General features: G+C 38.0%; 2 protein-coding genes across 22 annotated transcripts; one reads left to right on the top strand and one right to left on the bottom strand.

The window, feature by feature from the left end:
- The first annotated feature begins 7478 nt into the window (after positions 1–7478).
- Positions 7479–19130, top strand: LOC148876094 (ACT domain-containing protein ACR3-like). 19 transcript variants are annotated; one of them, XM_088966066.1, is made up of 11 exons: positions 7624–7893; positions 9010–9144; positions 9576–9697; positions 11768–11860; positions 12042–12087; positions 12336–12432; positions 13640–13754; positions 13831–13898; positions 15028–15651; positions 16247–16351; positions 18569–19130. In XM_088966066.1, exons 7-11 carry the CDS (start codon positions 13748–13750, stop codon positions 18947–18949), a joined length of 1185 nt encoding a protein of 394 aa, XP_088822192.1. In that variant the 5' UTR covers positions 7624–7893; positions 9010–9144; positions 9576–9697; positions 11768–11860; positions 12042–12087; positions 12336–12432; positions 13640–13747; the 3' UTR covers positions 18950–19130. The 19 variants fall into 19 exon arrangements, with proteins under 19 accessions (XP_088822188.1, XP_088822194.1, XP_088822191.1 ...); XM_088966070.1 differs by having other exon boundaries at positions 18629–19130; XM_088966069.1 differs by having other exon boundaries at positions 9010–9040; positions 18629–19130.
- A 14331-nt stretch (positions 19131–33461) lies between these two features.
- Positions 33462–40937, bottom strand: LOC148876095 (F-box protein SKP2A-like). 3 transcript variants are annotated; one of them, XM_088966052.1, is made up of 5 exons: positions 40748–40937; positions 39512–39744; positions 35223–35571; positions 34986–35127; positions 33462–34029 (listed from the first exon to the last, which is right to left on the bottom strand). In XM_088966052.1, exons 2-5 carry the CDS (start codon positions 39673–39675, stop codon positions 33659–33661), a joined length of 1026 nt encoding a protein of 341 aa, XP_088822178.1. In that variant the 5' UTR covers positions 39676–39744; positions 40748–40937; the 3' UTR covers positions 33462–33658. The 3 variants fall into 3 exon arrangements, with proteins under 3 accessions (XP_088822178.1, XP_088822177.1, XP_088822179.1); XM_088966051.1 differs by having other exon boundaries at positions 39512–39896; positions 40748–40905; XM_088966053.1 differs by having other exon boundaries at positions 39512–39708; positions 40748–40895.
- Positions 40938–72089: the final 31152 nt, after the last annotated feature.

The following is a 72089-nucleotide window of genomic DNA, read 5'->3' on the forward strand; positions in this document are numbered from 1 at the left end:
TGGGTTATGCTGTGGTCACTCCAAGTTATATGCAAGTCACTTTCCAAGGAAACACTTGGGGCATATCCACTTCTAGTGTCATATGTGGTTCCTAGTGGCGCTGTGATGTATTTGAAATTATAATTAAAAATTGTCTTGTGTTGCAATTTGCAAACACCCTATTTCCTGATTCAAATACTAAAATACAAACGTTATTACTTCAACCAACCGTGATACCAAACATCCTCTTTGGTAAATGAGACTAATTATTGGCAAGTCTTCCATGTGACAGACTGTCAATACAGTGAGAACCAGCGTCCTATTTCTTTTTTGGTAGTGGACAGATCTCTGTTCATGGGGCCAAAGTCAGTTTCTGCTCAAAGCTCCTTATCACATGGCCAATTTAATCCCTTCTTCGAGGTCATTTTTTTTAAATGTTAAATAGAAGCTTTGGATAGTAGCAGAATAAGGACCCATATCAAGAAGGCTGTAGCTGACCAAACAACAGTATTCTCCACATTAATCTCTAAAATAGTTTGAGTTTTTGCTTGCTCAACATAAAGTGTAAGATTCTTTAGGAGGAGAAAATAATATGAACTTCAAAATCTCACGCAGAGAACCGTTAATACTTGTTAGTGTTTCCTAACTTCTCCATCCCTCAACAATAGAAAATTGTGACAAAAGACACTGAAGAAAAGAAAGCCACAGTAGCACAATATTGGAATCATTTCCCTCTCATGCACGCCTGCATGCACACACATATTTGTGTTTTCATGATTAATCTAAACTCTCTGGGCTCTATTCAAATTCATCCATCTGCTTCAAATGATATAGACTCTGAGATGAGACAGTTGATCAAAACTTGCCTAAAAAATGGGCAGCAATGAAAGATGACACTAAGCCACTAAGGATGGGACAGGGGCTTTGGTGTTGATGATTGCATTGGCAATGAATGGGCATCCAACTAATTGAATGATGTTTACTTTTTGGGTCCATAAATAGGTGTAGGGATTTTATCATCTTTTTAAATCTGCTACTTTTCTCGAGATCGGCTTCAGTCAGTGCAAGGCCCATTCAAACATTGTTCGAACAGGCTTTAGAGCCTTGCATTGGGAACATCTCCATACTTCTATACTTTATTTCATGGGAAGATATTTCCAATGCAAGGCTATGATTGCTGTTCGAACGGACTTTGCACTGACTGAATCCAATTTAACTTTGCTCTTAGTGGAGGAAAACCACTTAAAAAGTATGGGCTAGATCTAATTGGTAGGTCAGAGAATGCCACTCAATGTGTTGTGGAAGAAGCATATGATATGACTGAAATCTCATCAGTCCACTTTTACTTAGTTGAGTAGCTGGTGATTATGCCAATAAAAGGTGGGGTATGTTGTAACAAATGATTTCAGTTTAAATTTCTAATATAATAATTAATTTCACAAAGGATTTACAGTCTATCTATCTCAAGTTATATGGGGTCGGCTAAAGGTAGCTGTTATCCAAAGAGATTTTTCCTAAATTTCTACTAAAGGTAATTAGCTAATGCTTCAAGCATTTAAGCCTCCCACATAAATTTCTACCAAAGTAGCTGTTATCCAGAGAGATTTTTCCTACCTTTCCCTTACTTTTCTTACCTTTTCTTTCAAACCAAACACATCTTAAGAGAAACAGAAAATTGAAGCCTAATTCTAGGGAATTGGGCTAAATACAATCTCATAGTATGATATTCCCTCACACAATTGTGAAGCACAATTCCAGGGGTGTCAATAGGCAGGTTAATGGGGTAACCTGCTTTGTCCCTATCAAGACAGGTTTAGCATGAATCTAATCAGGTTAAGTTCAGGGTTGGTGGTGTCGTCAATATGATTCGATTATGGGTTCGGATCAAACCCATATGGCTAGCATTGTTCAGTGATGAAAAGTAAAATCACATTTTCAACCCCACAGGCCACAGTACATAGCCGAGCCCCAAAGAAGAGCCAATCAAAAGATGTGTCTCATGAGAGTTGGAGACATGAGCGCTCCATGTCTCATTTAAATGTCTTGCACTACTTAATCCCTTTGCATGCATCTACCTTTCCCTCTTGTTCTTTAGCTTCTATTTTCTAATCTTTATATTTTTTAGCAATTGTGTTGTAACACGGATTTCGCCCCTATAGGAGAGGGGTGCTACATACAATACCTAATTAGTGGGTTAATGGGTTAATTGTGGCAGGGTACATTGGTGGATCCATTAGCATTGTACCTGCCCTTCGGCGAATTTGAACCCATATCTCCTCAAAGGGGAATTCGGATTATCTGAAGGTTATACAGCTGTGGAATCAAGGACAACGCCCCATGCCAATCAATGCTAAGTTAGAGAATGAGTGATTGTGGCCATAATATGTGTTTAATGAATGGTGTGGGGTGTTATCATTGGTTTCACAACCTGTTATACATGAGACCGGCTTCAATCAGGGAAACCTATGCCCACACTATTTTAACGGCCTTTTCCAACGTTGCATTAGGAATATCTCCCCATGAAATAAAACATATAAGTATGGAGATATTCTCAATGCAAGGCAATAAAGACTGGCCGAACAGAATTCACCCTGACTGAAGCCGAACTCGCTATTATTATACACAACCATTGTGTTCATTTAATCCGATCTCCATAGAGGGAGAGGGAGGGACTGCTAAATGACCAACTGAACTACAAAACCATTCAACCGCCCATTTGAAATACCAAATAAGAAGGCGATTTGTAGTTTGGAACTAGAGAGCTCAGGAATTCATGGGTGCGTTTCTAACATACAATACACCATATAGGGGGATGCCTAATGATTAGACCTGTTCATGGGCCACGTATCCCGATGGCCTGGCCCGGCCCAACCCGCATCCCGGTCGGGCTTGGTCATGTAATTAGGCCCGTGGGCCTGACATCGGGCCTAACACAGTAAGCCCAACTGTGTTTCGGGTCGGGCTTGGGATTTGTTAAAAAAGCTTGGCCCGAGCCTGGCCTGGCCCGACTCAGCATTATATATTTTATAAAATACATAATATGTATTTTATATATTATATAAAATATATAAATAATATAATATTTATAATTTAATATATACATTTTTTTATTTTTTTATTTATAATTTCTCTCTCTCTCTCTATTCAGCCGCTTCAGCAGTAACAGTATGGGCTAAATTTCGGGTTCGGGCTCAGGCCTTAAAAAAATCTGTTAATACAGAGTGAAAGCCCGGCCCAAACCCGGCCCGGCCCATGAACAGGTTTACTAATGATTAAACCTAGAGACCCTCCCTAAATGTCTTTATGTACCATAAGCAACCAACATGTTACAATATTTTAAACTTTACTTTTACACACATTAGAACAGACTCTGAATCTCCTGCCTACAATAACTCTGCCTATGTCTATCCACGACACACTTACCCCCATGCATTAGAACATCTCTCTGTGTATAATAATATATAAGAGTATGAGATGTTCTCCATGTGTGACTAATAATCTGTGGGTAGACGTGGACAGATTTATTATAGACAGAAGATCCGGACTCATTTGAGCAAGGGCACATATAGCTGTTAATGCTGTTTATGCATAATTCACAGTTTTTTATTTATAGTTGGGCTAGGAAATCCAACTGCCTCTATTTGATTCAATATTTAATTCATTCAACATGACATCGATTCTATAATTCCTTAACCATTTGCTATATGCTCATTATTTCTATTATATAAACCCAAGTTGTTTAGCCCATTAGTTTTATTGGCTCGTTAATTATAGCAAGAAAATGAAGATTCGATTCATTTGATTTGTCCAGATTTGAATTGCTTTCTAGTGAATTGAGAATCCTTGCAAGTGAATCCAATTCGTAGTTCATATCTTAGTAACGATGATTGAGAGGCACTACTAAATGGGTGTTCAATTTAAAAAGACACCAAATGATCCCCATCATGTATTTTGAAATTCCATTTGGACCTCTTAAAATAATTGAGGGGTTTGGAATCTCTTGTATTGATAATAAAGTTTAATGTTTGTTGAATCTTTTGTATAATAAGTTCGATTCGTCCATGACTAATAATCCCATAATTTTAATTGCTTTTAAAATTTTGAAATTACTAATTCTACTCTTTTTTTGTGGAGCAATGCTAATAGTTTAAAAAAAATCCAAAATCAAGGGATTTAACAAGAAAATTGGAAGGCCACATTAGGGTCTGTTTGATATCGGCTGAAGTGACAGACGTTAATTTTCTATGATCTACCCATCCTAAACTTCAGCCATTTAGGAGCTCATGACCTCTTTAAGAACTTATCCATTAAAAAGACAGAGTAACGAACTTTTCAGTTCAGTCACTTAAGCTGTTATTAAATGATTCCTTATCTTCATAGAGCACACAAGAAATGACCATGAAAAGCATTTCAATATTTTTTATGAACATAATCCGAATTTGCTCTTGCTCCTCACAAAACGCTCCTTACACCAATCTTACAGCACTTTCAGAACATCTTATTGCCATTCATGGGAGATGTTCCCAAATCCCAATTCACAGCTGTGATGTTCTGGAGGTTGGTGTGAGGAGTAAATTGGATCTTTAATGGGCATTGTTTGGCCTATAGAATTTATAATGTCCTAATATTCTTCTCAAATGGCTAACAATTCTTTATCTGATATTTCCTCTGCACCATAGAAAATATCCATAGAAGCAAACATAAATAAAAGATTCTATGTTCCACAAGCTCCCCTTTAGGCTATGTCTAATTTGATAAGAGAGAGAGAGAGTTTTTCCTCAATTTTCTATCTCTTATCAAAGAAAACACAGCCTTAAGTTTGTCCTTATGTCCTTCCATCATCCATCTACCTGCACTAACTTTCATTTCTTCTTGTCCTCTTGTCTGACTATTTAGACAAAATTAACTTGTATGACCCCAGTAATTCTAACAGTTCTTAATTGGATATCAAAACTGCTATACCATGTGTTGCAGCAGCTCCCAAATCCCTAATGTAAATCCTATCAATGGATTGAACCATTGAACCATATGATACAGATACGGCCCAAGTAAGCTTAATGCAGATCTTAAATGGTAGATCTGTTTGTTGTCTGACTGAATTCTATTAAGGCTGCATTTGGCATTTCTTATTTTAAGGACTTGTCTCATTTTTCTTAATTAAAATGTTCCTATATATACTGAGTTTTTAACAAAAAAAAAAAGGAGATAAATTCTTAAAATAAGAAATGCCAAATGCAGCCTAAACAGATTTTGTGACGGCAACCAGCTATTGTTGATGGCAGGTCTTGGCCCTTGACCCACATGCATTGTGGATGCAGGTATTACCTCCCTAGGCATGTGAAATGTCAATGGGTGGGGTTAAATGGTATAGGATCAAATTTGTTTGGGTGTAGGGTCAGCTTAGGCTGTGTTTGGCTTGAAGGAAAAAGTAGGAAAAGGAAGGGAGAGAGAGGGAAACCTTTACAAACCCTATATAGGTTTCCTTACCTTTCCCTTTCTTTTCCTACCTTTTCCTTCAAACCAAACATAGTCTTAGGGTTTTGATGCTTCAACATGAGCCAGGCTTGGGGCAGTATTGGGTTTTACTGTCTCCTTTTTTTTTTCTTTTTTTTTTCATGGTAACTATACCCAAAACCCACAATCTTGGTGACAGTGGGGTTTGATCCCAAGTCTCTTCCGCAACCAGGAACCAGTCAAAGAACTTACCAACTCAGCCAAAGCAGTTTATAACCAGCCCATCACCCAAGTTTGGCTTTTCTTTGTTTACTAGGGAGAAAGTGACACCTTGGAACCCATAAACAAAATTTTAATTTAAATTAATGGCTGTTGGGTTTTTATAATATATTATAGAAAATACAATTAAAAGACTGTAGATCAGGTCAGATCAATGTCTGATAGACTTCCTTTAGGTTGTAGCGGGTTTGAAACTACATGTTAAGTTAGGTTAGATTAGGGTGAAGGTAAATTTGCACTAGTACAAATGCATGGGAGTGCAAATGTAAAAAATGCACATTTTTGTTTAATTTTGTTTTGGATTTTACTTTATTCTATTCCATATCTTAATTTACTTCACTTGTACTGCAAATAACCAAAATAAGCTAACATTTGAAACAAAAATAGGTCAGAGTTTATACTCAAATCATTTGCACTGTTATGGTTTTGTATCAGTGCACAAATTTATTTGCATTGCAATCAAACGCAACCTAAGGCTGTATGGAAAAAGTAGGGAAAGTAAGAGAAAGGTAGGGAAATATTTACAAATCTTGTATAAGTTTCCCTACCTTTCCCTTTCTTTCTCTACCTTTTCTTTCAAACCAAACATAACCTAAGGAAAAATTATATGGAACTATCCTATACTTTGGGGGTAGTGATACTTAATGCCTCAACTTTCACTTGGGACATAGAGCTACCTTGTACATTCTTATTCTATTACTCAAGTCCAACCATTATCATTCTATCAATTAAGTAGAAAAAATATTAGCATGTGACAAGCCACAAATGGATATTTTGATAAATTTACCTTCACTATAACATCAATACGACAATAAATGGACTTGAATATTAGAATTGAAAGTATTGATCTCTTTCTCTCTCTCTCTCTCACACACACACACACGTGGGATGGGAAGGGAGAATATGAAATATTTTGGAATCTTCCTCCCTTCCCATGTTTAGTTTGTGCATTGTTATGAGATGAGATGGGAAAAATTGGAACTATAGATCTCAATTTTGGGATGTGGAACCCCACCATTTTGGTGGAAAACAAGTGGGAATGTAAGAGGAAACTTGTTTAATAGGGAAAAAACACATTTTTTATATTCATTTTAAGACTTAATATTAGATCCATGACCCAGAAATAAATTATTAAAAATTTAATAACATATTTATAAAATAAATTAATTAAAAATAATAGCCAATTAAAAAGTTCAATAGTTAATTAAAATTTTAGAACAAAATATTAAGATTATTAGTTAAGCCATAAGTATTAATAAAATATTAACTAATAAAAATTAAATATTAATTTGAAAAAATTAAAATATAATTAATAATAAATATTAAGTAATAAAAAATAGTAATAATTAACAAATAATTAATTAACCAAGTAATTAATGAATAAATAAATAATGGTCTTATCAAAATTCTAATTAATAATTAAATATAAATAAATAAATAATATGCAATAAAAATGTTAAATAATTAACAATACAAAATAAAGCTTTTAAGTAATTGAAGGTAAACATTAATACAATTAAATTTAAAATATTAATTCATAAATAATAATTAATTAATAGTAAACTACAAAATAACAAAAATATTATTAATTACCTGATTAATTAATAAATGGATAATATTTTCTCACTATTTTCCCTTTTGCATCCGAAAAATGATAAATTTCTACTTATTTTCTGTCCCTTTCCTATGCCATCCCATTCCATCATTTCGTATCCCACTAAAATCTTCTCACAAAATAAATGCAGCCCAGATCAATGGCCGTGAGAGCATTTTTGTCATTGTAATTGGAACGGGAGTCGGGAGATGCCAGGTCGCCGCATCTTTGGCTTGTTGTTGAAAAGAAATGGGACCCACCGTATACATGAACGAAAAATTAGTATTTGATTCAACTTTGGTTCCCCCATTTTCAGCGGGAGTAAATTAATGAGGGCTACGTTGGTGTCTCATCACTTGTTCGTTCGTTCTCTTTTATAGTATAGAGTCAGTCGAGCGAACGAACGCGAGCGAGACAAGAGAGAGAGAGAGGGAGCTACAGCCCGGACTATGACTATGTTCCTTCCCTACTCTCTCCAAATTTCTCTAATTCCCACGTTTGTTCTAATTCTCTCCTGTGTTTGAGAATTCGGAGGCTGATCTCTCTTTCTAATTTGGGGATCCGTGGAATCAATCGAACCGAGTAAGGTGAGTGCTTGCTTGATCTCTGATTTCGCGTCTGTTCTTTCATTATGTCTTAAATGGGAAGGGAATTTTGGAGGACGGTTGTATCGGTTTACAAGCTTATTATGAAGCTTTCTTGCTTCGATATATAATAGTTTCTTCGTTCTTTCTTTGATCTGAAATTCTGTCAATTTCATGGTTTAACGAGGCATTACTTGCTGCTTCAACGAAAAAATGTTTGTCTTTTATTTGGTTTTAGTACACACACTCTCTCTCTCTCTCTCTCTCTCTCTCTCTCTCTCTCTCTATCCTCGGTTCTCTTCAAAGATTAGGGTTCCGTTTTTATTTAATTCTGGCAGATCCGAGGCAATTAGGGAAACTAATCTGTAAATTTGGTTATCTTCGCTGGATTTAATTTCTTGATTTCTTAGGGCTGTCAAAACTTCTCCATGAGATGCTTTTTATGGATTCAGTCCAAATTTCTGTACTCCCCAAGAAAATTTTCATATTTTTTCTCTGTTTCCACATAATTTTACTTCCTCCTCTCAGAGAATCGTTTACGTTGATTCAGTCTTTCAGATCCTGTGTAGAGAAATTACTTACTCGTTCTAAAATCACATTTGTCTTTTAAATATGGGACTTCTGATCAGTGGGCTGTTTGAGTGTGTGCTATGCTTCCGATAAATTCACCAGAACAGGGGCCAACAGGACATAAGCGCCTAGACCCTAGAACTCAATCGTTTCGGCCGATATGTCGTCTTCGTTATGCAGTTATGGATGCCGATATATCGCCTTCTTTTAGAATGTCTACCGCAAATCATCTGGTTGGTCGAACCATCGAATCCATCAATCAGATCTGGTGCATTGTTTTCCTGCACTTCTGAGTGTCCCAATGTCCCATATTCCCGTTTTTAATGTGTGAAGTGCAGGGAAAAGTGCAGCAGATGCCCATTTGGTTATGGGTTGTTACTTGTTAAGATATGATAAAATCAGCGCATCCCAGGATTGGCCCAGCCCATGAGTTAAGTCATAAGTGGGCTAGTAGTGGGCCGATGATGGGAAGAACACCGAAACAAATGAACCTTCTTGAAAAAAAATATTACAGGAAAGGAACCCTCATTGATTTTGCTTTTTTTGCAGAGAATCAAATCTCGCTTGGTCGTATCAAAAGGTTCTATTCCGTCCTTGTTGAGTGCCTCATCAAACATTCAAACCTACTTTTGAACGTTATCTTTGTGTCACCTTTGAATCTGAATTCCATGGAGTTTTTATGCAGTAAAGTCTATTCTGGTCCTCATGTTTTGCCTTCCATGTTTTTCGCCCACCAAAAAGATATGCTTTACATCTTATGGGAGGATGAGAGGAGATGGGATTAGTACAATTCCTTTACATCTCATGGGATTTATGGGGGAATAATAGCGAAATGTAGATTTGGTTCTTTAAAAAGGGGCCGTAACGGCTGAGGTGGCTGAACTGGATGACTTAATATTTTGTCTTTTACTGGAAAAAAAATTAAACAATAAAACATTCTGCTTAGCCGCTTCAGCTGTTATCAAAATGGCATCGGCTACTTAGATATTCAAGACGCCAGGATAGGTGTCAAGTTAAGGCACAAGTTCGAGAGGTTATTTACGTGTGGCTGATTTGTTTTGTCTAACTTTTTCATGTGATTCTACTACGCTCTGGTTTTGGCCTTTTGTGTGCAGGAAATATCGTCATCATGTAAGCCACTGCTTCAATTAGGAGATTGGGATCAGGGTGAGTCGTGGGCTTAGCTGTTAGCCCCCGAATTCACTCTATTTTTCCTCCACATTGACTACACTATTTGGTACACTCTCTCTCTCTCTGTCTCTCTGTCTGTGTGTTCTATAATTTCTCTGTAACATGATTTTTAGGTCTGGATCCCGATGACTTTGTCACCTGTCCTACATTTCAAGAACAGACCCACTATTGAATGGAACCAACTAAGAAATTGGTTGTCTAAAAAAATCAGCACGATCAGATTATATTTTTAACTATCCAAGAGTTTTTCTAGGGAGGTCCACTAAAATATTTCAGTTATTATTTTTGTCTCTTTTTAGTGAAACTTTGTCTTCACCGAAATAAAATCCAACTCAAATATTTTAAACTAGGAAAATTTCCATGCATTTTGAGTTAAAACAGTTAGAAGAAAGCATTAAGAGGAACTTTCAACCCAGTTGGTGTATGAGGTAGACCCACTTATAGTGGGCCAAGATGCTCCAAACAAGAATGATATACACTCAATGGATGCAACCCAACTTGATGAAATGGGATTATAATACCCATCTTAATTTGAATGGATATACATAATGATGTACCTCATTTCTCTAATTAATTTGAATAGAATCCACTTCCTTGTTACCAAAAAACGGGTTCTCTACAGACAGACTGCTCCAAATTCAACTTGATAGGGTTGGACCGGGGCAAGTTTACCGTCTAAACCTAACCATTTGACACCCCTAGTTCTACATTTGGCAATCATCACATGAGAACTTTTGGGCTGTGTCAATTATGTTTAACCCTTCCGTTGTTCATCATTCATTTGCCCAAAAAATTGAGGCAATAAAAAAATTGTGTTTTTTTTTCATTTTTTAGGGTTTATATTGATTTTCAAATTTAACCGAGGACTAGCTTAATAATGTGTTAGTTGGTTAAGTCCAGCATTTACGTGCAATCGAATCCCGCTAACCAGCAATTTGGGAGAAAGAGGGGTCAATCGGAAATTATGAGTGGTGCAAGTTACCAAATACAAAAAAAAAAAAATGATTTTCAAATTTTTGGGCTACAAGTGATGAACAGTTCAAACGATGAGTATTCCAGTTGAATCATTACCGAGAAAACGACACAGATTTCTCCCATTTATGGACTAGGATACAAATACAGGTCAATATGCCAGTGACTTTTGGGTCTTTGAAAAAGCCACAATTGGGCTGAGTTTTACTTTTAATTGCTTCGTGGGGCCTGTAGAGAAGAATGGTTGACTGTATCGAGGTGTCATAATCAATATCGAAGCCTACAAATAATATTGAATTATCGATGCTTCTGAAAAGGCAAGGCTGGGCTCTTGTCCATGGAATCAGTGCGTCACTAAACACTAATTGAAAAAACAATAACAGAATAGTGACTAAATAAAATGTAAATAAGATTTTGTAAATAAAGAGTAATTCTATTTTTCTTGATGGATCTAGTAATACTTGAACATAATCTTGGACTTCACAAAGCTGATAATACAATTTGAATTGGGGAGAATTTATTGGAGGTTTTGATAGCCTTCTAATAAAGAAGATATCCAGTCGGTGCATTTGAGACTTATACTCTTTCCCTTTTATAGGTAATTGTCATAATGTCTCTCCTATGAAAAAGGAAATAAAAGTGGTTACAAAGGATAAACTTCACCAACATTAATCTTGTTTCAACCTTTCGGATTGAGACAAGTATCTCAATGATCATGATTTTAAACCACATGATCACTCAACTCATTCTAAGCCAAACATCCTCTTGCTGACCTAGTCAAAGGCTGAAATGAATCCAACTTAGACCCAATAACCACCCTGTGAATAAGTCAAAAATAATTTATAGAAAACAAATTAATTTTTACTAGAAAATAAATAATAACATGTAATAAAAACTGTAATTGGTGTGTGTTGTAGTGTGTTTACAGGGATTATATTATTAAGCTACTCCATCAAGTGTGACTTTTCACATGGCCAGTGGATTCTCCTACACGTTGAGGATTCCAAATGGAGGGCCTATGGCCACCCGTTCCAACACTAATAACTAATAATAAAGGCCTACTTATGTAGGGTTCTATATTGCCCATTGTTTGCAACGCTTGTTGCAGCGGAAGAAGTGAGTATTGTTTCTCTTTTGTGCGTAGAGGAAAAGTTTTTGAGGTTTCAATGGATAATGTCTATCGGCCTTACTTTGATCCCGAGTACGAGAACCTCAGCCTTCGGATAAATCCTCCAAGGTACTTAAATCCCTTTCGTTTCTTCTCTTTTCTTCTGAATACGTACCTCGAGTTCCGCCACCATTGATTCTCACAATTTCTCGAAAAGCCCAGCTCATGCCAAGTAGAATGTCGGGTTGATGGTGATAGAACCTTTTGATGCGTTAGATGACGAGCTGTTTGATCTCTCTTTCTTATGCAGGGTATGTGTAGATAATTCTACTTGCAATGACTCTACACTGGTTAAGGTAAATCCTGAAGAATTGTTTTCTTCTTGATGATGAATTATGGAACATTTACTATAACGGGTCGCACAATTTTCCTATTTCTAGGTTACAGTACTCCAGGGTGAATTCGGGTTCAGGGGCAGGGCCCACCATTTCATTGGTCTTGCTCATGGAACTACACCAGATACTAGAAATAGATGACATTTGAACCATTATGCATCATTTAGCTTTGGAAAAAAAATACTTATAATAGAATTTCTTATGTGTAGTTTCAAGGCTGGATTTTGAGCTAATCAATCCTTATGGTGCACCAATTCAATGGCGGATCTCAATTTTGTGCTATGAGATGTGGGTCATGGCTCTTGGGTTCGTATTAACACCAGGCCTTAGACGTTAATGCTCTATCTACTTACTCTTGTCATGATTGGGAGTGCTTTTGCAACAGTTTTTTTTTTTTTTTTTTTGCTTTTTATCTTAGCATTAGCAAGCTGAAAGTCGGTCAAAAAATTGTTTAGTGAAAAGTTGGTAAAGGGATTTTTCCATAAAAAAGTACATTAAAAACAGAAAAAATAAAACTTCATTTATCTTTTCATGCTTGCAAGGAGCTATTTTGATAAAAAAAAGCTGATGACCAACCAAACACTAAAAAATAACACTTTTTAAGGAGGTTATTTTAAAAAGTATCCCTTCTTGAAAAGTCTGTTTAAGCCCCAAAACACTCCAAAATGTGGCCTTAAGTGGATGTCTATAGTGGGGAACGGAGAACAGGAAGCAACTTCTTTGGTTTGGACTTTGGACTCCATAAGACCATAGATTGCCGTGCTTGTCGACTGCCACTGGGCTTTCCTGCATGACATACTAGTCCTTATTTCCATGTCAGATTAAGACAGTTTTGGAGTATTTATTTGAAAATAAGTGCTTATTTTAATAAGCATTCAAGAGCATTTAGTGAAAATTTACTTATTTTATACAGGGGTAGTATAGATATTTTTTTTAAATGATATAGTTGACCAAGACAGGCCAAAAAATGAAATAAGCACTTTGGACTTTTTTCCCAAATGCAAGTTAACGCTAGTCTCGGCCTAAAATAAGTATTTATTATAATAAACGCTTATTTTTAAGCATTCCCAAACTTATCCTATCATACTGTCAAATGTGGATAGCCACAATTTTCTCTAACGCATTGCATCAGACCAGCAGTCCATATTTCTGGGCCTCACAATGGCTTTGTGTCTTCTATTTATGAGACCTGGACCAGGCGGACTGGGACGGTCTGACATTTTCAGATGCAATTTGACTCTCTTCTATGGGCCGGGTTTAGAATTTTGGATCATTGGTTAGCCACATAAAACCACAGCTCCATATGATAAACATGGCATTTAAAACTTAGCAAGCTGGTAGTGCACCTAACTTGATCGACGTAGGGCTTAGGCCATAGTGTTTACCCAGCTACAGGCCCATATACAACATAGTTCGGACAACAGGACCTAAACAGAAATTCAGAAGGGATTGGTCCGTCCTTGTCTTGTTCGATCACGATATGTTATATATATATGCATGGGAACCGTTGCAGGTGGACAGCGTGAATAAGCCGGGCATATTACTGGAAGTGGTACAAGTCCTAACAGACCTTGACCTCATCATCACCAAAGCTTACATCTCCTCTGATGGCGGGTGGTTCATGGACGGTATGTATTTTTCCAAAGTTCATCAACTCTCTTTCCCACAGAGAGACAATCAACTAATATATTATGCAACGAACAGTGTTCCATGTCACTGACCAACAGGGGAATAAGGTTACAGATACAAAAACCATTGAACATATAGAGATGGTACGTCTCTCTCTCTCTCTCTCTCTCTCTCTCTCTCTCCAATAAAAGGAAAAGTGAATTCCATGAGACTTGGATTTACGAGTCTACAAACTTTTAGTTATATGACTTCTTAGAGTTGTATAGATGTGAATGCCTTATGAATAATACATTAATAATAAGGCTATAAATAGATAACAAATAAGACATGAAGTCATGGTGTTCTAGTTGGATTATTAGTATTCATCGGTTAAACTAAGGTTTGACTTTCATTCTCAGTGTGCCTTGTCAAAAACGAATTTCGTAATGGGCTTTATTTAGATTATCATCGGTTCAATCAGTTTTAAGGTTAAACCGTGGTCCAATAAAATTATGCATTACTCATAAAGTCCTAATTCTTTATGAACCAAAATATAAAACCGTAAGTCTTTCTTTAAAGTATCAGTTCTTCACGAACCAAATAGGAACTTGTCAAAGTTTCCACTGGACCTGTTCCGCTAATCTGCCCATTTGGTTTTTAACACATTCAACCGAACATACTATTAAACAAGCAAATTTTGGCTTACAAACTGTCAACGATGTCTCCAAAATAACACCCGTCTAAGGGATTTAAAAAATTTAGAAACTTGGAGAACACATATTTCTCTTGAGATCACCAATAACAGTTAGGGAGCGAGTCTGATGTGGCCTTGGGGAGTCAACACGTAGCCAGTCCTAAGAGCTCTTTATCCACCAAGGATCAAAACATGGTTAATTATTACTTCCATATTTCCAGTGAAGCTTTAAATGCAGCTTCCATCTTTCGTACCTAAAATTTTTGGTTTAAGTACGGTAGAACAGGATACTTAGAGTCACTTCGGCTGTTTGTTTAGGAAAAAACAGTCTGGGAGCCTCTAAACATTATACCTTAGCTAATTCAGGTTTTCATTTATCATTTCAACTAAATAATATTGAATGTAAATACTATTTTATCCACACTCACAATGAGATGCATCTCCCAAAATAGCCCCGACTGTCTTTTACAAGCATCCAAAAGTTATTCCGAATGCTTACTCCAAAAACTCAATACCTCTTTCTGCTGTTGGAAGATCATTCTTCAAATTTGTTTTCTCTTATTTATTACCGTCATGGCGTCATCCTTTTTTCTGTATAGGCTCTAGGACCGAAAGGACATAGTGTGACCACAGATGGGGTGAAGACTTGGCCGGGGAAGAGGGTGGGAGTGCATTCTATTGGTGATCACACAGCTATTGAGCTCATTGGCAGGGATCGCCCAGGTCTTCTATCCGAGATCTCAGCTGTTCTTACCGACCTCCATTGTAATGTTGTTTCTGCAGAAGTTTGGACCCATAACATGCGTTTGGCTTGTGTGCTTTATGTCAATGACGACACCACATGTCGTGCCGTGGATGATCCAATCCGATTGTCAGCAATGGAGGAGCAACTCAAGAACCTCTTGGGTGGACGTGACGATGGTGGAAAAGCAGCTCGAACCAATTTTTCCATGGGGTTTACTCATATGGATCGTCGCCTCCATCAAATGATGTTCGCAGATAGGGACTATGAAATTGATGTAGTGACAAAAGACACGGATTATGCTCCATCTTTCCAGCCAATTATCACTGTTGATCGTTGTGAGGACAAAGGGTACTCGGTGGTGAATGTTCGGTGCAAAGACCGGCCAAAGTTGTTATTCGACATAGTGTGTACTCTAACAGACATGCAGTATGTTGTATTCCATGCCTCCATCTCATCTGATGGTCCCTATGCTCTACAGGTACATATTTGATTATTCCCTGACAAACAGTTTAGCATGGGAATCGCTCTTGACTTAATTCTTTTGTCTGGATTTGGTAAAAAACAATGCTGTATGATGTTAAATTCGCATAAAATGTATTAAGGACGACAGCTGTAGTAACTTAACTGAATGACTTATTGCTTTGTTATGTACTGGATAAAATAGTAATATAATAAAATAATTAGGTTTATGGTAATCCACCCCACACGCCATTCAGCCATTAAGAAGCTCATAATGGTTTATTCACTTAAAAATAATGTAATAAGCCATTCAGTTTAGCAACTTCAGCCGTTATGAAATATACTCTTATTTTCAAGCAATGTCCACGCCCACCAGCTTGGTTATCTAGTTGGTGTCCTTATTAAGCATCTGACCATTGGCTTCTGTTCTGAGGCATAGTTGTCACCCAAGAATGGATACGGGATACTAGGGGGCATCCTGTTGATTGTACCAATTGCTGGACTAGGCTAATGTATTTAAAGATAAACAACATATTATATATCATAAAAGATTCATTGCAGTTACTCAAGAGGATTTGATTGGACTTACTAATTGAGTTTGTTGGAATTTGTAGGAATATTATATACGTCATATGGATGGTTGCATACTTGACACTGAGGGAGAGAAGGAAAGGGTTGTAAAGTGTCTTGAAGCTGCAGTCCGACGAAGAGTATGTGAGGTGAGTTAAAATCTTTACATCAATCCAGAGCCCTATGCATTCCTTATCTTTCTTTCTAATGATAATATCATAATTAAATGGAGATGACTTGCCAGCTTAAACTTAAAGACCTGAATCCGTGATTGTTTTTAGAAGATAGTGCACACAATTTAATGACGATCCTCTTCATATAATTGGGTGATGACCTGAGGTTGCATTCTTCAACACACGGGAGCAAACAAGCACAGTCAATGTCATCTTGAAGTGAATTTTAACCTATCTAGCCACCATTGTGACTTGTGACTCTACCATATATCTCATACTTCAGCAGCTGGACTGGTCCTACAATGAGCATTGCTCTGCTTGTGCAATTCTGGCTCTAAATTTGGCTTCTCATATTGTTAGGAACTCCACTCTGGCCTACCTACAAATTACCTGTTAATTTTAGGTGGCCTTTGCAAGTATATATGATTTTATTTTTCAAGACAAAACAACTTCCACGTCAGAAAAAATAAATATTGGAAAATACCCCCTTGGTGGACTCATTCTATGAAAATTCCCCCATCTGAAGAATCGACCTGGCATATGTGGAAATCCAACATACAGACTGAGAGATTATGGATGATGGAGTTGAAGGATGAGTATAATAATCCAGTGTAAACTGGTATCTTTACAAATCATATCTCCTCTGACCTGTTGATTAGGCCAATCGGATAATTACAATCTTTTGCCATGTGTAAGGACCATATTTGATGAATTATGCACCAAGCTCCATAGGCTAAAAGATGAAATCTCCCAATACTCATGAACTGCCTTTAATGCCTGAACTTTCAAATGTGCCACTTTAGTGCCTGAACTTCCGGAAATATACATTTAAGTCCAATTCCATAAAACTTCTGTTACAGTGAAGGATGAAAATTACAACAATGTTACAACAATGCCCATATTTTGATTCTCTTTCTCTCACTGCTCACCTTTTTCTACTTGTGTACTTCAATGCAAACAAGAGTTGATAAAGGCTCAATTTAAGTGCATTTTGGCTATGAATTATGAAAATGTCACTGCTGCTTTGTGTCTGAAGTCTGAAAGTAGAAGAAGAAGATGAACAGTGAGAAAAAGAGAATCATAACATGGGAATTTTTGTAGTTTTACCTCTCACCATAATGGTAATTTAACAGAATTGGAAGCTCAGGTACTAAAATGGCACATTTGAAAGTTCAGGCATTAAAGTGAGACTACCCCAAAGGACAGGGTACCTATCTGCAATTTACCCTAATTTTTACTACTTACGACTAGTTCTTTAACATTCCTTTCCTAATTAGTAGTATTCTTATTGGAGTAGTTTGGTTTGCTAGCTTACACATGTTATTTATACAAAGTAGCATTTATGCACGACTCATTTTTTAATCTACAAGTTGTAAAATGTTTTCAATTTTCTAAATTTATCATTGAATATTTTTTCCAATATGAAGGCCAAGTATTCGATTACAGAAGAGTTTTGTCACCTTCACAATTCAATATAAAAATTTATGCATAACCAAAGCATATTGAATGCATAGATACAAGAAAAGCCTTATTTTCAGTTTGTGAGTTGTTGTCAAGAAAGCTTTTGAGTCATAATTCAGTACAACCTGCCTTGTCGCCTCTGCATTTCTTTTTTACCATCTATGTACTCTATTACATGTAAAATGTAGTAGGAAAAGAAATTGGTAATTGAACTTCTAAATTGTACCATGTTTTGCCAACTCTCCCTGCTGGAGAAGCCAGCATGAGTCTGATGAGTTTTGGATTTGTTAACATTTGGGTTGCAAGAGTTTCTCCTTAATTGGTTAATGGAGCTCATCAGCCTTTGCCGTCCAGTCTGAGTCAAGTGCCATTTCCAATGATCCCAGGGAGCCCTCCAGAGCAAAAGATGGGGAAAAAAACTATCTTGATTGGTTGAAATATGTACCAAAAAATCTCTTAACCCATTTATCAAATTCCAGTTCAAATCTGCATTAAATGGAACTTGTGGTCAAACTGTCTTGTGAATTCCAAAGCATCTTTTGAAAATCATAATGAAAAAGTTAAGTTGATTCTTGAATATGTAGAGACTTAACCAAAATAATGATTCGTCAAAGCATATACTTAACAAAGGATCTGTGTGTTTCTAGTTGTGTCATACCATGCCTCTTCTATTTCTTTTCCTTTCTAGTGCATAGAATAGAGTTATACTTGATTCAAGGTGCTGACATGCAGTTCAACCTTGGCTTTCCATACAATACGCAGAAAACAAGTTTTTGGTTATATGTGATGCAGGGGCTAAGCTTAGAGCTCTGTGCAAGGGATAGAGTAGGGTTGCTATCTGAAGTAACCAGGATTCTCCGTGAGAATGGATTGTCAGTCAGAAGAGCAGGGGTGACAACAGTTGGGGAACAAGCAATGAATGTATTCTATGTAAGAGATGCTTCTGGAAATGCAGTCGACATGAAGACAATTGAAGCACTTCGTAAAGAAATTGGACACACTATGATGCTCAATGTGAAGAAAGTTCCTGCCAATGCCAAGGAACCTGAGTCTAGTGGATGGGCAAAGACAAGCTTCTTTTTTGGGAGTTTGTTTGAGCGGTTCTTGGCTTAACATGACCGTCATCCAATTAACAAATTGAATGTATGGTACTTTGAAGATGTTAATCACAAAATGTGGAAAGGCAGTGCATTTTCATAGACTACTGCAGCATAAATTGTTCTTAATTTATGGTGTATGGTAAACTAAAAGTAGATTTAATATATGTATACAAACTATTCTTTTGCCTGTAAAATCTGATTTTTAGATGGCCCCATTACAGTCTAATATGGAAGCATAGATAGCAACTAGGGAAGGCAAAGGAACATGAACAAATATGGTCCTACCATTCTTTTGGTAAAGTCAATTCTGATTTTTAATATTCTATAGCAAGCAGAAGTATTGCTGATTATTAGAACTAATTTGTGACCTGCTGTAGGAGATAATATGTTGCTCTACTTGTGCTGGATGTTCGAATCTTTTGTGCCATGTATCAAGTGAGGTACGTCCACCAAATGCAGAAAAGAGGGTGGGGTCCTTATTTGCAGTTCATCCTCTTTCAACCTGTAAGTGGTACAGGCCTCCCTCATTTGGCTCTTTTGAATAGCCTCTCCATGCTCCCATCCTTCAAAAAAATCGTTGGATGGAATTCAAAATAAATGTTAATTACAGAAATGAACCCACTAATAACAATTACTTGGTTATTTGAGGAACGTGTAAATGATTGTTCAATAATTTTTTTTTGATAGATAATAAAACTTTTATTAATAAAGAGATTAAAACGGAGGATACAATAGGAGGGAGGGGTAAAATCTCTTAACCCTCCCTGAAAGTTTTCATATTACAAAGCTGCCCAGAAAAGAATAGCTCTTCCCACCCCTTGCTTAGCCAAAGAGTCTGCCAAGGAATTGGCACACCTTTTAGTCCATCGAAACCGAACTTCCATATTTTGAATTAGATGTTTAATTTTCTTTTTCTCATTTAAGTATTTCCACAAACTTAAATCTTCCTTCTGGAGCCACCTAATTACGAGGCTAGAGTCACCTTCCACCACCAGTTTTCTGATATTCAGCTGCTGTGCTCTTTTAATCCCTTCCAAGACTGCCAGTATTTCAGCCCTCAGAGAATCCCCCCATCTAATAGGCCCCGAATACATGGCAATAATTTGACCTTCTTCATCCTTGAAGGCTCCACCTATACCTGAAGTACTTGGGTTTCCTTTGTTGCTTCCATCAAAGTCCAATTGCATGGTTTTTAAAAATGAACCAGTTACCGAACTGGTCAGGGGTCCGGTTATCAGTTCGAATGGTCTGACCGTTCGAGCAGCCCATTTTGATCAAAAAATAAAAAAATTAAAGAAAAAAATTAAAAATTTGAAAAACGGTCAAAACGGTTCGAATGGTTAATCGGTCGGTTCAGCGGTTTGCTGACAAAAAAATTAACGGTTTTGGAGGAAAACGGAACCGATCAGGTGACTGGTTCCTGGTTTTTCCAGTCCGACCGTCCGATCCAGTCCGATTTTGAAAATAGTGATTTAGTGTAACCCAAGGGTGGAGGAGCCCAAACTAGAGAAGGGGTAGTTTTTAAGGGATCTAACCAAGCCACTTCTTTCCAATTCTTAATGATATCTCCTACTGTGTAATCTTCAAAGAGATTCAAGGCCTTAACCCAATGAGCCACCCTAATAGAAATTACTTCAATGATAGATTCCTTATTTCTTTCTTTTTTAAGGAAGATTCTTTAATTTCTTTCCTCCCACATTGTCTAAGATATTGATGTTCTTACACATCTCCACAAAAATTTACCTCTCTTTTTTAACCCTCTCACTAATGTAATGTTAAACAAGCTCTGCACACTTGGAGGAGAGGACCACCTGCAACCAAAGAGAGAGAGAAAAAAAAAAAAAACAGCACCAGATTTTTGATACAAAAGGACAGAAAACCATTAAGTGATAGCAGCTCTCACTTGTGCAATCTCTAATAGAGGTTTTACCAGAACCACTATGATATATTTGTAGAATTGTGCCATTACCAACCAGAGTATTTGGTTCTGTGTATTCCTAATGGATGCCTAGGTCGCATAGATGTATTATCTATACACTAATTTGCACGTGAGGTGTTAATAATAGTATAAAAATCTCATACTCAAATTTCTTTCAAAATTATTCCTTTCACATATCTAGCATTTGATAGGTTCATGCTATCACTGATTGTTGGAATTGTCTTTGTGATTTTGATTATTGTTTTTAGTATCTCATTTTGGATTATATCAGAATTGACTCTTATGTCCCCGTGTAGTAAATGAAAGATTCAAAATTTTGATATGTATCGGGGGCTTTCTGATATGCCCCTACAAGGGGTGTTTTGGGGTTTAACCTGATTCAGGGGGTAGATAGGACTTAAACCGATCCCTTTGAACCATGTTTAGAAAAACCTAAAAAAAGAGGAGTGAGCGTCGATACAGTCCGATACGCCCCTACTGGTGTATCAGGTTGTATCGATATTTTGAACATTGAGTAAATGTATTGCATGAAGACAGGAGGCTGAAAAAGAATTTAAACAATGTCCTTGTCTTGCATTAAGAAACATACCTCCAATGTCCTTATTGGATAGAGAGTCCAGGCGAATTGTGACTATGGCCCCCAATGCCTCATTGTTGTCCTAACCTTGTTGCGGTTGCAATGTAGTCATGATCAAATAGTGATTTGCCTTCTGTAGGTATTCTCCCACTAATAGTCCCTCATTTTTTATGCTACATATTTCAAAGTGAAGTTGCATAAACCAAACTTTCAAATCTTAATCTAAATGTCTAAGATGCTTAAGAGTAGTTCAAACGTCATGTGAAGTACAATAACCTATAGCTTGGGTACTACAATATATGTAAGAGATTACAACATCTAGATTAACAATAGCTACTCTTGACAAAGACTAATCAATGTCATTTGGGTTAACATCCTTAGCAAAGGACTTCTATGTTTAGGTAGAGCTTCTAAATGAGATAGTTTGATACATTAAGATTGATTGAGATCACATTAGGAAAGAGGATATGTAGATATCACTTGCCATAGATGAAGTGTTGTTGGTGATGCAAGAGCCAAAGAATCAAAATTGTAATTTTTTAAAATTTTAGGCATTTTATTTTTATTTTTATCTATAAGGGCATAGCTGTTTCTTTACAAATTTCTATTGAGATTCTACCCAACTTAGACTTTTCTTCGAGGGAGATTTCCTCCTATAGAAAGTTAGAAGTTTGAGAAAATGAGAAATTGGGATTCTTCTTGTTATTCAAGGTAATTCCTAATAGTCCTTTTATACCTTTTTTGGTTACACTGCAATAGATTTACAACAGTTTTGTACAGCTTGCATCTTGCAACCACTTCTTGCATCCTTAGTTAAGTTCTTAGTTGCCAAATCTTCTTCTGTTGTTAATGGTTGTTGACATGGCTTCTTTTTTCTTTTCCTGAAATAGGTGTTTACCATCGGCTTGAATTGGTTCCCTAAAGAGTCCTTAACAACTCCCCCCTCCTCAAGATGACCCTCATCCTCAAGGTCAATGAATGCAAACCGTTGTATCAGCGTAATGTGAGGTTCCCAAGTAGCTTCTTCATTTGGCAATCCCTTCCACCTAACAAGGACCTCCTTAATAAATTTTTTGCCTGATTTGATCTAATGAATATCCACAATTTCCTTTGGATGGGAGGTAGACTAGGCCATTTTTTATAAAATCTAGTAATGGTTACGAGGTTAGTATGTATGACCCTATTGATTTCTTGAGAAAAGATGTATAAAATACATGGTAGAGACTTGATGAGGCTGATAGTTCTAGTTTATATGCTAGCGGATGAGTTGTAAAACCTTGTAGGGACCATAATACCTGGGAGAGAGTTTAAAGTTAGCCCGTTTTTCCAGGGAGGACTGTTTGTATGGGCATCACTTCAAATAAACAAGATCTCATGCTTGGAATTCCATGGGCCAATGCTTCTTATTATAGTAATGTTTCATGTATTATTGGGCCTGCTCCAAATTCGACTTGAGTTCTGAAAACATCTTGAGTAGTTAGGTGCTCCTCCACAGTTGCATTGGTTGTTGAATTGTACTCATAGGGAAGAGAGGAGGTTCACACCCATATAGTGCCTTAAAGGGTGTCATGTTAGCAAAAACATGGTTTGAGGTATTATAGCAATATTCCGCCCATGGTAATCGTGTGCTCTATTGTTTGGGCCTATCACTAACAAAGCACCACATATATGTCTCAATACCCTTGTTTACCACCTTTGTTTGGCTATTAGATTGGGGGTGATAGCTAGTGGAATGATTTGGCTTCATACTTTGCAATTTGAAGTAGTCTTGCCAAAAATTACTCATGATTTCTCTGTCTTGATAAGAAAGTATGGTGCGTGTTGTGCCATGTAATTGAGTAATCTCCTTTGTGAATGCCACTGAAGTTGATATGTAGGAATGTGATAACGGAATAAAATGTTTATATTTTGATAGACGATCAATTATTGCCATGAAGACAGTTTTGTCCTTCAAAGATGGAAGTCTTGTAATGAAGTCCATTGGGATTTTGTTTCACACTTGGTTTAGGATTTTTAGGGGTTGTAGTAGTCCACTTGGTGCTTGAGCCTCATACTTTTGTTGTTGGAAGATATGGCAAGCTGTGACAAATTCCTTAACAGTCCATTGCATGCCAACCCAATAATATTGGGTTGACAATCGCTTGTAAGTCTTTAAGATACCCACATGTCCTCCTATTGTTGAGTTAGGTCACTAGTATAAGTTGAATGTGTTGGGAGAACCATGCAGCCTTTATAAAAAGGATTGAGCCCACAATTGAGAGGCAGACATTGAACTTGGCTACTTGGGTCTTGAGCCCATTTTATATGTGTCTAAGATAGGTGTTGATATTTTTGGGCTTCTTTATTGATATAGTTTGACAGTGAATAAATGGGCTTGGAAAGATTTAACTAGCCTAATTCATGAAAGCGAAAGAGGGTATCTACTACTTTACTTGTGGGCCCAAACTTCATCCTCTTCCAGATGCATCACATTCGAGAGTAAAAGTCTTAGAAAAATCTAGGAGGGTCAGTGTGGGAGATGTAGATATTGCTTTTTTTAGTTCCTTGAAGGTTTGTTGAGCATAATCATTCCATATGAAAGGCTCTTTGCACAAGAGTTGAATTAATGGTGCAGTCAAGAACCCATACTTGGGGATAAAGCACCTATAGTACCCTATAAGGCCCAAGAAACCACGTAGGCTTTTTAATATTGTTGGTATGGGATACTTATGTATACAATTGATCTTTTCTAGATCAATCTCACCTTATCGACTAACACCACATGGCCTAAATATTGAACCTTGGTCTATCCAAATATACACTTTGAAGCTTTTTCTTGCAATTGATTTTGTCTTAGAATATCCAAGGTAATCGCGAGGTACTACATATATGAGCACCAATCTCTAGTTCTCTACTATATACTAAAATATTGTAAAAAGCAGTAATATAAATTGGAATAAGTGAGACCTAAATACCTCACTCATGATTATTTGAAATGTTGACGGTTCATTGTTCATCCCAAAGGGCATGACTAAGAATTCATAGTGCCCATCATGCATTCTAAATGTCATCTTGTGGACATCCTCCAAGTGCACTCGAATTTGGTGATATCTAGAGTGTAAGCTTAGTTTCAAGAATATTGAGGCTACTTCCAGGTCGTCTAATAACTCATTTATTAATGAGATGGGAAAACAGTCTTTAATTATAATTTGATTTAAAGCTCAGCAATCTACACAAATTCGTCATGTGTTGTCTTCTTTACCAACAAGACAGGGGATGAGTAAGGACTTAAGCTAGCTTGGATGTGTTTCTTGTCTAAGAGTCATGTGGGTATTTGTATGAATGCACATTAGTTGGTGGTGCTCTAGGGGTGATTGGGATTTTATGTTCCATGAACCAAGATGGAGGTATCCCTTTTGATTCATTGAAAATATCTGAATATATTGAGAGTATCTTTTGCTGCTTTAGTTGTCCCTCCAGGGGAAACATCTCTTTGTTGTTGACAACATTGGGTCGGTGGGTTCAAGGCCCAGTCGTAACAATGTAGGTTGCTAGTCATTTTAAAAACTTTAAATTATAGAACGAAGGCTTTCCAATTTTGGTGAGACTAGAGGGACAGAGGTGATAAGACATGCCATCCACACTGAAATCCACAAACATCTTAGACCAGTCACAAACAACTAGACCTAGTTGCTTCAACCATTGTACGTCAGCCCCGCTAAACACTACTGGATGCAAATCAATGGTTAACTTGTGATTGTAAATGATTAGTGATAGTTCTTTGCAAACACTTTCTCAGTGAATTTGGTTGCCATTGGCCATATCGACTACTAGTGATAACCTTTGAACCGTTAGGGTGAGTCTTTTATTTTACATCTGAGTGATGAAGTTGAGTGTGCTTCCATTGTCAATCAGAACTGAAATAGATCGGCCCATTAAAGACCCTACAACTCTCATGGTTTGAGGTGTAGAGAGTTCATCATTCAACCCAGTTAATGCATGGAGTGAATTCTCAGGTGTTTCTAGATTCTCTTTAGTAGTCTCTTATGGAAGATCTATCATCTCCTCATTCACTTCTTTAGCTTGTAGTAGAATCTTTTTGATTTTTTCATATGTGACCTGGGCCCAATTTATCTTTACAATTGTAAGAGGGCACACTCCCTTCGGGCTTGAATTTCAGACCACGAGAGTTTTCTTACAAGTACAATCATTGGAATTATTGCTATGGACTTTGTTGGGCCTGGGTTTTCCGCTCGTAGTGGTTGTTTGGGAGGGATGGGTTGGTTCAGTACGACTTGATTCATAATTGGGGAGGGGCATATAAGGTTGAGTTATTCGCTTGAGACAACTAAGTCATTCTTCTTGTAGGTGAATGAGACCAACAACGATAAGCAATGTGGATGGTTGAAGGGCTTTAACTTTGATTTTAATTTCTTCCTTGAGTCTGCCAAAAAAGAAGTTGAAGAGAGAATTTTCTACCTACTCCTAAACTCTTGTGGATAGTCTCTCAAATTCCATCTAGTAATATTGCACAATCCCTGTTTGTTTGAGCTTTGAGAGATCTTTGTTGTAATTTTCAAACCTTATAGCGTCGACTCTTACATAGAGAGCTTCGGTGAAGTGTATCCAAGAGATTTGAGGGTGAGAGCAGTGTAGCCACTAAAACCACAAGATTTCTTCCCCCTCTAGATGGAAGCGATGACTACTTGCTTCATTCACCTGTGTATTTTGGAAAATCTAGTTTTTCCACTGATTTATAAACTGTTGCTCCGTTGCATCTGGTGGTTTCGTGGTCACATCTTACTCCTTGTTCTTCCTTGTCACTAGAGGAAGAGCTCTTTTCTAGTTACAACAAGATCGTTGCCAGGTTTTGTTTGATTTTTTGCAAGTCTCCCATTACCTTGTGTAGTTGAATTTCCACTCTATCAACCCAATCCACCATTGTTTTTGAACACATACTTAGCATCTCTGATCCACTATTCTAAGCTTTGATACCAGAATATTAGGATTCTGTCCAACTTAGACTCTTCTTTGACGAAGAGTTCCTCCTGTAGAAAGTTAGAGGTTTAAGAAAATGAGAAACTAAGATTCTTCTTGTTATTCCAGGTAATTCCTTACAATATTTTCATACTTTTTTTGTTATATAGCAATAGATTTACAACATCTTCTTACAACTTGCATCTTGCAACCTTAGTTAAGTTCTTGGTTCTTGAATCTTCTTCTGTTGTTAGTGGTTGTTTATGTGGTTTCTTTTTGTTTTTTTTTTTTTCCTGAAATAGGTGTTTACTACCAAGGTTCAAAATTTTGATATGTATCGTATCGGGGGGCTTCCTGATACATCCCTACAAGGGGTGTTTTGGGGTTTAACCCAGTTCATGGGGTAGACAGGCTTTAAACCGACCCCTTTGAACCAAGTTTAAAAAAAACTAAAAAGAACAGGGGAGCAAGCCTCGATACAGTCCAATATGCACCTACTAGCATATCGGGCTATATCGATATTTTGAACCTTGCCTTGATGTTTTTTCCTTATAAGGTTGAAAGTTATAGAATTTAGTTTTCCTAATTATAGTGGTCCTAGGTTCTTTCTTCCTCTCTCTAATTTCATAAGCAACACTTTTAACCATCAAAGCTCAAGTTTTTGCTCGACTTGTAGGGTGTTGTGGTCGGATTCCCCTCCTGATGTAGAGGTGTAAATCGGATCATGCTTCCCTACCCTGGGATACTTTGGGGGCTTGGCTCAGCACGACCCATGACCCATGGCCCAAGTCTTGGGCCAGGCTAGGCCACAAATTGGGCCAAGCCTTGTTTTTCAAAATTTTGAAAAAAATAATGAAAATATAACATAAATTAAAAAAATAGATAAAAAATAAAAAAGATCTTAGAATTTTATTTTATATGAATTTTGATGTATACAACTATTTATATATGCAATAATAAAATGAAATAATATAATAAAATTGTATACATATATATATATGTATATATATATATATATATATATATATATATTAATACATGATATAATTATTATATATAATATAATATAATATACATATTATATATAAATATATATATATGGGTTGTGCTAGGTGCGATGCGCTCGATCGTGTCGTGTTGTGCCAGCCCATGCACATGAAACCTTAGGCCCAACACGACCCATACAATCATATTGTGCTTGGCACAGGAAGCACAACTTGTTTTATAGCTCTATCATGATGTAATGTGGTCTTTCTTCAAAGCTCACAAGTTCTTCATTCAAGAAGTTTATTAAACATTTCCAAAGGCCATTAATGTATTCAATATTTTTCCTATATATCATCTATCTAGAGTATTGGAAGGGATAAACTAGATACATTTCTAAAGGCCATTAATTTATTCCTAGCATTTGGCTTTCTTTACACAAAATGGCAAATCTTAGGCTTAAACTAGTGGTCCCACACTTATCAGCCCAAGATTTTATTATTACACCCACCAAGCCCGAGATTCAACATTTCTGAAGGATTCAAATTATGTTTTTTAATGTTTATATTTTAATTTATTATTTTGGCATAATATGCTCAAGTGGTTCCTAAACCCTAAAGTGATTCTAGGTACTCGTTGAGTGGTCCTAGGTTCTTTCTCCCTCTCTCTAATTCCATAAGCAAAACTTATAAGTTATAACTAGACATGTTCATAGGCCGGGGCGGGCCGGGCTCGGGCTGGGCTTTTACTGTGTATTAACAATTTTTAAGGCCTGAACCCGAGCCCGGCCCGACCATCGGGCCTACAACTTGGGCCCTAGCCCGGCCCTCATAAAAAGCCCGAAGCCCGAGCCTGGGCCCGGGCATGAAATTTAGCCTATACTATTATTATTATTATTAATGTTGAAGCAGCTGAATAGAGAGAGAGAGAGAGAGATATTGAAAGTATAAAGAAAAGAATAATATATATATATATATATATTAAATTATAAATATATATTTTAATAAATATTATATTATTTATATATTTTATGTAATATATAAAATACATATTATATATTTTATAAAATATATAATACTGAGTCGGGCCAGGCTTTTTTGACAAATCCTGAGCTCGGCCCGAAACACAATCGGGCTTACTATGTTAAGCCTGAGGTCAGGCCCGCGGGCCTAATTATATGACCAAGCCCACCCGGGGTGCGGGTCGGGCCGGGCCGGGCCGTCGGGCTACCCGGCCCATGAACAGGTCTAGTTATAACTAGGGGTGGCCACGAGCTGAGCTCTTCATGAGCTATTCGAGCTCGTTTCGTGAAGAGTTCAACTTGGCTCAATTTCAGTCGAGCTTCGATTTGACCTCGAACCCAATTTATAGGCTTGTTTATTAATCAAGCTTAGCTCAAATAGCTACATAATAATAATAATAATAATAATAATAATAATAATAATAATAATAATAATAATAATAATAATAATAATAATAATAATAATAATATAACAAAATATTATATATAATATTTTTATTTTTATATATAATAATAACTAATTATTATAATTCTTAATTTTTAAATATCAAATAAAAATATTTTTTATATATAACTTTTTTATAAACATTTTTCTCAAGTTGAGCTTGAGCCAAACCGAGCTCGAGCTCGAGCCTCGTACTGCCTTGGCGAGCTGAGCTAGGCTCAAATCCACTCCTACTTACAACAATCAAAGCTTACAAGTTTTTGCTCGACTTGTAGGGTATTGTGGTTGGATTTCCCTCCAGATGTAAATATGTAAATCGGGTTGTGCTTCCCTCCCCTGGGATACTTTGGGGGTTGGCTCGGAATGGCACATGGCCCAATCTAAACACGAACTAGGCCAAGCTAGACACAACACGCTTGGTTGTGTCATGCCATACAATCATACTATGCTCGGCATGACTCGCATTTTGTCATGCTGGGCTGCGCAAAAATCATGCCAAGCCACGGGTAGTACGGCCTGTTTTACAGCTCTATCATGATGTAATGTGGTCTTTCTTCAAAGCTCACAAGTTCTTCAATAGAAGTTCATTAAACATTTCTAAAGGCCATTAATTTATCCAATATTTTTCCTATCTATCATCTATTTAAAGTATTGAAAGGGATAAATTAGATACATACTAACATTTGGCTTTCTTTACACAAAATGGCCAGTCTTAGGCTTAAAACCAGTGGTCCACATTTATCGGCCCAAGATTTTACTATTACACCAACCAAGCATTCAACATTTCTGAAGATTCAAATTATGCTTCTTCATGTTTATATTTGAAACCCAAAATCTTCCTATTTCAGCATTTTTTTTTTTGTTATTTAAGTCGAAATCATGTTTAATTGATTCCATATTTGAAGATCCTAATATTGATCTTCATAAACATTCTATCAAATGTCATCTCATAATTTCATCTATAAAACCTCAGATTCTATTTTCAATTTTATTTATTTATTTTTCAACATCTGCTCCTTGCACCACTTTGTATGACACGTAACCAATCACAAGTGAACACGCCAGTGTTCCGTACACTGTCATATGGGCTCCATTTGTATGCAACATTGATGTGTTCAATTGTGATTGGTTATATAGCTTGTGATACACAGCAGTGCAATCAATTACTACCTGAGGGCCTGGGCCCGATACTGTGCAAATTCTTCAAGTCGGGTACCTACTTCCTAACCTGATAATCTTTACCTAATCCTAAAACCATCTCCAAATTCTATTCTAACTAATACCTTCCTAAACCAACCTTTTTTTTTTCAGTCTAGTTCTGCGTCACCATTCACATATTCACATTGGCATCATAGTTCTACATCATTTGATATCATAGTTGATTGTCCTACATCAATTGGTCTTAATATTGTGCCATAATATCATATAAAATTAGAGTTTAACTTTTGAATGAAGTCTCACCCAATAATCTTGTGATCTCTTGTATAGTTGATGTAGGATGCAACGAAAACAAAAAGTCCAATCTTCATATGGTGGGTAGATCAGGGATAAAAGAAGTGAATTATGAGAGAGATACTGATCCAAAGCAGTAAGCCCGTATTGCCCATACGGACATTTAAATAAGTACTCTAATTAGGTAGGATGCAAACGGATTGGATCGGATTCCAATAAGGGTATATTCGAATTCAATCTGACATTATTCATATCAGGTTCGATCCAATCGAATCTGATAGGACTTGATCTGAATTCGAATTTTATTGAGTTTTCGGATTTGATTTGATCTGACTTATTTTCTTTAAAAATTAATAAATTTTTAAAAGAAAAAAAATAAAATATACCAATTTAAATAAAGAAAAAAACAAAATTCTGATTTGATCTAAATTCCTTCCTAAACTAATTATTTTCATCATATATATACATATTTTGTATAAAAAAATAAATAATATAACAAATTTATAAAAATATAATATAAATAATATGTTTATAAATAAATAAATAACAGATATATGCATTATATATTTATTTATTTATATTTTTAAATATATAACACATCAGATCAGATCTTCTCCGATCAGATAGGGGACGATCTAAATCCGATCTAAAGATTCGACCAAATAGGATTGGCCCGATCCATTTGCACCCCTATAGTTAGGGCAGTAATCGGATCAGATCTGACTACATTCGCTTTCACTTCACCTTCGGATCCGAATCCCAATTTAGTGGGATGGTAAAATCTCAGGCTGACAAATTTGAAAACAAAGTTCAAGTTTATAAGCATCCATTTTATGCAACAAAAAAAAATGCTAAACATTATATTTGCATCCAATCCGCCCCTCCCAGCATCACCAGTAACTGGACCAATTTGCTTTCTAGTTTTCCAACTTGAATGCAAGGAAGATGTGAATGCTGAATGGAGAAGCCATACATTTCTTGAAAATATTCAACAACAGACTTCATAGATGATTTCTCATCAAGAGGAAACTTGCCAGATTTTACATAATCAAGAACAGAATCACCATGGAGTCAGGTCGCTTGTTCTTGGAGGTCGGCACACATACATAAATACTTGAATGAAAAGGAAAACTACTCAAGTTCATTTACAACTGAGGCATACATGTGTTGGCAACTTACCCTGCTGGGTAAATGATATCCAAGAAAATAAACTTTCCCTGAGCAGACATACAAGTGTTGGCAACTTAAATCTGAAAAAAGAACATAGGGTTCTTGATCAATAGAAACCAAAATCCCCTAAACAGGGACACTCATTGGTCTGATTCCAAAATTTAATTACAGTGTCATAGTTCTCAAGGGTAAGCCTTATCAGCTTTGAAGGTCAGTTAATGGGATGTACATAATTATCCAATATTATCTCTTAAATGGTTTCAGACATTTGCACGGGTGTTTATGCATGAGAACAATAAAATTGCCGATTCTGGGCACACCTGGTGACCCTTTAACTGGTTTCAGGTTGGGTGTAGAATGACTAGAAGCTCACTTGGTTTTATTCTGCTGGTTGCATTGTGGCCTGAGCTAGTCCGTCACACTTTGGTTGGTTTTAGTTAACACAATCTGCTATGCTTCGCTTTTGCCCTCTGCTGTGCTCCATGCTCAGTCTCACTGGGATCCCACATTTTCGATCATTCTTCTGTTTGAAGATTACCAAGAAGAGCCACCCTGATTCACTCCTAGTTTCTTTGTTGATTTATACTTGTTAAAACCTATTCCCTTGAAGGATTAAATTGATACTTAAAGGCATAATCTCTCCAGCTCATAACTCTTTCTCATATTTGAGGGTACTTTTATAAGGGAAATGAAGTCATATAAACGAACTCATTACTGCATTCAGTGAAATGAAGAGTATGAGACATTCCTAAGAGCCATGCAAAATCTGAAAGAAGCAAGCTTCATGGTGATTTGGAGCTCCATCAACAACGCAATTCCTCCATGTCCCCAACCATCGGATGGTTTTTAAGATACGTCTATATTGTGTTAGATCTTTTGTATTCCTAACTTCAGGAGGTTGCTGCTTCAACAGAAGTAGAGGCCTGGGAGACCTAGAGACCAAGTTTTGGGTTGGTTTTTTGATTTGTTGGAGTTTGTTTCGCTTTTGGGGTTAGAGATCAGAGATCATTTATATCCTTGTTGATTTAGTGGAAGTTTTTTCACCTATGGATACAGGCTTTCAAGCTGACAATTTTGTTTTTATCGTTTTTTATCTTCGTTATGTGTGATCAAATGCACAACTATATCTGCAACAAGGCCTTGCCAAGAAGAAAAAGAAGCTATCTGCAATCTGGTGTGCACCTGATGGCAAGTCTCCAATGATCAGGACATCAAGACTATTGTATGAGCATTGTGCCATGTTTAAAAGAAATCTCAAAACCCAATTCAAATTACACATGGTTTTAATGCCAATGAAAATTCACAAAAATTCAACTTCCAATGGGGCCATTGACATTAAATATAAAATATTTATTCCTTACTTATTTTGATCAAAATTTGGGGATTTCTTCATATTCATCTCTGCTTTAAGTCAGCATTAAAACCCTCAAACCCATGTCTCTTTAGTCAATAGTCAGGGGACATGTCTCCTACATTTAGTCACACCATTAAAACCCTCCCCAAATGCGAAGAATTTGGCTTGGCTCTCCCTGCATGACTTGTCCACATGAACTTCATGGAACGAGGCATGACTGTATGGACTGATGTGTCATGTGGAGATAGCCTGTATGGACAGCACAAGCTGCCAAATATAGACAGCCAAAGTTTTCCCATACCAGCCATTCTCTCTCTGATGAACCCACCCAGTGGTCCCAGTCAATCAGCCTCCATAGGATGGATTCAGGACTAAGGAATCTTATCAGTTTATCACATCTCTTTTACACATTGTGGACATAGATGTCATGGCCTTGGAAGAAAAAAGCTGTGTGCAAGGAGCAGTTGTTTAGGTGGGGGATTTCCCCCAGGAAACTAATCTCCCTAGTAAAGTGGACTGTGCTCTACTTTTTGTCTTATTACCATCTTTGTGGGATCATAGTTCATAATCTGAACTGTGAAAACTATGAAAATAAATCGAAGTTACTGAAAATTTAAACAAGGAAAATAAATAAAATCCCCGCAAAGGCTGATAATGAAAGTCTGAGTTAATATGGCAGTTTGTGAATTTTCCAAGTTCTAACAACTAGTCCCACTCCCTCACATAAAAAGCACCCACTATAGGTTGCCATCATATATACAGGTCTGTTTATCTCTTCCTTCATTAAAATATTTTTTGACATTCCATGGAGCCCTTTGGTCGATTCAGTGTGCAGGATGAGGCAGAGCACTCACTGGACGGTGTGCTTGGATGGCACATGCACAATGAACAGATGTTAGATTAAGACAGCCACTTATGATGAGGGAATGCCTTCCTGGGCAGGTGTGAAGTGCAGGGAATGAATCACACACAGCCTGAACTGCTGGAGGGGTGAGAGCTGTGCACTGGCTGATGTTGAGATTCATAAGCCCTTCATTATTGTATCCACTTTTCACAGACTTCCACAGATTATGCTTGCCCTTCACTAGGCTGTTGGCCAGGGAGTACATTGCTCTGTCTGTAATGTTCTGGCAGTAGTACAGGTCAAGGGATCTCAGATGATGGCACCTGTTGGCCAAAGCAATCACACTCTCATCTGCAACCAAGAAATGATATGGATATAATCATATAATAAGATCAAGAGAATCATGATAGTAGTCAAGATTAGAAGAGAATCTTGTTAACACCGATGACAAGAATCTGTAGTTAGGAAAAGAAACAAGGAAAGAGAATGGAAAGAAAGCCATTTCCAACTAGGGGTGAGCAAAAAAACCAAAAAACCGAACCGAAAAATCGGTTAACTGCTGGTCGGTTTGGTTTTGATTCGGTGTTTTTAAAAAACCGAAGGTACCAGTTCGGTTTCGGTTAACCAATATAGAGAACTGGTGGTTAACTGAACCGACTGGTATACATATATTTTTATATATTTTATATATATTTATGTATATTATATATTATATATTATAAATTAACAAATATGCATTATATATAAATATATATATATAATATTATTTATTATTTAAAATATAATATTATATATATTTATATATTCTTATAATATATATTGTAAAAATTAAAAAACCAAAAAACCGATGAACTGAAAACCGATCAACCGGTTAACCAACTGGCTTCGGTTCGATTCCGGTTACCAGTTTTCCAAAAACCGGTAGTTCCGGTTCGGTTCCAAAATATGCCCCACGTTTCAGTTAACCGAACCGTGAGCCCCCCTATTTCCAGCAAACCATCTTAGTTTGGGTAAACCCGGAAACCAAGTGAGATGGCTCATTCTGGCAACTGAATTATATAATATCAAGTCCTATAAATATTGATGCAAATTAAGGAACACAACAAATAGATATTATAGATCAAACATGGATGCATTGAAGCAGAAGCAAAGATGCTTAAATTGAGAGACACTCTTTGGGGCAGAGCCCTTCAAAAAGCTAAGATGGTGTACTAGAATACGCAGACCATACCAAGACCACATACAGGGTATTCACCTAAATGTATAGATGGTTTTGTCACTGGTATGACATTTTTATTTTGGAATACCTGTTATAAGAATGCAACCACACAAGTCTAGGACCCTTAGATCTGGACACCCATATGCCAAACTTGTAACTCCAACATCAGTGACACCGTCACACCAACCTAGATTCAAAGATTGCAACTGACTGCAATTGTATGCAATAGCCTGCATGAATAGCAGAAAAGTTCTCCTCAGGAAAAGGAAGACCTCTTTAACATATAAAGAGCCAATGGTAAAAAATCTCTGTTAGTTTCCCATACCTGCAAGGCTTTGTCAGTTGCTGTTCTTACGCATCCACATAGATTCAGGTATTTTATGTTCCTGCAAAATCCAGTTAGATATGCAAGGGCAGAATCACCGAAGGCCGAACAACCGCTGATGTTGAGCTTAGTAAGATTAGGACACCCATGGGCCAAGGCATATAATGAGAGGTCACTTAGCTTGAAACTTTTGCTGAGGTCCAAGTCCTGCATGTCATGACAGCAGTTTGCAATTGTCTCAACTGCATTATCCTCAAGTTGTGGCCTATCTTGGCGCAATATTAGAGTTTGCAACTTTGTAAACTTGGGGGCAACTGATAGCACAAGGTTATTCATGTTATTCTTGCACCTGCAAAACATATGACATGCAACATGAAAAACTGCAAACATGAAGACTACAGTAGCTCACCAAAGTAATACAAAATAGAGTGAAAGAGCAGGGAAAAAATGTCAAAGATAACTGATATGTGCTTTGTATGTATATTGAAAAAGGTTTTCCTAATTGGGTCAAGTTGGGAGTATCCCTAAATTGCCTGCCATATTTCACTTCTACATGGAGGGATGATGTACCCAATCCACTATCCATGCAATGCTGGTTTATGTTCTGATCACATCTCAAGGGTTTTGGGCTCAACTTTGTTCCATTAATAGGAATAGTGATAGGAACATGACCCCAAAACAATTTGCAATGTGAAAGATCTTTGGTTATACATCTCCCCCTTGCTAAACGATCTATTTTATTGCCTAGAGCTAAGCTAGCTTTCCACAGTTGATGTTGGCATCATTTGGCTGGAATTCTATGCTTCCATTTCACTATGCATACTGCATGATAATTATTCATAGCAGAATGAAGAAAGATAGATCACTGGCAGGAGAAAACTATGCCCCATAACTGGGCAAGAACTTCACATATCAGGAAATAGGCACAATATTTTGCATTACATTCACAAGTTAAACAGGAAAGGTATATAAGCACAAGTTAAACAGGAAAGTTACCAGAACCAGCTATATATGAAGAATAACCATCTATTTGGTAATTGCCAATATTGAGGATACAAATTGAAATAAGAAATACATATCATTAGACAAAAAAAGTCAATTAACAAAGCTTATAACCCCATAAGTAGGAAAACAAGCATCCTGTTTCTCCTATTTTATTGGTCTCACTAGTCACGCTGGCCACTTGATGGATATGTTGTTCTGTGCAGTTTGTCTTTACATTCCTCAGGTCACCATTTATGTCATGGTTTCCACATGTTTAAACATGCTTTCAAGTCTCCACATCTTTCAAAAATAAGCATGTGCATAGAGAATAGAACTAGGTAACTGAGCAATTTGTGCAAGCATATTTGAAACATATGATCAAATTATAGATGTTTTTCAAATAAAAGAAACGGAATAATCCTAACTTTTTTTTGTTTCACTTTGTGATATTGAAGTAAGAAAAGCATCTTATCATTAAAGCTTAAATGAAAATCATGTTTACCCTCGAGAGTCAACAATGTTAACCACTCAGGTATCAACATTTGGAGGACCTTCAACGAATGGAAATAATTGGGACCTTAGAACCAATGATCAAAACTTTGACTTTAAGGAATTATAAAGGACCCCCATTCTCTCTTCACATGTTGCAACTTCCCTACACAATACCATATAAAAATGCATACAATTTATATAATCATCGAGAAAGGCCAATCCATATTGAAGGTCTGGATGATGGAATTAGCAATTACCTCCAGAATATCCAGATGCCTGGGGTTAAAGAGACTCAAATCATATGAATAGTTTGAATATAGTGTCAGGAATCCTACAATCAATAAATGTTATCAAGATAGAAGTTGAATTAGTCAATCTTGATATAACTGGATCCCACAGAATGCTGGTAGTTTAAAACTAAATTTTGATGGGTACAGGCTAGGCAACATGTGTGCTTTAGGTATTGGTCGGGTAATAAGAGATGAAGAAGACAGTACAAAATGAGCTTTGAGGGCCTTTGGGTACTAGTAACTCCCTAGGCCCCATTCATTTTTCGGGTATGAGGAGGGTGGGGAAGTTGGTCAAAAAGAACTACGTTCCCTGGGTATCAGTATCACTTACCCAGGTAAGTGAAACCCATCTCCTAGGTGGGTAAGTAACTTTCCCACCTGGGGGGGGAGTTGCCAATACATGATGCGACAAAATCGCCTCTTTTAATAATGACTTTTTATGGGTAAAATGGTCATTGTTTAAGTTACCTGGGAAACAAAAGAACATGGGTTAATGCACTTACCTGGGTAATTACCCAGGTAAATGAGCAAATGAAAAAGGGACGGGGCCTTAAGAGCTGAACTGATGGTAGTCATAATAGGTTTAGAGATAGCAGTTATACACTGGAGAAACTTAATTGTTGAGGGGGACTGTCATGTTGTTATCTCCTGGTTGTGTACATAAAAGGTTGTACCATGGAAATTCAGGTTTACAGTAAGGGAAGCTCAGTCTTTGGGAGAAAATCTGAACTGATCATTCAGATGGATCCCAAGTTAACGGGCTTGCTCATGGCCTAGCTAAGTCAGGGGTATCGATAGATTGTTTAGTCAGGGGTAATGTAAAGCATTCATCATAAAATATTAAGAGATGAAAGGTCAGATTTCAGCTATGTTGTATTGTCCTTGCTGGCCATTAATTGGTCAGCATGGTATATTTGAGTATGAATGAAATTCATTCTGTTAACCATTAAAATCCATTCCACTTTCTTTTGTGCTTCCTCTTTGGTTTTTTTATACTCCCTTTTCTCCCACTCATTCCTTTCTCGTTAATGAAATTTGAAGAGGACAAGTGCCACTAAAGTGAGGAGGTTCTTCTGTTGGGAAGTCTTCCACTAGAAAATTAACACTTGTGACAATCTTTGGTTGCTTTATACTCCTTTTCTCCCTCTCATTCCTTTCTTGTTAACGAAATTTGAAGTGGACAAGTGCCACCTAAAGTGAGGTTCTTCTGTTGGGAAATCCACTTGAAAATTAACACTTGTGAGTGGTGACAATCTTCAGAGGAAAAGACCTGGGTGGTGTTTACCTCCTTACCTTAGGCTTGTCTTTTGCATTATGAAAATAAGGAAATTGTTTACAACTTGCTATTCTAATGTCTTTTTGATACTTGAAATTCATTATCGTTCCTTGACCACACGAGAATTGGACCAATGGAAACACTACATAATGTCAACTAAACCAATTTTAGACATGCATGAACCTAACACTGTTACTTCATATAAATCATAATATAACAAACCAAAACAAGCTGCTAAACTATACATGTCATGACATGCTCTGCGTTACTGCATATGTAATCTCTGCCTTAACCGAATAACCCACAACTGGTCAAATGATCTTCATAGATAGGATGACCTTTTTTTATTCAAGTCATGAGATAACTTAAACAAGATGGCCAAGCATGTTCCAGGGGTTTCACAATACGGGTCAAAAAATACTCAATAACAGGGCATTACAGTGATGATTTATTACATCTCCTTTCAAGAAAACCCAAATGATAAAATATATCAAGATTCAAGAGTGCATTGATATTCGACAGTAGAGTCTTAGGCTCATCCAGAAAGCAAACTTACATAAACATATGGAGATGCATGCACATCCACAGTTACAGATGCATATTGTTTGCCAAGGAAAAGGCACAGATGCGCACATACAAACAAATTTATGAACAAACACCACAGACAAAACACATTCACACACAGAGATTATTGGACTAGATAGATGAATAGATCATATAAAAGCTCCAGGTATCATACAAGAAATTAACAAAACCCCCTTCATATTCTTTCTTCTTCTTCTTTTGTTTTTTGTTTATGTTTTTATTATTTACTTTTTTTTCTTTTTTTCTTTTTTTTTTTGTGTGTGTGTGTGTGTGGGGGGGGGGGGGGGGGGGACATGGTCTATGATTCCAAACTGTACACTGCAATCAGTCCAGAACCTTCACAAACAGAAGCTAAAATTAAAGTTACTAGGGCAATGATCCTCACCACCACAGATGGGATGATCCTAGAGAAAAGTAAAAGCAGTGACACAAAGGTAAGCATCATCACCCCAAACTCTTACTCTCACTTTTCAATAAAATTTATAAAAGAACAGAAATGGTAAATATTTCTAGGTAGTATCAAGTCCATGGATGATGCATATGAGCAATATAAAAAAGCAAAAGAAAACAAAATGTGCTACAGAATCTGACCTTGAAGAAATAAACTAAGGGTACAGAAAAATATAAGAACCATTGAAAAGAACAAGATGAACACGCTTTACCATGACAGAGAGAGTTGGGTGAGCCCTAAGCAAATAACATCTCTCCATCCAGTACACACTCCTGCAGCCACGATGGCCGTCCGATCGTCCACAAGAGAGACTATTCGCAGCAGAAGCTCCATTGGAAGGTCCTTCCAGCCAGTCATCATAGCTCCTCCTTCCATCTTCCCTCCTCCACCACCAAGCACCAGAAGCTTCTGAAAGCACAACTCCAAATCCTCAGTCCGAATGCCCTGTCCAACCATTTTACTTATGACCACACTGCCTTCTACAAACGCAAAAAGGAGAAAGCCCTCTAGAAACTAAGACGAAAAAACAGAGACAGAGTTCCAACTCCCGAGACATTAAATTCGGAAAATTTCAGTGAAACGACAAAGGAACCGATCTGTCAACAACATAGAACAGTTGCAGATATTACCATTTTTGTAATTATTCCATAAATAATAGACCCCACAATAGTTCAATACAGAGTTAAGTGTTTTGTACACATGTCAGTACGCATGATAGTACACGGACCTTAACTTTTATAACGTGCCCATGTTTAAACTTCAAAACGTTATTGAATAGAGAAGAAAACCAAAGATAATCTCATAAAGAAATACAACAAAAATCCAATTGTTGATAATTTTTGGATTTAGGAAACTTCAATTCTATCAACTGATTCTAGCCCAAGCACAAAACCACTGAAAGAATTTAAAATTAGAAAAATATTTTTTTTTCTCAAATGGGTTGATTTAAAAACTAAATATGGAAAGTGACTAGCAGAAAGAAAGGCAAAGATAAAATAAATTACAAATCATCAGCTAAACTAAACACTAGCAATTTTAAGAATCAGAGTGGCATGATATGAAAAATATCCTGCCAAAAGAAAATGGGAAAGAGAGAGATATTTATCCAAAAACCGTTAAAATATAGTGAATACGTTTGGAAAACAACAGATTATGATTAATTCAAGCGTGCCCAGATAAAAATAATCGATGGACATGGAAAACCATATTGAGTTTTCCGGAAGAGAATTGTAGAAAATAACCGTTGGGTAAAACTTTCAGTTGAGAAACGACTGAAATAGATGTAAGAGATTGGGAGCAATAGATTTGAATTCAAAATTCCGGGGAAAATGAAGACATTAAACGGGAAGAGAGACGACAGGTGATCGGACTGAAATTACAGAAACCAAAAGCGGAAAATCAAACTAGAGAGAGAGAGAGAAGCAAAAGATTTCAGGGGGAGCCTGACCTGCTGGTTCTAGTGGGCCTTTCTTCCTCTTGTATTCAGTTTGCCACAGACGTTGGATGACGGGCAAGGAGGAGGAGGAAAGAGAAGAGACGTAAGAGAAGAAAGGAATGGGTCCTGACAGTGTCGTGATACGAAGAGTTGATGCAGCAGCATAAAGTGGGTCCCACGCCAAACTCTTTTCTTTTTGTTTGAATAGAGAGAGAGAGAGAGAGAGAGGTCATTGAATGTCTATAATCGAAACCGCCATAAGTAGAAAAGTGGAAATGGGAAATTGAGAATCTCGCCTGCCTGCCCTCTCCCCCTCAGTCATTCCTTGCTTCGTTCTTTCCTAAGAAATCATATATTAGAGAAAATTACATTTTACCGCCTATACACTGAGAGTATTAATACGTGGACCTGAATTTTTATTTTCACAAAAGACCCTCCAAATATTTAAATGTTAAAACTTAGTCCTTCTGATGGTATTCCACTATTCCGTCGGTTAATTCCGAAAAAAGATTTTCTTGAAACTTTAACGTATTTAATAAACATTTTCAATTCCCCAAATTATAATTCCTTATTTAATCTGTGAGACCACTTTGCCTCTTCACCTAAAGTATTAGTACAAAGAGTACAATTTGATAGTGTCATAAAATAGTGTCATCAGAGTCCAATGGGGGCCTTGATTGGTCAAGATTCTTATATGTTCTCTTTGTATAAATTCTTATATGCTTCTCTTATTTCTTTCTCACTTAAAATGGAAAAGGAGATAAAGGAGATAATATACTTTACCTAAAATGCAATCTTGAAAGGACGATTCAATAAATTAACTTTTTTCGTTAAGAAAAAGTTGGGGATAAATATCATAACACCAAATTATTGGTCGTAATCTATAATATATGATAAATAATTTAATGTTTTTTCATTTCTAGAAGATTCTCTTCTCGTGTTATAGTTGGAGAGAAGGAAAAGGAAATAATTTGTCATGGTATTGTTATTCGTAAAAAGGAGTTTGTTTTTCCAAGGTTCGGCTCATTTATTGGAATTTTGAAACGAAAGACACTTCGCGTTTTACCTTCTTTTGTTTGTTCTTCTTAAATTACTTTTTTAAACGATACATTACTTGTAGACCTGTTCATGGGCCGGGTGGTCCGAGGGGCCGAGCCGGGCCAGCCCAGTTTTTAGACGGGTTTGAACACACATATAGGCTCACAGGTTTAACCTCGGGCCAAAAAGCCTAGCTCACAATAAATTTGAGCCGGGCTCGGGACTTGCCAAAATAGCCTGGCCCAACCTATAATTAAACCTAAAAATCCTAGTTGAAAACCCTCTCTTTTTTTCACATCTTTGCCTCTTTCCTTTTTTTTCCAGCCGAATCATTCTTCTCTACATCCTCTACAGTTCTCATCCTCACATTCTCAGGCAGCCACACAACCGGCAAGGCGACGAATGTTCATCGGCGCAACAACTCCGACAATGAGTCCTCACTCCTCTCTCTCTCTCTCTCTCTCTCTCTCTCTCTCTCTCTCTCTCACACCCGAATCGAAACTTAAAATCGCAAGTCGCAGCTCACAGACCACAGTCACCGCAAACTCAGTTCCAGCGAACACAATCACTAGCAAACACAATTGGGCTTCGGGCTTCAGACTTTTTATTAGGGCCAGGCTCGGACTCGGGCCTAACAAATTTTCATAATGAAGCATAAAGCCCGGCCCGAACCCGACCCAGCCCGGCCCATGAACAGGTCTAATTACTTGTCACACAAAAAGCGGCAAACGGGTCGAATCATTAGATGATCCGAATTCGATCTGATATGTAAAATATATGTCGGCATAGCCAATTTGGGTTCAATTACTTGGACTTCATCCAAATCAAAATCAATTTGGATGGATTGGATGGACCAATAAGACATTAAATTTGGACGGATTGGATGAATTAATAATATATATTGGATTAGACTAGACCTGGTTCATTCATAATGAAGTTATATTAAATTGAACCAATATCTAGTCCATTGATAGAAGATAAGAACACAAGTGTCAACAGACCAGTTTGAATTGAAACCAGTCTAAATTACCAGAAATTTGAACAGATTGGACAGTCTCTGGAACAATCCAAAATGGTCCAAAATATTCATTGAACTAGATTGGACCAAGTCCATTTGTAATGGACTCAATCAGACTGGACCGGATTGGACCAAATCCAATCCAATTGACACCCCTACTCCTAATGTCAAGTGGCCTAAATAATTGAGATCAATAGGCAATACTGGGTTCTACCAAATTAGGCCTACACCCTCCTGATTTTTAGAATTAAACCTTGAAACAGGGGCGGGGCGTCGGAGTTGGGTTTTGCATATTCTATTTTCGGTTCTGAACTCAAATGTCTTGCCCCGAACCCCATGGAGGCTAAAAATCCAGCCTCATTTTCATCTCCAATCAGGATGGGTTCGGGGTAGGGTAGACAAATACCATTCTCACCTCATCTCCAATCCCCTAAGTTTTGGGTTTCTCCAAAACCCGCACTAAACCCTCATCAGTGGTCAAAAAAACCTTAAAACTGTCATTTCTAACCTTAAACCTTAAAATCTAAGTTATAAACCTTTAAACCCTAACTCCTAAGCCACTAAACCCCAATATTAAATCTTAAACCTTAAAGCCCTAAATCTAAACCAAACCATTAAACCCTAACCTTAATAATAAATCTTAAACTCTAAAACCTAAATCTAAACTAAACCATCAAAACCCTAAATCCTAAACTCTTAAACCTTGATTTTTAAACCCTAATATTTTAAAACCATAAACCCCTAAAACTTTACCCCTAAGCCCTAAAATGAATGTATAAAATGGCTAATAGTAGGATGCATGTCGTCGAACGTGATAGGAATCGAGTATTTCTCGAAATCAATATTGGGTAATGGCCTTTATATGTCAAAGGTTATTAGGCTGAAAATTTGGCTTATGAATTAAAATGGGGTGGTACAGGTGTGGTATCTTCAGGAATCCAAAACATGTTACTTCGTGGATTCTGGGGTCAATTTCTCAATGAGGCAGCTCTTTCCTAACAGCAACTTGACAAGCAGACTGCTCAGATTTGAAATATAATCAAGTACATGTTCTTAATTAAAAGACTTAAAAAAAAATAGGGTTTTCAAATATTTTCTGTTCAGAACCTATTGTGATCATCCAGGTTGAACCAAAAGCCAGGAAGCAAGTTTGCCAATTCACTCTATTTTGGAGGCTGTAACTGTTTTCCTTTTTATTATGGTTCAGTTTGGAAGTAGTATAAATACAAATATCTAGAGTATAAAACTTTGTATTATGTATTATTTTGTATACATTTGCATTGTATACATTTGTCATAGTTTTCAAAATTGGACTGTACCAGATGGTTGGACTGGAAAAATTAGAAATCAGTCATCTGATTAGTTCCATTTTACCCTAGAACCGTCTTTTGGCCAAAAACCGTTGATTTGGTCAACAAGCCACTGACCCGGGTGATTGAACCATTCAAGCTGCCCAAAGGTTTTTGGCCGTTTCTTTTTATTTTTTGTCAGAACAGGCTGTCCATTCAGTTCGAACAGTCAAACTATTCAACCTGGGAACCGAACCCGTGAACGGTTCATTGTCTGATTCGGTTTTAAAAACCTTGATATTTGTATTTGTACTCCTTCCAAACTGAGCCTAACAGTCAAAGTTTTCTCCTGTTTTAGAAAAATTTCCTTAATCAATCATATAAGATGCTTGATGACTGATGCCTCAATGAACTATTATTAATTGGTTAACATGATGTTGAAACCTCCCCTGAAGTTTAGTAATTGCAACCTTCACTCAACTTTCTGACACAGTTGTAAATAGATTCCCTTTGTTAGAATCCTCTAACAAGAGACACAAAAATGTCTAAAATATTCATACAGTTACTTTCGAGGCTAGTTTTTTATAGGAAAAAAAAAATAACACAAACTATGTAAACAAAAAAAAAAAAATAGAAGAGTTTAAAATTGTAACTTTCCTTTTGAGCAATTGATATGAAAGGCATATTCGAAAAATAAATTGGAAGGATCTGGGGTAGAGTCACTTTGAAGAGAAATTTTGAAAAATAAACAATTTTGTCAAAAATAACTGAATGATTATTTTAAACATTCTCATGACTTTAGTAAAGAATTCTATGAGAAGGGATCTACTCACAACTTTATTCAAAACTTGAGTGGAAGTGATTACAATTATCAACACTTCAGAAGAGGTGTTACAATTACAATTTACCCTAAAAATAAACAAGATCCAACTTAGTTAATAAATAGATATAATAAACTATGGCTAGTCATTTTGGTCACATCTCATCTATTGTGTCAATATCAGTCAACTTTGCTTGTCATTCTCATGTTACTTGTTAGTATTCTAAGTTATTTTGCTTCTTTCTTCTGTCATTCTGGTCATTATAACGACGAACTACTTTATGCTTTGAAAAGGAAAACGAATATAATATGTACGTGGCCAAGACCCAATTGTTTAACGAATCAAGCATTGATTATGATCTACATACATTTTGCTTTCAGCCTTTCACAGCGATTAGGCTTATGTCGATATATCTGCTGGGGGAAGAAGCAACGAATGAGACAACGGCTTCTGGGTTACAAAATTTGTCGTTTTGTTTTCTTTGGATTTAGGTTTGGGTTTGGGAAAGTTTTCTTAAACCGAAATCTTCTTCAACCAATTAAGGATAGGGCTGCAATTCGGGTCGGATTGGCCTGTACGAAGAATTTCAATAACATTGGGCTCAGGGACTCGGGCCCATTGAAAAGTTTACAACTTCGAGAATCAATCCAACCCAAGTCACCCCTAATCAAAAGATAAAGGTTTAAAATATGGCAATATATCAATATGTATTGATTGATATACTTGGGATTTTCAACTTTTGATAAATGATTTTATTTATTTTATGTGTCATTGTATGATGTGATATTTGCACCGATAAAATATCAGACAAAAAAATATATTAAAAAATAGTTTTAATTCTGCCAAAAATAAAAACTCTGGTTAAGGGGGATGACTGACTGGGTCCTCAATTCTTCATGGTCCATAGTCTATTACATTGGATAATAAATCATGCAATTGAGCTGTCTAACAAATGGCAGTCCAGGTTGTATATAACCTATATACAAAAAAGAAGGTATTTAAGTTCAACTTTATTCAATGTCTGAACTTTTATATGCTTTCAATAAATACTCCTGTGACCTCTTACACATTGTATATACATTCCATTCAATTAGCTTCTTAAAAGCGTAAAAGACTTAAACATATGCTGAGTTTTCATAAATTGATTTAATCATATGGAGTTTTTTAAAAGACTTAAATATATCTTGTGACTCTTTTTCTTTTAAAATTTTAAAGTAAACCATCACCAATGGACTAATTTTTTTACATTTGTGACGTTTTATTGCATATTCACCTTAGCAAATGAAATTAAGGATTAAAGTATCAATATCGAGTACCGTATCGGATAGATCAGATATAGAATCTCTTTGAAATGTATGGATACAGATGAAAGATATACAAAAGCTCAATTAATACACTAGGAAAATGCATATAGATCACATAAATATATTAATAACACCAAATTTCAAGTTGAATTATCTATTAATAAGATATAAACACATGAGATATGAACACTGTAATAGGTTACATAAAGAGAAACATTACAATCAACAATACTTGAACTCTAGAACATATATACATCATACAATAATTGTCATTCTATTTCAATTTTTATTAATTTTTAGGATTTTTATTTAGTATTTTATATAAATAATAACTATTTTTCAAATAATAAATGTGTTTTCATTTTTCACATATAATTGTTTTATTTTTCATATAATTGTAAAATAAAACACCTAAAATCGTTTAAGGTATATAAAACAAATTATTTTTATAATATTTAGTTTTTATTAAATTTTTGAGGAAAATTAATCTTAAATTATTTATTTTAGTTTCTAGTTATAACTTTATTTTAGTTTTTATAATTATGATTTTCTATTTTTATTTTTTTTGGGAAATTTATTTATTTAGTATTTTACATAAATAATAACACTATTTTTTTCATTTTTAACATATAATTTATATGTAAAATAAAATATATAAATCATTTAAAGTAGATAAAATAAATTATGTATAATTTTCAAGTTTTATTAAATTTTTAGGAAAATCAATTCTTAAATTATTTATTTCAGTTTTATAATTATAAATTTTTATTTTTATTAAAGTTCAAAAACAATCCAAAGTGGGCACTATATAGTCTTGTCAAACTAGGAACCAAAATGCTTTTGTATATGTGATACAACCCAATAAGGAGGCATATCCTGTCAACACATGACTCGTGGAATACGTACCCAGTCAAGGCATATCTCATATACATGGCCATGGGCCCATAGATATAGATATAGACATGATGCACCTTGTCATATACATGGCCGAAACACATGTTTGTTTGATAAAAGAATTACATGACATGCTACTTTTAACTTAAAGATGGGGTGGGCAACAACTTTGGGTCTAAGCACAACAACGGATTAGACCAAGTAGGATGCCAAATTGCCATCCATAAAAAAAATTCAAAATCCAACAGCTTATTGAACATTCTATGCATTTGGAGTAGAAATTATTGGCTCTTGGACTCACTGGTTGTGGCCTAAACCAGATCAGAGATCGGAGCTTTTATTAATAACTGTATATATATCTCTGCATAATCGAATATGGATGGGATGGGCTCAAGCTTGCCAAGACAAGTTAAAATCACATTCATGTTCTTTCTTTCTCTATTAATTGAGGAAAAAAAAAAACCTTTTCATTAATGGGATCAAACCATAAGGTATATTTAAGTCATTTTTGAAAAATTCAAAGTACATATAAGTCGATATATGAAAACTCATTGTATGTTTAAGCACTCCTTCACTACCTCTTAACTAACACTGAATGCTGAAAAGCATACATGCGTTTCGGAGGCAACCAGCGCGGGTTTGTCTCATCATCCTTTCTTTTCAATTGACCGTAATTTATGTTTTCCAAAAATTACTCCAAAAGATTATTCCTTTTATGGATGCTACAATTTTAAAACCCTATAATACCCAAAACTCTACAGTCCAATCTTATTATCTCATATTCAGATGATGTGTATACGTAATCGGATTGATTCACATTTTACGATTTGCATCCAATCGAATTCGGATTTGACTCCACCCAATATGATTATATTACAATATATAAAATAAATATAATTATATACAAAAACAATTTTCTACATATTATATTATATATGAATATAGATATATATAAAATAAATTCAATATGTTATATTTATGTTAATTTATTATATATAAAGGTTAAAAAGCAATTAATTTTTTTATTATTTTGTATTTTATAAAATTAAAGCAAAGTTCGATTAAATCTGAATATGATCCAAGTCTGTTAGGATTCAAATTCGAATTATAGGTCTTTAAATCCGAAAGAATTTCAAATTAGATTTGGATACAAGTTTTCAATAATCAGATCGAGTTTGGAATTTGATGAATTTGATCTAAATCCAATTAGTATGTAACCCTCATAATAATAAAAACAATAATAATAATAATAATAATAACAACAACAACAACAACAATAATAATAATAAGAAGAAGAAGAATAAGAAGAAGAAGAAGAAGAAGAAGAACAACAACAACAACAACAATAATAAAAGTAACACTTAGAAATTATTATTATTTATTAATTATATATTTATTATTTAATTATTTTAGTATCTAGTAATATTTATTTTATTATTCATTATTTTGTTTAATAATTTATTATTTTAATTAATTATTTATTTTAAGCATATTAATCAATACTCAATTCCTTAAAAATAAATATGTAATGAATTATAAAAATTAATAATTATTTTAAAAAATCATTGATCAATTAATTAACAGTTATGTAATTGTTTACTTTAAATATTTATTTATTAATTAATAATTGCTCAATTCTTTATAAATATTTAATTATTGTCAATTTTTGTAAATTTAATTATTTTATATTCATTTTAGTAATTATTAATTAGTTTGTTAAACAATTAAATAATATGTTTTTCATATCTAAGGTTAAAATGGTCAATTGCCATTTCAGAACTCAACATTCAAATTTTAGAACAACATTTTCTACATTCAGACTTCAGAACCAAGAAAACTTTACCAATTCAAATACACATCTAAAAATGTAATTACACTTTTAGAGGCATTCAAATATCAGACTTCAGTGCAAACAAACAAGCCCCAAGTCTTTTACCCTTTTTAAAACACTAGTAAGTGTGCACGTGCTTTGCGCGTGACAATTCTATGGAGGTGTTCCTCACCTAACCTGACAAATACACAAAGGCAGAGGAAGCATTGGGATCTCAGTTAAAGTTGTCCGAGAAGAGAAAGCGAGCAGAAGAAGAAGTGAAGAGCAACAAGCATCGGCGAAAAAGCAAGTTGTCAAAGAGAAGTCGGTCACCCCATAGTAGGCGAAGCATGTTGCCAAGAAGAAAAAGTATGTCCCCTCACTGGAGTTCCAAATCGGGTTGACGATCCAGAACCCCACCAGTTCAGATAAACTATACTGCCCTCAATGCCAAAAGAGGAGAAATTTTAATGCAAATAAAAACAACAAAGTATGTAAGATGGCTGCCTAGGATGAGACGCAACCTTACCAATAGAAACCCTAATAAATATTTCCACTTCCACCAAGATATAGGCCATAATACTAAGAACTATAGAAACCTAAAGGACGAGATCGAGGAGTTGATCCGTCGAGGTTACCTAAGACAATTCATCAAAAGAAAAGACAGAGGCCGACCTACCGAGCTACCTCAAGACACACCATAAACGAACAGGGAGCAAGATAGAGACCAGCCACCCTGAGACCCACCACCAACAAAAAGGCTTATCCGTGGTGTCATCAACATGATCACAGGTAGGTCAATAGTAGCAAGATCCACTACTTCGATAGGCAAGAGCTCAGTCTGAGATCTTGAACATCACAAAGATAATCCGTCAAAGCGCCCCCGTAGAGAATAGGTGATTTACTTTACAAAGGACAATGCTCACGGAATCCAATACCCGCATGATGATGCCCATATGGTAAAGTTAACAATAAATGTCTTTCAAGTGAAAAGAATTCTTGTCGACTCAGGGAACTTGACCAATATCATCTTCATGGATGCATTCGAGCAAATGGACCTAAACAAGAAGGACTTACAGCCAATTGACATACCCTTTGTTGGCTTTAGCAAAGAGGTAGTTCGGCCCTTAGGTCGAGTAAGGGTTCCAGTTGTAGTGGGCTCGGCACACAACTCAGACCGGTTCAATCATAACTTCCTAGTGGTCATGACCCCCTCACCCTATAATGTCATTCTGGGCTAGCCTATCTGCATGCACTTCGAGTGGTAGTGTCAAACTACCATTTGGCAATGGAATTTCCAACATCTGGCAGAATCAAAGTTATGTGAGGCGATTAGATTGAGCCTTATAAATGTTATGTGGCAACGCTAAAAGGCAAAGGAAAAATAGTCATCGGCGTCGACTTCGAGCCACCACTAGAAAACATTGACGAGCAAGCTCGGCCCATGAAAGATGCTATCCTAGTGCCAATCTCTAAGGTTGAGCCCGAGAAGATAGTACAGATCGGGGATCGTCTCATCGAACCATTGTGGTCCAATCTGGTATGTTTTTTACTTGAAAATTTAGATGTCTTTGCTTGGTCGGCAATAGAGATGTCTAGCATAGACTCGTGTATTATAACTCATAAATTAAATGTTGAACCCATAATCAAACCAATCCGATAGAAGAAAAGGAACCTCGCCCAAGAAAGATGGAAGATAGTAGATGAGGAAGTAGGGAAGCTTCTCACATCAAACTTCATTAGAAAGGTTCAATATCCAAGTTGGATTGCAAAACCAATACACGTGAACAAGGCTAACGGCAAGTGGCACATGTGCATCAACTACACAGGCCTTAACAAAGCCTGCCCAAAGGACAACTTTCCACTTCCCAGAATTGACTACTTGGTAATGCGACCTTAGGGTTCAAGCTGTTGATTTTCATAGATGCATATTTCGGTTACAACCAGATCTCGAAGGATCCGACCAATGAAGAAAAACTGCTTTTATAACCGAGATGGGTTTGCACTACTATAAAATCATGCCCTTTGGCCTAAAGAACACTAGGGCGACCTTCCAACATCTTGTAAACAAAGTCTTCTCTAACTTAATCAGAAATATAAAGTGGAATGTTATGTAAATGATATGGTTGTAAAAACTAAATTTTCATTTTTTTTTTAATTTTTGATCTAAATTGTGTTTTCAACATTCTAAGGAAGTATAACATGAAACTCAACCCAAACAAATGTGTCTTTGGTGTCACGTTGGGCAAGTTTCTTGGATACATAGTTAGCCAACGTGGTATCAAAGTCAACTCAGACAAAATCCAAGTCGTCCTAGATATGCGACCTCCTAAAATATTTAAAGTGCAAAAATTAACTTGCCAAATAGCAGCCCTGAACCGATTTATATCTAAGTCGGTTGGGCAGTGCCTTCCATTCTTCAACGACATAAAAAAAGAACCAAGACTTCAAGTGGACTGAAGTGTGCTAGCTCGCCTTTAATGAGCTCAAAAGGTACCTTAGTTTGCCACTTATGTTGATCAAGCCAAAACCCGGAGATGAGTTTAAGCTTTACCACTTTGCGGGTGACAAGGCAGTCAGCTCGGTCCTCATACTCAGCAACCTGTTTATTATGTAAGTAAATTCTGGCACGCTGCCGAGGCTAAGTACCCAGACATTGAAAAGTTAGCCTTCTCACTAGGGTTAGAAGCCCAAAAGCTGAGACCTTATTTCTAGGCTCACACAGTCATGGTCTTAACTGACCAACCTCTTAGGCAAATTCTTCAGACGACCGAGGTCTCGAGTAGACTAACAAAGTGGACAATCGAGCTCAAAGAGTAAAATATTTGCTTTGAGCCACGACCAGCAATTAAGGCACAAGTTTTGGTCGACATTGTCACCGATTGCAATTTAGTGCACCGACCCTTGAAGTTTCCAAACTAGTGACCACTTTTGGAGGCATCAAATAGTGCGGCACCCATCCTGGCCAGGGAAATCCCAACTTGGGTTGAGGAGCCTTGGATCCTTCATGTAGATGGTTCGTTCAACTAGAGTGAAAGCGAGGCTGGACTAATCCTCTATGGACCTAGCAAGGTAAAGCTGGAATATGCCATCTGGCTCACGTTCTGAGCATCGAATAATGAAGTTGAATGTGAGGCACAAATATCTGGGTTCTTACTAGCAAGGGAGGTCGACGTAAAGCATCTCGTGGTGTGCAGTGACTCCGAGCTAGTCGTTAACCAAGTGAATGGACAGTATGAGGCTCGGGAGCGAACAATGTCAACCTACTTGGCCAAAGTTAGAGAGCTCATGTCCAACTTCCACTCTTGGTACATCCAGCAGATTCTGAGGTGCCAAAATGCTGAGGCCAATGTACTCTCAAAACTAGCCATTGCAACAGACTCCACAAAAAGGATGGTCTACATAGAAGACCTACCACCCTTACCATAGAAAGGGTGGTAGAAGAGGTTGCCCTGTTCTGGCAGTGGAACTGAGTTGGATAGACCCGCTCATCGATTATCTACACCACAACATCTTAACAAAAGAATGCAATGTAGCTCAAAGAGTAGAGTGATAGTTAGCTCGCTATGTAATCATTGGCAAGCAATTGCATTGCAAGTCATTCATGTTCTCCTATCTGCACTGCTTACGCCAACCTAAAGTGGACCAAATGCTACATGAGATCCCTGAAGGTGTCTACAGTGGACCCCTGGGCTAGGGCACTTGCTCGAAAGGTGCTACAACAAGGCTACTAGTGGCTCACATTAAAAGCGGATGAAATCAAGTTGGTACAAAAGTGTGATAAGTGTCAATGACACGCCAACATCCTACACCAGCCCACAACTGATCTAAGATACCTTACATTCCATGGCCTTTTGTACAATGGGGGATTGATATTCTTCATCCCTTTCCACCCACGACTAGGCAATGGAGGTTCTTGGTTATGGCGGTTGATTACTTCATGAAATGGGTGGAGGCTGAGCCACTGACATCTATCATAGCTCAAAACGTACAAAACTTCTTCTAGAGAAACATCATTTGTAGATTTACACTCCCTAAAGTGTTGATCTCAAACAACAGAAAGCAATTTGAAGATATCAAGGTCTAGAATTGGTGCACCAATATAGGTATACAAAAGAATTTCACCTCAATCACCCACCCCCAAGCAAATGAATAGGGCAATTCTCTGCAACCTTAAAGTGTGATTCTCCCGAGCTAAAGGTTTGTGGGTAAACGAGCTGCCCAATGTCCTATGGGCCTACTGAACTAATATTAAAACAATAACTAGTGAAATGCCTTTCAACTTAGTATGGGACTAAGGCTATGATTCCAATTAAAATTAAAGTGCCGACCTTACATTCTAAGACATATGACAAGAACATTAATGAGGACAACCTACAAGCTAATCTCGATTTGGTGGAAGAGGTTCACGATCTGGCTTACTTTCAAACCACAACACACCAATAGCGAGTAGCTTGGTACCATAACACTCGAGTTAGGAAACACAAATTTAGGGTTGGTGACCTTGTACTCAGGAAGGTTATGGTACCTAAGCCTGATGTAGGAAAACTAGGTTTGAACTGGGAAGGTCCTTATAGAATCTTTAAAATAATCAGCGAAAATGCATACAAGCTCAAAACATTGGATGGGAAGCAAGTACCCGCACTTGGAATATAGACAACCTAAAAGATACTACTTATAAAGAAGTACAAAGTTTCAAGCTACGTCCGTAAAACTACAAAATTCTACTAAGTATGAAAGCAAAACCACCTGCTCCGGTGACCTAGTCAGGTCGACCTCCCAGTAGTTCGACCAAATGAAACTTAAGGGAAGCCAAATCGCTTTCAGCACTAAGGCCCTTAGGCTGACCTCCCAACATCTCAGCCAAATGAAACTCAAGGGAAGCCAAATCACTTTCAACACAAAGGCCTCTATGCCAACCTCCCAACAACTCGGCCAAAAGGAACTTAAAGGAGGCAAAACGCTTTCCGGCTCTAAGGTTCCTAAAACCATCCTAACACTTAGGCAGGCAGGTTGCCGACCTATGGGCACATTGGCCAAAAACATTTCACACAATGCATCATCTTGGCAGCATTGAGAAAGTATGATAATGGACATAGCATACACTAAAGTAAGACTCTATTGAGAATTGGCCAAGTACATCGCAAAAGAAGAATAAGAAGAAGAAGAGGAAGAAGAGGAAAAGAAAACAAAAGTAAAATTGATAGGAGCATTCAGACCCCCAAGAAACATAGTCTAGAAATTAACAGGAGCACATAGGCTCCAGGAAACAACAAGTTCAAAGAATGTTTGGACCAACTCAGCCACTACTCTTTGCCATTGCCCTATAGCTCATCGTAGACACCGTCCGGCTTCTCGCCCTCTTCATTGTTGACCACTCCTTCATCTGGAGTCAAGGGCTTCTGGTAGACTTGCACTGCCAAGTCATCCAGCACTGCCTTGATGGACAAGTTTCCAAAATCAAAATTAGGGTACAAAATCTTCAAGAAGCATCAACAAAGCTTAAATCTCCTCTTCATTATGGGAACAACAATATCAACTTGCTCCTGGGCATACTCATGTGACAAATGGAAACACTTGACGGTTATGAGCTCAGCTTGGTAGATATCCTCAATGTACTTGGTTCGCTGCTCCTCCAGTTGGTGATCTTTCACCCATACTTCATTAGTTAAAGTGGCAATGGTCTCCCTGGCATCTTCCAGCTCGTGCCACATGTCGTTACTAAGCCCGATAAAACATTGGTGACCCTCCTCGAGCTAGGCCTACAAAGCATCCATACTCGCCTACATTTCATGCCTCTCCTTCCATGACAAAGTGACTTAATTCATCAGCACCTGGCCCATTGTATTCACCTACAAAGAGAATAACCATCAAGACACGGCTTAAAAAAAAAAAAAGATCAGACCTAAAGGATGCAATGAGTCATCCTAGCACCAACCTTGGAAGGATCCATCCCACAGTAACATTGCATGTCTTCCAGGAAGAGAATACCTATCCCCATGTGTAGAGCTACCAAGGGGTCGATGAGGTGATCAAGGACGAAGATGTCGATGTTGGGGACAAATCGAGGTATGTCAAAGGTATAGGGGCCGATGGTACGGTCTTCTAGGCCGACCTGAAATGAGGAAGCACCTAGGTCTATACAAGCTAATTAGGCTCAATGGGCATCTAGTCGCCACCCCTATCGAGATCAACAACCTCGGGCATGTACGTAGTAGACCCCACCTCGACACCTACCGAGGTACCCTCCATCGATGCACGACCGACTACCCTTCTCTTCTTCCTCAAAGACTTCTTCACCACATGCCTGCATGGACGAGCATAGGCTCGACTAAGAAATAATCTACTTGAAACCGCCAACAAACAAGGTGTTGAACTTTGAGGTGCAACTCTTCATCGAACTCCACTTGAACGGCCTTCCTCACATTATGTCACCATATGGTATCCATATTCCAACCGGCCTCCCGAGAAAGGAAGAAATATCTACTCTTCCAATCCTTAACTTTGGAAGAAAAGCCATCAAATAGCCTATAACCGTGATGGAAGGGAAAATAAAAGCAGTAGGGCACATTGGGGTCTTTCTTTATGCTACACAGCTCGGAAAGGACATATGTCTAGGTAAAAATCTAAGTGGTGACTCAGAGAAATCAACCTATGAGAATCTGGACATCATTTGGATAAAGCTACCCTAAGGAGACACGAAAAAAAGATAGTGCCTCGGGGATGAAAGGGTGCAAAGGAAAGCAGAGGTTGGCAATTAGCGCTTCCTCAAAAATGCAAACGCCATCTCAGTCGTGGCTCCATGGAAATTGGTCCTGGCTATGATGAATACAGTTAAACTCATTGGGAATTTGGAACATTGAGATCAACTCTACTATGTGTTCCCCACTCAGTTCGCTAGGGCCAAAAGGGGTGATCTCTAGCTCTTGCCAAGATGGTGAGGCCCCGACTTAAGAGTCCTGCTAATCTGGTGATGAAGCCCCCTCTTCAACCAAAGGAAATTTTAAAGACCTATCTTCAAAACCATGAAAAGACATACCAGCAGAATGGAAGAAAGACTCACCAAGCTTGGGGAACAAGAAACTAGAGGCAAGCGAGCGTCTACTGGTGCCCTAACAAACGACACTCCAAAAAAACTCTCCTCTAGTCGATCACCTACCCTCCTAGCGAAAAACTAAAAACAGGGTGAGTGGGGACCCCCCCCCCCTATTTATAGCCTACAGGCAAGAAAAATCGACGGCTCAAGGGCCCTATTGGAAAATCAACGGTTAAAAAGGATGTAATGCGCATAAGCTGATTTTAATTTCAAAATTTCCACGCCTGATTTGCATGCCTAGTTTAAATTTCAAAATTCAAACCATACCACAGCCTCGCCCATCTTTAAGCCGAGTTGGGCAAACAAGCTGAGCTACTTATGGACCGGCCAGACAAATTACTAAGCTAAGAGAGGCGACCATGAACTACTCCCTTTGCCGAGCTAACATCAACTCGGGAATGGGAGCAATTGATGAGGGGTAATTTGGTCCTCCCATTAATATCACAACATGTGGCAACATCAAACAACAAAACAATAGTTCAGTTTTGAGTAAGCAGATCACCTTAGTAGATCGAATAATAGCAACTCATCTAAAGCCGGCCTAAAGTACCTCAACCCATCCGAGTTAAGGGACTAGCTTGTAAGGAGCGACCTCTTTTGGGGACTAGACATGCTTGTAAGGAGTGACCTCCTCTTGGGACTAGATGTGCTTGTAAGGAGCTAATGGATCAGCTACAAGACATACTCACGGACTTGCTCCATATGTTCGTTATCATGATCGAGCTCTCTAAGGTAATGGCGCTTGACTGTTGAGTCTACCTACCCATATCGCCTACATTAGAGTCAATTAGATGGGCCTTAGCTCTCTATGTGGATTATGTAACTGATAGAGGTGTTCTCTCCTAACTAAGCGGAAATGGCTCCTTGAGAATCTCAGACCTGTTACAAGGGGCCTCCAGTGCCACACACCTATATAAAGACATCACTCCCATAAAAAAAGGTATGCACAATTCAACTCTCACACTCTTTAAAATTCTAAGCATTCCAATATTCTTTAAGACTCCCACATCACCGACTTAAGCATCGGAGTGCCCTCCCTGGGTAAAAGCAACCCGAGCCCTCTAATATTGCTCTCTTGCAGGACAGCTTACTCATCACTACATAACTCGGCATCCAAGCTACCTCCAGATCGCCCATACTTAACTCAACTTCCAACAATGGAATCTCCAACTCGGCGTCAGAGTCATCAGTCAAGTGAGAGCTTCCAAATCATGCACCATCAATAATAGCAATACCAAAGGACTCCCACTAGGCCCCTCTATTTTTTTTCATCATATCCACCTTCATATAGCAACACAAATCCCTCCATGATCTTAAACCCATTCTTCACAACTTGTATGCCAAGTATGGCCCCACTATTAGACTTCAAATTGGCTCCTTCCTGTCTATCTCCAATTCGGACCATTCCCTAACCCATTAAGCCCTTATCCATCATGGTGCCACATTTATAGGTCGCCCGACAACACTTACACCTCACAAAATCGTTTCAACCAACCTAAACATGTCCCCGATGAATCTGATGATGCTGGTGGTACAACTCAAGTTGTTCCATAGCTTTTGAACTCAACTAGCCCTTGCGATGACAAAGGAAAACACGAAACAAAGGAGAGTCGTGTAGAGGAGGTAGCACTTGGACATGTTTATCCTCTACCTAATTCTCCCCTTGAGGAGAAACAGGAAAGAAACGATCACTCCCAAAGAAACGCACGTCCATAAAAATATAGTATTTCTTGGAAGTGGAATCAAAACAACGATAACCCTTTTGAGAATAAGAGTAGCCCAAAAAAAAACATAATTTATAGCACGAGAATCAAGTTTACCATGGGTAGGAGACAAGTTTTGAACAAAAAAATGACAACCACACACACAAATAGAGATAGAAAAGAGAGGAGCTGATGTGGGGCCTTGTACCCTTGCAAACGAGAGGGCATGTGGTTGATGAAATAGGCAACACATAACACAATATCCAACCAAAAATGTTTTGGAAAATTCATGTGGATAAGTAACCCATGAGCCAATTCAAGGAGATGGCGGTTTTTTTCTTTCATCAGATTGAAATTTTTTAATCTCTGTTTGAAATTAAGTGAATATTATGCATTAAAAATCTTTTACAATTTTTGACACTTCATCTCTAGACTGCATAGGATACACCCATGTATATCTGGAGTAGTCATCAATAAGTGTAATGAAGCATCTATAACCAAGCTCAGATGGTAAGATAACAGGGCCCTAAACATTAGAGTAAACAATATGGAAAGGGAAATCAAATTTATTATTTCTTGAAGAAAAATTATTTCTAAAATATTTGCTCAACTGATAAGTTTAACATTTGAATTTAGACAATGACACTGCTTTAAACAAATCTGAAAGAAAGACCTTTAGTGACTCAAAAGATAAATGACCCAAATGACTATGTAATAAATGGACCTGACTAAACTGACTCGTAGACTCAATTATCGCAAGACTAGGTTTATTCTCTAGCATATAGAGACCATTCACCATACAACCTCTACCAATCATAACCCAAGTCCAAATCCTACAATACACAAGAAGAAGGGAAAAAGGTCACTAAATAGTTTAATGAGTTTGTTATGCTACTGATAGAAAACAAATTTATAGGCAATTTGGGAATATGTAACACGTTAGAAAGGGTAAGTCCAAATAAAAGGGATACGATTCATTAACCAGCTATGGTGGAAAAAGAGCCATTAGCTAACTCACTTGTCCCTACTAGATAAAAGGTGATAGGATTAAAAAAAATTTGACTTACCCTTCATATGGTTTGAGATTCCAAAGTCAATTATCCAAGGGGAATTTGATGAATGAGAAGACACATGAAAGGTGGTAGTAGAGTTACCATTACCTGAGGTAGATGCAAAGGATGTCGAGGCAAGAGGAGTAGATTCCATCTGGGGGACTGCCCTCCCATACATCTCCTTATGGTCATGGAAAGAGTTAATGATATCTTCCTGGGGATCGGTTCCAGGAAGGCTGGTAGTGGTAGATTGTTGAGACTCATGTGAGGCTAAGTTTGCTGTATTGAACTTTTCCTGACCTTGTTGCTCCAACTTCTTACTCAACTCCTGAGCTCATTTGGCTTCCCGCAGAAATCCCAACATGTATCCTTGGTATGTCTAGTTTTCTGACAATGAGTACACCATAACTTATCCTTATCATCCACCTTCTTTTGGAAGTCACCCTTCTTAAAAGAATTACTTCCTCCAACACCCACACTCCCTTATGCCACTAAGGAAATTTGCTCCCCCTCAGAGTTATTCATCACATTCCGCCTACCCTCTTTGAATTATACTAGGGCATACACTTCTTGTATAGAAGGAAGTTCTTTACTTCCTAATATCTGAACCCTAAGAGACTCATATACTGGGTTCAGCCCTAAGAGGAAAGCAAAGACCTGTTGTTGGGAAACCAAAGACTTGTAGGCCTTATCATCAACATCACACTTCTACTCTATGTTCTAATAGTGGTCAATTTCTTTCCATATCAAAGACAGATCTGAGTAGTATGATGAGAGACTTCACTCCCCCAGCTTACAAGTAGAGAAGGTAGCTTGCAACTGGTATATTTTGGCAGAATAGCATTGCTTTGACTAAGTATATTTTGTCTGCTCCCAAATCTCAATAGATGTTTCAACCCACATGAATGTCTTCCTTACTAGAAGCAGCATGGAAAGTAGCAGCCATGACATCACCATGTTGTTTTCTTTATCCCACCTATCATGCTCTACACCCTAAGACTTTGATTCTTTGGTTCTACCATTAATGTAGCCCACCTTACCCCTGGTGGTGATGTATAATTCCCCTTGACCGTTCTAGGTAATTGAGACCATCAAATACTATCACAGCCATGGGGAACCTCTGTCAAATCCTCCACTCACTCCACTTTGATTGGAAGGCCCACTAAACACACTAGAGTCCTCAGATGACATGGTATAAGCTCTGATTGACAGATCAGTTCAGTCATAGTTCACTTCAATTCAATCACAATTCAACCACAGTTCACTCCAAAATTAAGTTTTTAGTTCCATAATTCAGTTCCACAATTCAGTTCAGTCCTTGGTTCAATCAAAAAAGGGTTTTAGGAACACCATACATATAGTATGTGTTTGGTTCTGTTGATGTTTATCGAGAAAACACCACCACATCAATGCCACATAGGCATTGGCATTTATTGCATATGAAGAAAAATGAAACAACTGTTTGGTTTCACCATTTATCAAATAAATGATAAAAAACTGAAACACTTTGATTTTTGTGCATGGGACATTTGGGGAAACACCAAATTCTTGTTTCCCCCAATGCCCTAACGTTTCTTGAAACCAAATGCTGATGTGTCACACTTTAATGAGTATTAATCTGAGGTGGAGAGTAAAAAACATTTAAAGTGAAGCCCAACCAAATAACAAAAATAGAAAGCATTTAAAGTTAAAAAGAATGATTAAAGTGAAAAAGTATAAATAAACAGTTAAAGTGAAAAGGTACAAATAAACAATCACCCATAAACATAAGTGAAACCAAACACCCTCATAAGGAGACAGTACAGAAGTTAGGCAACCCTTATATATACCCCTCCATCAACTACTTGAGCACACAACTACTATAATTCCCCAAGAAACATTAGCAAACCACTGTTACACCACACCACCCTGTTGTCTGGGTACAGGAAACAGAATCACTCGATCCACAGTTCTAAACAAAAACACCACAGTGGTTTTAGGTCATCTAGACCTCATAAAAAAAAAAAGAAAACCTTATATGGGTGAAAGAAAGGATCACAAGATCCACACAATTGAGAAGTCATGCCTTCACAACATCAAAGTTCCCTTCTTTTAGGTATTTCTTAGCACATGACCAAGAAAGAAGGGAAGAGAACCCAGGAGAAAGCCCTTTAGATCAGTTTGATCCAATCCCTAATAAGATTCGATCCACAGTAGAGGAGAAACTGAGAGACTTAGGAAGAAGAAACTAAGAGGGCTTTTATCAAACTGTTTCTAACCCTAGAAAGCCCACTCTAATACCATGTTTCCTGGTTAAAAACATCAGAGAAAAAAAACCAGAAAAGGAGAAGAAAGGAGAGAAAAGAGAAGAGAGATGAAGAGAATTTTGGGGTCAAAAATTATGACTGGCGACCTAGTCATTATTAGTATTTATGTTAGGGCATCTCAACTAATAATAAAAGAAAGGAAAAAGACAAGAATGCCCCCTATGGCACTAAAGAACAAAAAAAGGGTAAATTACAAAGACCCCTTGTACTTTGTTTTGTGACAAAGACCCCCCTGTACTATGACCGTGAGACAAAGACCCCTTTCCGTTAGCCTTCTGTCCAAAAAGGCCACTACAATATTTTTTAATCCCCATACTACCCTTGTAATAATTAGACGAGAAAAGCATTGTTCATCTTCCACGACCTTTCGATACTACCCTTCCATTCCTTCACATTTCTCTCTCCCCCGATCTCTCTTCTTGCCCTTCCCCTTAACAGCGTCGGGACTTAACCCATTTAATTCAACCCTGATCTCTCTCTCCATTACTACTTTCTTCAAATCCTGATCTCTCTCTCCATTACTGCTTTCTTCAGATCCTGATCTCTCTCTCTCTCTCTCCATTTGCCTAATTCCCTAACCAGTTCAAAACTTTCAACCCGTCCTCAAATGCAGCCAAATAGGCAACTTCTGCCACCGTGAAATTGCAGCATGATAGGTTTTGGGCGTTCTAGGAGCATCATAGCTGTTACGATGAAGGTTCTAGAGGTTGGGATTTGCACCGAGAGTGGCAGATGTCGAATGTGATCTAACGATTTGCAAGAAGTCCTAGCCCTAGCCCAAGAATTGGAATGAGATTCAGAATCAACGGTGGCGAGGCAAGTGTCAGGGAGGAAATTTTGAACAGAGAGGGAGGTGAAGGCATCTATGTGGATGTCCTTGGTGGCAACGCCATCGGTAAAGGAAGGATTAGCAGCGGTGACGAGGTCTTCAGGTCGGGACATGACACCGGCTCCAACTCCGCAAGTGTTGCAGGGGAGGTGGCTCCAGCTCCACAAGTGTTGCAAGAGGAGAGTCTCCGGATCCGTCATCTACAAGTCCTTTTGTCCTTTTTTTCTCCCTCTGCTTGTTGCCATGGAAGCAGGAGAAGTCGACGATGATGACTTCTCGATTACCAGAATTCTGGTAATTGGTAAGCAAGTTGAAGGTCTGCCCTAAAAACTCGAATAAGGAAACTTGCTATAGAATTCTGGTAACTGGTAAGGGCGTTAGGGCCAAATAGCCATCTTTGGCTTTGTTGGGCTGGGACAAGACTTGTTCATAGGCCGGGCTTTTAGTGTTCATTAACAGAAAAATAATAGGCTCGAGCCCGAGCCCGGCCCGACCAACAGGCCTAGAACTTGGGCCCAAGCCCAGCCCTGATAAAAAGCCCAAAGCCCGAGCCCGAGCCTGAAGCCCGACCAAATAAAAGAAAATCAAAATTTCCCCTATTCAAATAGACATTATCTATTTTAATTCAGGTGTTTTTTCCCCTATTTAAATGAACAATGAGCCTACAAGTGAATCAACAACCTTCTCAAACCAAAAAATTTATTCAAATGGACATCACATAGGGTTTTTACTTAGGTTTAACTATAGGTTAGGCCGGGCTATTTTGTCAAAGCCCGAGCCCGGCTCAAATTTTATGCAGGTCGGGCTTTTTGGCCCAAGGTTAAGCTCGCGGGCCAAAAAGCCTGTTCAAGCCCGTCTAGTGGTCGGGTCGGGTCGGGTCGGCCTGTTGGGCCACCCGGCCCATAAACAGGTCTAGCTGGGACTAACAAGTAAGCAAGTTGAAGGTTTGAAGCAGTTACACCATCCACCTGTCTCCTGGACATGCATAGTCTTTTGCTTGTCTCGTCATCAAGTTTTTGTTTCCTAAACTGACATCTCTCAACCTAGTAATCCACCACCACAGAGCGCAACTGACTTTTTCTCAATTCTCACAAGTCACAACATCATTATGTTTAATCATCTCATCCTCATTGGCAATTCTCCTTCACACTTTTTTTTTTATCTTGTTCTTTGATTCGACCTCAACAGACAGACAGCCAGATTTACTGACTGAGACGATGAATGATCTTCCAAATCAAATGGACGATCCCTTCATCTGAAACTATCAAACCTCAGAACTGCATATCACAGTCGAGTTTCTCACGACTTGGCTTCCCTTCCTCACCAGAGATCTCTGCCCCAATTGTACTCACATCCTTTCTTACCAGTTACTAGACCTTTAACTTACTTACGAGTTACCAGAATTGAAGTTGGGCTATCTTCTCAGTGATGTGGACAGAGTTTTCCATTGTGGCATCGTTGGCAATAGCTATAGAGACGAGATTGAAGATGGAGAAGAGAAGAAAGGGAAGATGAGAAATAGGTTTCCTCCGTCCTTTCATTTTGGAGAGTTGGGAGAGAGAAAGAATGAGAGAGGACAGTGAGGGAAGGGAAAAGAAGAGAAGAAAGGGAAAACAATAGGTTAAATAGGTTTTAATAGAAAAAGGGTAAAAAAAAGAAAATAGAAAAAGTTTTGTAGAGTATTTTGGTAATTTAATGCATTTTGTCATCTGACTAAACGATCAATGGGGGGTCTTTGTCTCATGGCCATAGTATAGGGGGTCTTTGTCGCAAAACAAAGTATAGGGGTCTTTGTCACAGACACTATAATATAGGGGGGTCCTTATAATTTACCTTAAAAAAAAGAATTAAAAAGGAGGCTAATTAACTAATTGTTTTCAACATTATTAATTTTTGTCTAATACTATGTAAGTAATTGTTTTGTATCTTGATAGTATTTGTTGGTTATTCTGTTCATCTTTGCTTGATCTCATAGTCATTCACATAATATATGTTGCTTTTAAGATAATCTTGGCCTTTAGTCATGCTCTCCCTACTTCTTTGTCCATTCTCCTATGACATGCATTCTCTTCTACCAACATTTTATTACCTACCTTAGGATCTTGAGATTCAAAAGCCTTTCTAGAGAAACACTTATAAAATGAATGGCTTCTTCATAATAAGTTGTTTGGCAAATATTTTTTAAAAATGGTTTTTACACACCCATAAAGGTCTGAGAGGTGCATTAGTCATTTAAAACATTAGGACTATGAGAGTAGTTTAGGTATTTAAATGGAATCTTAATGTTACAATTTCAGTACGTGTTGAACTTTTCTGTTGTGGAAGCCAAATCTAGAAGCAGCAATTTTCTGGCTTCTGCTTTTGAAGAAAAACTGACTCAGAGCAATCCCAAACGAGGCTTTATTAGTTTCTTTGCATCAGTTTGTGTGTAATACTTGTTTTCTCTATCTTGCTAGGTCATCTGGTATCAATGCATTGTCTGGAAACATCCCAGCAGAGCTTGAAAAGCTTACAGAACTGAGATTACTGTAAGGCTTGTACCTCTTCTCCCCTCTCTATCAAAATGTTGCAATGGGCTACTTCATCCGATCCAATCGAGACAGTATACACGTCTGCACACTTTCTGGTTCACTCATTGAATGCTTCTTATATAAATTGGTAATCTAGAGAAGCATATTTTTCCTTTTAGTATCTTATGCTAGAAAATAAAAGTTAAAGAATTCAATGAAATTTACAAGATTAAAGAATACAAGATAGGAGAAATATATGATGGATCAATCTATCATTGAAATTAAACATGTGTTACTGTCATTGGTTACCAACTCATCTATGCTAACCCTTTTCTAGGTTAGACATGTCTCAAATAGGACCCCAGAGTCATAGATATGAAAGATTCTATTCACTTAAAGTGTAAGCTTTTTTTTTTTCTAAATGGTTAGCTAAACTATTTTCTTAATTTTATCTACCCAAGTTCTTTGTATTTGTTTATTTATTTATTGTTTACATGTCTTGATAAGGTCATTTTAAAGTATGAGTTTTAACCCTTTAAGTGTCATATCCATATCCATCTTGCCTACTTCTTAAGAATATAATTCAATCTTCGTGTTTGGAATGAAGTGGGGAAAATACGTCATGATCAAGATAATCTTCTCCCTCCTCTCATAAAAGCTCGACAAGAAACAAAAGAAGAAAAACCAAAGTTACAAGGAGAAGGACAAGATGTTTACTTGGTATGTTGATACGTTGCTTAGCTTTAACTCATCCCTGGCCCTGATAAAGGAAGAAAGCTTAGAGAGAACATACAAGGCTTGTGTTCTGAGTTTCTTAATGCAGGCACTGACACAACAGCCTCTGCTTTCCAATGGATCATGGAAAGCCTTGTGAAGCACCAAGATGTGCAAGCAAAACTATTCTCAGAGATCAAAGAAGTGACAAGACCTGTAGAGGATATCAAAGAGGACGATTTGCAGCAGATGCCTTATTTAAAAGTAGGGGTGCAATTTGGGGGGGCCACCCCGAGCCCAAACCGGCCCAAGCCCGATCCAATTATATACATACGCACATACACACACACACACACACACATATATATATATATATATATATATATATATATATATATATATATATATATATATATATAACATTTGTATAAATATTTTTCATACATATTTACATACATACATAAATATATGTATATACATTTACATAAATACCAAACAAATTCAGGTTGTACAATTTTGCATAAATACCAAACAAATTCAGGTTGTACAATTTTGCATAAATACATTTATACATTTATATATGTATAATTTGTATATATAACATTTGTATAAATATTTTGCATACATATTTACATACATATATAAATATATGTATATATATTTGCATAAATACATTTATATATGTATAATTTTAGAGTGGGTTTATTGACCAACCTGAGCCAGGCCCAGGTCTGAGCCCAACCCGAGTGCATCAAATTATAGGGTGGGCTGGGCTCGGGTTGGGAAAATCAGGTTTGACCTCGGGCTCAGACCGGTCTTGGGTCTTAAGCCCAAATTTTAGGGTCGAGCCTGGGTTGACCATAAACCCAACCCAACCTGCCCAACTTGCACCCCTATTTAAAAGCAATGGTATTGGAGGGGTGTTGATATGTAAATTGTTTGCCCAAGAAGTGAAGTAAACAGGGCCCAATATGAGATCGAAAGAAAAAGAGCTATCGGCCCACTTAGAAAAGAATAACAGAATTTGGACCCAAGTAAGATATTGGATGGGACCCAATGTAAATTCTAATTAAAAAATGGGCCCACTAAAAAAAGAGTTAAGGTGAGACCCAATACATTGGCCCATTAGCCCAAGGAAACAATTACAACTTTAATGGGTCATGGGCTTTAAGTTTCAAACGTTCCGTGGAATGATCTCAAAAAAATAAGGGAAAAATCCTAAATTTAAATCTATTATTCGGTGGACAAATTGGCCCAAATCTTGGATTGGGATAACAGAGAATCCCATTTAAAAGGAAATGAGCACATCAAGGAGGCCGGATTGATCAACCAAATCTGGAGATCACTTTTGGTCAAATGAATTAAAAGCTTCATGGGCTCACCTCCTTTTCCAAGTGGCACTTTGACTTTAAATAAGTGGGAGACAAATCCAACCCATTCTACTAATTTGCATTTAAATGGAGATCATAAAATGATCACCGAAATATAAATTTAGTGGGCCCCATTTCAATCAACATTAAATGGTGATTAATTGAATTGAAACCGTTCAAATCAATTCTTTCAAACTAGCTCATCGTCTACTAGAGAAACTCTATAAATAGAGGAGAAAACAAGAGGAAGCTCTCCTTAGGTTCTTCCTTGGGCTCTTCCCCCCCCCCCCCCCCCTTCAGCTCCTTAATTCAGTTCCATTGGCTTACATTTCTTTTGACAAGAAAAATGATGGGACAGCTATATCTAGATCAAGGAAGGAAGATCCAAATTTTCATCTCTTCAACTATTGAATATTCAAAGATAGTACAAGTTTGCTACATTGATTGGGAGATTTCGGTCTTCAATTTACTGCAGTCAAAAGCCTCTGTCAAATTACTAGAGTCAAAAATTTTTCAACAAATCCTTTCAGCCAAGAAGGTCTCTAATGGAGGGTGATTTGACCCGACCCCTTGATACGATGACACGTCGACTCAGGGTGACAACAAGAAGAAGAAGGACCAAACTCAAGGGACAAAGCTAAGTCAGCCTTTCCGAGCTCCAAAAGCATAAAGGGACTACACGCCCCTCAATGCGAAGCAAGCCGAGATCCTCATGGCGATCAAGGACACCTCGTATGTGAAGTGGTCACCTCGGCTGAAGGCAGACCCTAATGTAAGGAACAAAAATTTGTATTGTAGTTTTCGTAAAGACCACGGTCACAACACCGAAATCTGTAAAAACCTTCGCGACGAGATAGAGGAGCTCATCCGTCGCGGATACTTGAGAAACTTTGTACAAAGTAATAATAATAATAAAGCAGGTCGATAGGGGGAGCAGAATAGAGATGCTTTCGAATCCAACAGGCAGGCAGAGCAACCTCAGAGGCAACCCCTGGAAGAGAGACCAGTTTGGGGGACCATCCACGTGATTGTTGGAGGTTCGATTGGGGCGGGCTGAAACTCAGGTGCAGCTCGAACATCCGCTCGCAAGGCCGACAGGGAAGAACAGAACCCCCCGAAGTGGCCAAGGGTGGAAGACCCAATCTTCTTCACGAAGGATGACGCGCGCAGGGTCCACTACCCCCATGATGATGCGCTCGTCATAGAGGTAAAGATCAACGACTTTGAAGTTAGGCGTGTCCTCGTCGACTCGTGCAACTTGGCAAATATCCTCTTCAAAGCAGCCTTCGACCAGCTTCAGCTCCAAGAGAGCAACTCGAAACCTGCAAACACTCCCTTTGTAGGCATCAGTGGAGAGGAAGTCAGGCCCCTATGAAGGATTACAGTACCTATGGAAATCGGCACTTGGCCTAGCATAGTGAGACTCAACCACGACTTCTTAGTGGTTGCAACCTCCTCCCTATACAATGCCATAGTAGGTCAGTCGATCACCCATGTCTTACGAGCTGTGGTCTCCACTTACTACTTGGCCATGAAGTTCCCCACGGACTTCAGAATCGGGATAGCGCGAGGTGACCAGCTTGAGTCTTGCAAATGCTATGTCGCCGCCCTCAAAGGGAAGGCCAAGGTGGCCGATGACCTCGAGTTGGAGCGACCTATGGAGTAGTGCGAGGAGCGAACAACGCTCACAGAAGAAACCGTCTCCATCCCGGCATCAATAGAGGGCCCAACCCAAACACTTCAGATCGACGCTTCCATTGTCGAGCCTCTACGATCTAAACTGGTATGCTTCTTACTTGAAAATTTAGATGTTTTTGCATGGTCCACGGCAGAAATGCCCGGCATTGACCCCAGAGCAATGGAGGGCAGTCGACGAGGAGGTCGAGAAGCTCCTCGCAGTCAATTTTATCAGGGAAGTCCACTATCCGAGCTATGCGTCGACTACACCGACTTGAACCGAGCTTGCCCAAAGGACTACTTTCCACTCCCTAGGATCGATCGTCTAGTGGACGCGACCTCAAGGCATGAGTTGCTGAGTTTCCTAGATGCTTATTCGGGCTACAACCAGATTAGGATGGACCCGGCTGATGATGAAAAGACTGCCTTCATAACCAAGCTTGGCCTGTACCGTTACAAGGTCATGTCCTTTGGGTTGAAAAATGTTGGGGCAACCTTTCAAAGACTTGTAAATAAGTTGTTTGAGCCATTGATCGGCCAAAGAGTAGAGTGCTATGTAGATGACATGGTTGTCAAGACCCAATTTTCGAATGATTTAATACAAGACTTGCATTCAGTTTTTGAAGTTCTGCGTAGATTTAACATGAAATTGAACCCGAATAAGTGTGTCTTTGGTATCACCTTGGATAAGTTCCTGGGATACACCGTTAACCAGCTCGGCATTGAGGCTAACCTGGATAAAATAAAGGCCATTCTAGACATGAGACCACCTCGAAAAATGAAGGAGGTTCAGAGGCTAAATGGCCAAATAGCTAGTTTGAGTCGCTTCATGTCCAAGTCGGCAAACCGCTACCTGCCTTTCTTTAAAGTGATTAAAAGCAAAGGGTTTGAATGGACCCAAGATTGCCAACTCACTTTCGATGAGCTTAAAAGGTACCTCGCTAGCATGCCAGTCTTAACCCAACCCGAGGAGGGCGATGTTTTAGATTTGTACCTCTCGGAAAGTGACGAAGTGGTCAACTTGGTACTAATAAAAGAAGTAGATCGGGTCCAATGACCTACTCACTATGTCAGTAAGGTGTTGCAGGGAGCAGAGACGAGATATCTGGAGATAGAAAAGCTGGCCTGCGCACTAGTTATTGCAGCCCGAAAGCTTTGTCCGTACTTCCAAGCTCATACTGTTGTCGTCCTCACCAACAAACCTTTGAGGCAAGTTCTACTCGAACCCAAGGTCTCTGGTCGACTGACAAAGTGGGTCGTTGAGCTCAGCGAGTACAACCTCCAATACAAGCTGTGAACTGCTATCAAGGCCCAAGCCTTAGCGGACTTTGTTGCAGAATGCACTTTCAGCTCTGAAGTCCCCAGGCAAGTTGACCACGAGGCCCCCAATTCGGGTGAGCCCGAAGCTCCCAGGCAGGTTGAATTCGAGCACCGTGAGGTAGCAACCAGTGCGGCATCTCTCCTAGTTAGGCCAAACGCGAACTGGGATGATAGGCCCTGGATCCTTCACGTAGATGGCTCCTCAAACCAGTAGGTCAGCGGAGCCAAAATCGTTCTATACAACCCAAGTGGCACAAAACTGGAGTACGCACTACGCTTTGAATTCACATCATCCAACAATGAAGCGGAGTACGAGGCATTAATACCCAGGATGGCTCTAGCCAAAGAAGTGAAAGCCAAGCATATCGTCATCTACAGCGATTCTCAGCTCATGATCAATCAAGTCACAAGCGAATACGAAGCTCGCAATCCAACTATGATTGCCTACTTAGCCAAAGTAAGAGAGGCTCTGCTCAACTTCCAGTCACACTTCATCAAGAAAATCCCAAGGTCGGAGAATGTTGAGGCCGATGCCTTGTCCTGGTTAGCCAGCACCAGTGATAATACCATGAGAACTGTGTACATAGAGAACCTGCCTCGGCCTAGCATTCTCGGGGGGGCAGAGGAGGTCGCTCCTATCGTTCAAGCAAAGTCGAGCTGCATTGATCCACTTGCTAGCTTCCTGCTACACGGGACCCTCCCCGCAGATCACAATGCCGCCAGAAGGATAGAGCGACAGGCAGCCAAATACGTCATGATAGATGAATCGTTGTACTAAAGATCTTACACGCTCCCCTACCTGCACTGCTTGTGACCTTCCAAAGCCAAGCTCGTGCTCCGCGACACTCATGAGGGCCTATGCGGCGGACACTTGGGGGTAGGGCCATCACCCAAAAAGTGCTACGGCAGTGGTACTACTGGCCAACAATGAAAACAAATGCTATTGAGCTCGTCAGAAAGTGACAAGTGCCAGAAGCATGCCAATATCCACCATCAGCCCACTACCGACCTCAACTATCTCACCAGCCCATGGCCTTTCGCACAATGGGGCATCGATATACTCGGGTCATTTCCACTAGCAACATGCCAGAGGAAGTTCTTAGTGGTAGCAATTGATTATTTTACCAAGTGGGTAGAAGTTGAACCTCTCGTAACAATCACAGCTCGAAACGTACAGAACTTCTTTTGGAAAAATGTAGTGTGCCATTTTGGGTTACCTCGAGTACTGATTTCAGATAACGGTAAGCAGTTCGAAGACACTAAATTCCAAAACCGGTGCCAAGACATGGGAATTCGATAGAACTTCACTTCAGTCACACACCCTCAAGCAAACGGTCAAGCAGAAGTCACAAACAGAGCTATCCTCCATGGACTAAAGGTACGGTTAGACCAAGCTAAAGGACTATGGGCAGACGAGCTACCCAGTGTTCTATGGGCTTATCGAACCACAGTAAAGACTGCCACGGGAAAAACCCCCTTCAACCTCACCTATGGCACTAAGGCTATCATCCCAGCTGAGATCGAGGTTCCTTAGCTACGATTGGAAGCATATGATGATAAGGCAAATGAAGATGAGCTGCATACCAACCTCGACCTACTTGACGAAATAAGAGAACTCGCATACATCAGGACTGCAGCCTACCAGCAGAGAGTAGCTCGGTACTATAACGCTAGGGTCAAGAAGTGGAACCTCTGCGTCGACGACTTGGTCCTTCGCAAAGTTATGATGCCTAAGCCCGCCGTTGGTAAGCTCGGGCCAAATTGGGCAGGACCCTATTGAGTAAAACAGGTGCTCGGGGAAGGAACATATGAGCTCAAAACCCTAAGAGGGAAACAAGTACCTCAGGCATAGAATATTGTCAACTTAAAGCAGTATTACCCATAACTACTGAGTAGACCACGAGTCACTCTCAGTTCCTAAGGGCCAAAATGCCGAGCTAACGTAGACCTCTGCGCGATAAGACCTAGTTGCCTCTATGGCATAGGTGAACTACTAAGTAGACCACGAGTCACTCTCAGAGCCTAAGGGCCAAAATGCTGAGCTAACGCAAACCTCAGTGCGATAAGACCCAGTCGCCTCTATGGCATGGGCGAACTCCAAGAGTGGATTATAAGTCACTCCCTTAGCCTAAGGGTTAAAATGTTGAGCTAACTAAGACCTCGGCACTGTTAAAGACCTAACCGCTTCATTGGCAAAAGATAAGTATTAGTACCAGAGGCGTAGGCAGCTCGGGTGTGGACCCTATGAAGCGTCCGTCTTGGTATACTGGCTGAACCCAACAAGGAACGACCTATGAACATACAGTTCGGGCATACATGGTAACTACTTCGGGGTATACTATAAAAATACCTCAAGCACCAAGAAACGGCTCGGGGTAACAACCACCAAAAAAATCCTACTTCGGGTATGTAGCTCTAACAGCTTGAGTGATAAAATCGTTTCGGCATAAAGTAAAGAGCACACCATACTTAGAAAAAATAAATAAATAAAACATTTCATTACTAATTTATATAAACAAAAAACTGGGCTTAACGGCCCGGGAAAAGTTCAACAGAAAAAAATAGGGCCCAACCGTCCAAGAGAGTTCATCAAAAAGTGATAT

This window comes from Nelumbo lutea, chromosome 1 (assembly GCF_056320005.1).
Source record: "Nelumbo lutea isolate HS-2025 chromosome 1, American lotus-T2T, whole genome shotgun sequence".
Taxonomy (NCBI): Eukaryota; Viridiplantae; Streptophyta; class Magnoliopsida; order Proteales; family Nelumbonaceae; genus Nelumbo; species Nelumbo lutea.

Coding starts and splice junctions, on each gene's coding strand:
- LOC148876094 (XM_088966057.1), top strand. CDS start 11,790: ATGGATAATGTCTATCGGCCTTACTTTGATCCCGAGTACGAGAACCTC. Junction 13,755..13,830: donor TGGCGGGTGGTTCATGGACG/GTATGTATTTTT, acceptor TGCAACGAACAG/TGTTCCATGTCACTGACCAA. Junction 15,652..16,246: donor ATGGTCCCTATGCTCTACAG/GTACATATTTGA, acceptor TGGAATTTGTAG/GAATATTATATACGTCATAT.
- LOC148876095 (XM_088966051.1), bottom strand. CDS start 39,756: ATGGTTGGACAGGGCATTCGGACTGAGGATTTGGAGTTGTGCTTTCAG. Junction 35,572..39,511: donor ACCCAACTCTCTCTGTCATG/GTAAAGCGTGTT, acceptor TATGTTTTGCAG/GTGCAAGAATAACATGAATA. Junction 34,030..34,985: donor TGGTTGCATTCTTATAACAG/GTATTCCAAAAT, acceptor TCTTGGTTGCAG/ATGAGAGTGTGATTGCTTTG.